The sequence below is a fragment of the Anabas testudineus genome, chromosome 15 (genome assembly GCF_900324465.2).
Source record: "Anabas testudineus chromosome 15, fAnaTes1.2, whole genome shotgun sequence".
NCBI lineage: Eukaryota > Metazoa > Chordata > Actinopteri > Anabantiformes > Anabantidae > Anabas > Anabas testudineus.
Window position 1 is genome coordinate 2128668 of NC_046624.1, and position 72089 is coordinate 2200756.

Sequence of the window (72089 nt, forward strand, 5' to 3'; positions counted from 1 at the left end):
TACTGTAGGTTTTTCTTCAACATACAATTGATTTTTCTGCTTGCCATCTGTCAGACAGTGGTCTGTTGTACCAGGTCATTTACCATTTTCTAGCTTTCCTGTGCACATGTGCTTGTTGAAGAATATACTGTAACAAGGTTGATTTATATATTTATAATTTTTCACTTTCTAGCCCTCCATTACTGAAAATACAATACAGTGACAGTACTTTATTTATTGTAAGAATCTTTTACTGATGGCCATGTGGGGTCTTGTCAATGGACACTTTGACAAGTGGTCAGGACCACCAGATGGCCGCTCCACCAACTAATCCATAAGCTGGTAATTTACCTTTCTGTCTAACAGAATCACAAATATCGCAGTATTTCATCTAGCGATACTCCAACTAAACAACAGCAATCCCACTTTGTGAAGGATGAATACAAGTCACTGGAGGAGGACTGTTAGAGTGACACAGATGTTTTGGTGATTTCTGACGTAGTATTTCTTCCCCCGGACACTAGCGACAGTTGCTACGAGACTCACTTGTATTGCCATTGTGTCAACTTATTTCCCCAAAGAGCTGCATGTAAATGGCTCATCACAGATTAGCAGCAGGAATTAGCAGCAGGAATTAGCAGCAGGAATTAACTGTATGTGGGAGCCGACACGAGTCAGAGTGAATATTCACAATAACTTTAAAAAGTTCAGTTATTTTTTTATATATTTTATAAGCACGGGGTGATCTAGTTTGAAGAGCTGATTCACCATTAAATCCATTTTCGTTTGTGAAGTTGGAGTATGTCATGCAGATTGGCGTCCTCTTCCTGCCGAACTAACTGCATTTGGATGTCACAGGTCTGTGATCAAATCCATTTCGTCCTGCTTATTATGTAGAACTAACATCAGAAGAAGAAAAGGGGAAGTTTAGATCCACTGTGCCTGCATGTTTAGCAGTTTAAAGCTTTGCCTGAAGTGAATACGTTTAACTTTGACTGGAGCCAGCCATTACATGACACGCTGACGTTAAAATGTAGTCATGTCTACATAGAAATAAAATTGTGAAAAACAGAATGTTGCTTCTTAATGATGATTTTATCAAAAAATTACAGAAACACATAGAAGTTTACACAGTATTTTAGAGATAGACATAGAGCAACTCTATGTGAATGCAGACACAATTTGAAACTTCCCTGTGTTTGTACAATATGCACTATATGAAGAAATGTTGTTATTACTTGTTCCTCTATGTATTACAATGTGACAAATGGGAATTCACAGTATTATCCTGTATAAAGTAATGGGGGGAAAAATTTTAATGAAAAGAAAAATACAGTGGCAGAAGAAATTGCATTAATTTGTCATTTCATCTAATAGAGAATTCAAAGAGAATCACCAAATATAATGTACCTAAAATAATAACACAAAACTAATTCGGATCTTTCATGTTTCATTTTGCCAGTACCAAGTGTCAATGTGATCTTTGTGCAAACTTCAGGAATGCAGCGATGTTCTTTTTATTAAGCAGCAGCTTCCTTCCTGGTGTCCTGACATAGACACCCTGCATGTTCAATGTTTTACCTACTGTAGACTCATGAACACAGATGTTAGCCAGTTCCAATGATGCTACCTTCTTTAACTCACTGATGAGTGCTTGTTGTGCTCTCTGGGTCATCTTGACTGGCCGCCCACTCCTTGGTGGAGTAGCCACAGTCCCAGGGTGTCCCCATTTGTAGATTGTTTGTCTAACTGCAGACTGGTGGTGTCTTTGACATCACTTTGTAACCCTTTCCAGCTTTATGTAAATCAACTATTCTTGATCGTAGCTCCTCTGAAAGCTCCTTTTTGGTGAGGTTTGGCTCACATAAGAGTATTTTCCTTGTGTGGTGCAAACTCAGAATGTTTGAGTGGTTTTTGTCAGTTGAAGTAGCTCTAGTCCACAGCTACAAACTAAATTTCTTAACTTATGCTAACATCTGACTCCAATAAAGACATGAATGATCAGAAATATTTTGTGTTATTACTTTAGGCACATTATATTTGTTAATACTCTTGACTTAGCTGAAGATCAGATCACATTTTATGACAAATTAATGCAGAAAAACATGACATTTCAAAAGATTCACATACTTTTCTTGCCACTGTAAACAATACAACAATTTAACACTAGCCTTTAGTATGTCAACGTGCTTGCAAGAAGAGCCTTCACTAGACGGTAAGTATCCATTCATTCGTTATCCTAAGCACATTTTTTCTTCTCAGGGTCGTGGGAGTGCTTGAGCTTATCCCAGTTGTCACATAAGGAGAGACAACCATTCACACCTATGGGCAATTCAGAGTCACCCATTAACCCTAACCTAACATGCATTTCACTGGATGGTGGGAGGAAGCCAAAGTACCTGGAGAAAACACACAAACTTGGGGAGAACATGCAAACTCCACACAGAAATGCACCTGGCAGTGCATTTAAATCTGGGTCCTTCTTGCTGTGAGGCAACAGTGCTAACTACTACATCACCCTGCTGCCCAAATGTCCGTTCCTCATAAACACAGACTGTTCTTCCTGTTCATAAATCCTTTGTTACTGTCTGCCTAATCAAACGTAACAGACAGTGGGACACAATCCGACAGCAGAACCATATTTCAAAGTAAACTTCTGGGGCTCTGGAAGAAGGAAAAAGAAAGAGTCATGCAAGGCAAACGCACAGCGCTGATTCACCATGTGACCAAACACACCGAGCACAAGTTGAGACTAATGAAGTCTTTAATTTGGTTATAGTTTATTAATGTCAGCGACACTCCGCCATTAATCACATTATAAGTACCGTGAGTATGCGGGTGCTCGCGCCAATGTGTGTATAGCGTGTTTCAGCATATGCTTGTGTGCTTCTATGAACGCTCGTGTCCATGTGTATGTGTTTGTGTGAGCGAGACGAAGTGTGCAGGTCTCCACCAGCAATAATATTGCATACATTTTAAAGGACCGCCATTATCGCCGTGGGTTACCCTGCGGCCCCCCATTACAAACCCCACAAACCATTTTCATTCCAAACTTATTAATATGCAAACTTATTCAAATGAGATTGTAATTAAGCATCTACTGAGTGGGAACCCTTTTCATGATAATTTATGATAAACTCCTTGCCACCTTTGATTGAGATTGATTTTTGGCGCAGGCAAGCCGACCTGAATACAAAGCTACACCTGAGAGACCTGGAGGGAGAATAACACTTTTAAAACAGCAAACTTATTTCATGGCTGATTGTGCCACAATCATCTTGGAGGAGTAACAAAGATCTATTTGAATAATGCATTCCCACTGTGCGCAGCCTAAAAAGAAAAAAGAAAAACTTGGGCATATCTGTTCCTGGCATCGTAATGACAAAAAGTACTGTGTGTGGGAATGTGTGTCTGCTTGTGTGTGTGCTTTATAATAGAAGGTAAACCAAGCATAACTCTGTTTACCCAGAGATTCATTGAAGAATTGCCACCTTTTCTGACTGAAGCTGACAGTTTCTGAAAATAAGATCAGTTTTATGTTCCTATAGATGGTCTGTTGTCCCCTCATACCATGACATCATTATTTTCTTGCTTATAAAACTGCACATACAATAATAATGAGAAATCTGTCATCCGGAGGATTATGTGAGGGATACGTTCAGGCACAACTGCAATTTTGCGACTGCAAAATTTCAATCGTCCTAAGTGTTTGCCAACCCTTAACATGACAAATATTAGAAACCAGCACCCCCTGTGCGTCTGTCATATAATCTGGTTAGTTTTTTCCACATTACTGTTTTGCTAACTTAATTGCTTGCAATAACTTTTTATGATTAATGGCAAATATTTCCATGACCTAACATGATAATCCACTTTCTACCTAACTTTAAGTCCTCTTCAGAACTCTTTGTGACCCTCCTCAGGATCCTAGCCCACCGTTTGGGAAACAGTGGTTTGGATGCAGATGGTAATTGCCTTGGTAATTAACACTTTGTGAGGACTACTGAGGGATGAAGAGAGAGAAGGCATTGTTGTGTGAGGAACAACATCAAAGACAAAGGCAGTCTGCAGCAAATGATAGTTGTGTAATTGCCCTGCAGTACCTATGACCATACTCTCCGAGCTAGTTAAGAGCCCCAGGTGAGAGAACAGTGGGGCCGGATCTCTGCATCCCCTGTAGTCTGCACACACATGCACACACACACAGACACACCTGCATAAATTGGATAGAAACTTTGGGATCGACATCAGAGATTCTTTTGTATTTTCAAAAGTATATTGTTTATTGGGGTCAGAATGATTTAGGGGTGGGACTTGGGATGAAACAAAAGAAAAGCAAAGTGCTGTTTGTTTGTTTGTTCAACTACAAACTCTAGTTAGCATAGAGAATAAATCAATACCTCCTTTTCTCCCAGCAGTGTTCCTTTGTTGTTGTTTTTATTATTTTTTTTCCAAAGGCAGGTTTAAGTCCTACACTTGCTGTAAGGAGGTAAACTAAGTGGGTCCAAACGCCATCAGCTGTTCTCCCGTTTGTGATGAGTGTGTAATGCTGCTGTACAGTGTGTGTGTGTGTGTGTGTGACACGACATGGAATAATTTGCTAAATTATATATGAACACCATTTTTCAGATTGAGTATGTGTTCTAAAACTTCATGTTCCCTCAAATCATGTGAAACAAGTGATACTGATGTCCCCCTATGCCTTTTCATACTCATTCACACATTCCTTATTCACACACACTTGTTAAAGAAAAGAAAATGTTTGACTGAATGTGCTAACACTTTTGAGGAGCCGCAGTTATTCCTACACGTTCTTGACTTGATGAACTTTCATATCTTAAATACAGTTTGTGCCTTGAGCTGTGTACCTGCACACTTTGAGCTACCTGTATTCAAAGAGGATGCTTGCAAGTACTTATCTTTTTTCCTTTTCAGTTTAGAGTAGACAAGTAGCTGTTGCCTGACCCCAGGCACGCAAAAAAAGTTTTCTTTGCACATAGAATTTCCTCTTCAGCATCTCATTGAAGCATACATAACACAATGCATCTTGTAGGCTCAAATCCCGCACCTCACGTCGTCAGTCTCCTTGATGAAAGCTGTCCTTTGACTTAACCTGACCGTGAAATGGGTCACTGTGACACTATTTTGTTTTGCCAATTCAATTTCACCAATTTCGAGTGCCTGTGAAACAGCAGCAACTGCGGCATGAGGGGTAATTTGTCTTTGTTTTGCTAGAAACAAGGGACATACAATTTCTGTTAGAGCAGGGGTTTAACTAATTGTGACTAAAAACTGTCTGGGGACCTCTCCGCATAAATGGAAAAGAAAAAACATGTATCACGGCACAAAATAAATGAAAACATATATCTAGTTTTGAAAGTGGCTTTTTTGAGTTGTTAATATTGTAATGACTTTCTATTGTGCCTCTTACCTGCCTGTTTTCCTTAGAAAATACTCTGGGGTGGGTAGAATGGTCTGAACTGTCCCTGAATGCCTCACACACAGTTGTTTTCTGATGAGATGTCACCCTTCAAGGCACAAAACTTTAGATTGATCTCAGCTTGGCTGCAGGATTTGATCTTGCCTTTATGGGGTTTTAAGGTTCCTCCCTAGTTCTAAGCGCCATCTACTGACCTGTTTGAGTAATTGCCCTGACAGGGCACACAATCCGGTCTGGACACGGACCCATAGAAGGGGTCTATCCAGACGAAGATATACATCAAAATAATGTTATGTCAAGATTTTTTAGCCCGGTCCTCATGGCAGAGGTGTGTGGGTCCTTCTGGCAGCTGCATCTTTTTTTAATAAGGTGAAAGCTGACACACAAGGTTAAACATTAGAACTAAAGAGGTCAAAATTGATCTACTGTTTCCTGTTGTTGGGTGTTTAATGTTAGGTTTGAAGTAAATAAAAAAAAAAACAACAACTAATAAATGCCAACCTACACATCAGTTAGGATTTATAAACAACGCACAGAGTACACTGGCAGTTCTGGCAGCAGGCAGATGTGACAGGCTAAATTCAGATTTGCAAGGCAGTGGAGAATTTACCAATATCCAAATGTAGTCAGACTTCACTTAGTCACTTCCTCATGTATTAAGTATGTCAAGAAATTGAATTAACTCAATTATCTTAATAATACTGCCTTAGCTAAACACTGAGCAGTATTTAAGTTAAATGTCATTACAAAGATAAAACATACTCCTCAAAAAACAGGAAAATCTACCCACAATTTATTTCATACATTTACATTTCATCCAAACACTGTTAACTGACATAATGCCTGCTTAGCTTTCTTTTTCTTGGAAATGCATAAAAACACCATTGTTTTATTTTGATTTGTGTAAATATGTATTTGTTGTGGTGTGTGTGAGGTGTTTAAGCACTTCAGTGTGAACAAGGAGCTCTGCTGTTCTGGATCAAAGGCACTTTACTGTTTCTCAACTGAATGCTTTTAGTACTTTTTATCCAAAAGAATGGAACACTCTCATTTATTTCTGTTAGTTTACCTCATCTAGAATAGTGGAGATGTGACCTTACAATCCAGCAGATAATGCAGCTGCTTTTCACATTATATATATGTGAACCGTGGTGGTGGATCGGCATTTTTGCCATTCCTAGACCCACACTTTTACCATAGCTAAAATGCAGTTTCTGCTCTTGAGACCTGTGAGGAATGCATTTTATTATTACTGTTTTTAACTAACTCTCAGCTTGTTACCAGCTTGGTGAACTTGCAGAGGGAAAGAAAGGACATTTTACAGTATGCCCTCCATGTGCTCGATCTTTGAAAAACGTTAAAAGATCGTTAAAAGATGCATCTTGTTTTACTCGTTTATCTGCTTCCTTTTATTTTATGGCTTGCAGGCACTGCATGGCTGCTCATGGAAACGGGCAAGACATTTGCTCAAAGGCCTTTTAATTAAAGCAATGGGCCAAAACCAGGAATGGGAATGTTACAAGTCTTATTTATTGTTATATACTGTAATTATTTGATACACACTGCACCTAACACACATTAAAGAAAATTTGTCTTGAACTGATTAATTAAAACATTTTAACAACATTTTAACATTTTATTTTGACCCCTCTTTATGTCCTGTTTGTTCTGGTCCTTAATGGGGTCTGGCATAGTCTAGTAAACCATGAGCTGACCCAAACTTACCATAAGTCAGCATCAGGTTTTGCTCAAACCTCACAGATAACAGTAAAACAAAGCTTGTTTTTTTTTTTTTTTTGATGATTGTAGGTTTGGGTGTGATCTGGCAAATCAGTGTAAAATACGCATAGACAAGCCAAATATCTAATATCTCTAATCTTGTATACTGTAATATCACTGCTATAACTACAGCTACCCATAACAAATACAATAATAAAACACGAAACACAAATAATTAGTTTAGAAAATGTCAGTATGGCAGGTTCAGACCAAATAGCATTCAGAAATTCTGTATTATCCAAAGCTTCTGAACACTGCTTCATAGGCAATACACAAGTCAATTCACTGGAGGAGGCTGCTGAGTGGACACAAATGAACACTTATAGAATTACAATGCAATTCCAGACCTGGATCTTTGTTCATGCAGAGCAGCCTCCTCGATGCAGTGTTTGCATGAAACAAAGTAAATTACAGTTAACAACTACATGTATCCAATTTCCCTTTGCTGGGCAACATTAAGAAATATAAGGTCTAAATGATGTTTGGTTTGGGGTTTTACATTTCGCTTTAGCCCCAGGCCTGAAAGTCATTAAGGCCTAATCTGAATCCTGGTCAGTGCTTGCTCCCTAGAGCAGAAAATATGATTTTATTAGCATCAAATCATACACAACATTTAGTATGCACACACACATACACATTTCCATCACTTCAGAGGACCTTACATTAACTTCTTCTAGACGTACCCTAGTCCTGACTAGAGTGATATTTGCCTAACACAAACATGATCCTAAACCTAACCTTACAACCAAGACTTCACTTATTTACTTCATGGGAACTTTCGTATCACCTTGCTAACCCCTAACACTACCAATGCCTAACCCCAACCTATGCTAAATTTAACCCTAACCCATGTCTTAACAGTCAAACAGCCTCTTGAAGATGTGAGGACCAGCCACAGGGTCACAGTGATTGTATGGTCTGTCCGTAGAACTACATAAGAACATGTACACACACACTCACTGTGTCACGGACTCCAACCCATGTCCAATAATGGTGAAACAGCATTTCATTAGTGGCCATCAGAAATGTATCACTTTCGTCTGAACTGGCAATACATCTCATATTCATAAAGGTAACACAGATACGTGAAACAGCGGCACGGCTGAATAATGGGAGCTGAGAAACCAGGAACGAATGATTCGTACATTGAAACAGTTTGTCATTTTGTCTGGAAGTACTGTCGGATTGTAATACCTATTAATGTGCTGACAGGTATGACTTTTGTGGGTAATTAAACACATAAATATGCCAGGATTTTGAGTGATTTTTTTATTGGAGCTGAAATGTAAATGTATGTGCATGAGTAGGTGAGAAGGAGGAAATGGAAAAGAGGGCAAAGAGAGTAAAACCTCCCCCATAACTCTGGCACAATGTCCGTACTGAGTATCTCTTGCTGATGGACACAGCACATTAACTGGCTCATTATCAGCCTCCCACCATATGGACTCAGGCCAGGGTGGGTCAGAGCCACGGCCGCCCTGATCCAGGCCCCTCTAATTAGGACAATTATACCATCTCCATCATGAGGGCCAGTTACACAAAATGGTGTCGCGCCCTCGTCAAGATTGGTGTCACTAGAGAAGGGGAGAGGAAACTGCGCCGCCAAGCTCGCAGAACAATTACCCCGGGTGAGAGGTGGCAGAGTCAGAGGGTTTGTGGGGAGACAGAAGAGAGCAGGAGAGGTTGAGGGCAAGCGAAAAGAGAGGGAGGAAGTAGTAGAGAGACAGAGGGAGGCAAGGGTTAAAACCAGGGCCACAGCGAGAGTTTACGCTGTCAATGAAGTTAACATCGGTGACTTTTGGATCGATTGGGTGCGAGGCTGGAACAGCTGTCTCATACTGGACAAGGACAAGTACTTTATTCACAGCTATTAACCCTTGTTGTTCTTATTAAAGTTACAAATATTTCAGTCAAAAACTGCTTTCAGGGGTTTTCGGCAGAGAAAAAGGATAAAAACTTAAAGGAGCCAGGGAAACATTAACAGTCAGAGCTCAGTCACTAAAACAAACGACATCCTGTATGAAGCTGTGTGCTTTATATGTTGTACATGTTCTGCAATTCAGAGCCATGCCGCAAGGGCATGTGTGCATGTACATTTAAACTAATGATAATTTCAGGTCTATTCCCAGAGTGAAAGAAGATCTTTCTGTTGCTTGTATCAACACAGGGCAGTATAATCACTATGATTGTCCGGAGGGGGACAACCACCTAGCTTTATTGCTGTGTTTGGAGCTACAACCAAAGCATACTTTCAGGTCCTTCTTAAAGGGGATTTTGCATTCGCAGATTATGATGAACATTGTGGCTGCTCTTGCTTAAACTACCCTGGTGTATGCTCAGGCCAGTGGCCTGGTCCTTTCTTAAGTTGTAAGGACTGCCAAGCTCTCGCTGACCCATTAGAACATCATTACATCATTAGAACAGAAAAAGTGAGACATCCTGGTATATGTTCTAAGTTACAGGAAAAAACGTTAGACTGGCTGTCTGCAAAGTAAACACACCTACAAGACAAGTTTTAACATTTTTCTTCAGCAACAACAGTTTCTCTCCCATCAATTCTCCATTCATCTCCAGCTGTTGATTGCTACGGTCAGTGAGTTCTATAGTGGAGAGGCCTGACCCGAGTCACGCTGGCAACTCAAATCCTGGATATCATGGGACTGGGATGTCGTTCAGTAGAACTTATCCTAAAATGACAATTCTACCTCTACTGTGCATACAGAGGAAATAAATAACAACATGTGAAGACTTTTTCATATTCTTCTAGGTCCATCCTTAACACAAGGACACAAGATTACAATCCGTTTTATTTCACTTTGAGAAGGAAAGCGGTTCCTTTTCTGACTTGAGCTCTTCGGACTTGAAATTTTGAGTTAAATGTAAGAACTTAAGAAGCTTATTTAATTAAGATTTTAAAGAAACTAAACCAATTCATTTGTTTCATCTTTAATAAACGGTAAATGGTCTGCACTTATTTAGAGCTTTTCTACCTAACTGGTACTCAAAGCACTTCACACTGCATCTCATTTGCACACTCACACACCAATGGTAGAGCTGCTATACAGCTGATCTGACTCATCGGGAGCAACTTGGGGTTCAGTATCTTGCCCAAGGACACTTTGGCATGTGTCATGGCAGCCGGGAATCAAACCACCGATCCTATGATTGGCAGATAACTAGTGAGCTGTGGTACATGCTAACCATGTAGAAGATTAGGTTTTCTTTTACTTTTTACAGTAAAATGTATTTTACAGTGTTGTTGCAATTACTCCTATTTACATAAAATGTATTTATTCTCAGTGTGACTCCAGTGTAAATGATGGCCGACCTTTAAAAATGCTAAATTGAAATAGAATATTAGACAGGAATGGAGCGTTTTCTTTGGAGTAGCTCTGAGAACATACCACATCCCTTTTTCCATGTGATTATTGTGCTGAAACACACTTCAAAATTGAAAAGCTTTCCATCAATAGGGTACTCCAGTAATACAGTATTCCATAAATATGATGCTTTAGACGCGAGCAGCAGGGACGCAGATGTCTTTACTGTACGCATCAAGAGTCGCACAGCAAAATAAAACCTATTAATACTAAAGTGATGTAGAAAACATGATACAGTGTACGTTGATTTCAGTTGAGGTGAACAGATACAACAAAGGTTCCCACAGCTTAGCTTAAACTAATACTCTTAAATAGCATTTTTGAAACAATGTCAAAACTAGATTAGATACTAAGTTGCTTGGTATGTAATTGTGACTGTCAACATTATTGAATATTCAGAAATAAAAATATGTGTTTGCGTGTGTGTTGGGGCACGATGTTCTCTGATTACCCATGTAACCCGATTTCTCTGTGTGATATTCCAGTTTATACTTTATGTACACAGTAAGTACACAGCTAAACACCAGCACAGTAGTTGTTCTATCCAGAATGTAAATTACACCGATCAATAAAAGCACTGTGTTTGGCTTTAGTTGATGGGCAAGTAGAGGATTGTTATCTATGAGTTGTATCAGATTGGATGTCATGTTGTTCATCACCTTTATATGCAGAACATATAAAGGTGATAAAGAGCAGTATCATATGATGTAGTCAGTCTTTATTCAAGGAAGCTGTTTACTGTGAGGCTGCTCTTATTTATGGAATATACCACCTTTTAGGAATCCCCACTGTAAGAGCATCCTATGATTTTTAAATCAATATTCAAGGGTCTTCACACTCTGAATGTAGATCTGTGTGTTTATCATTATGGGATGTTCGTCTTCATCGACTGCTTGTTGGTTGTTGGGAACATTTTCCTCCCACTCCATTGGCTGAGCGGCGCGGCGGGTGGGACAAGAACCCGGAAGTGATGGGGTTTGTTTCTGTCCTGCTCCCGGAGCTCTGATTAGTAGCAGAAGCTGAACAGTGAACACGGACAAACTCTCTCTGAAGATTTAGCGATATGCTTCTCTACAGAAAGCCCAACTGACGACGGACGACTTCGGCTTCTCCTCGGAGACAGCGCACCCTGTCTTCTGTGAGTCATTTTAAAGAGCTTCTTATTGAATACTAACGTTGGTTTGGTAGTTGGTTGACATTCATTTACGTCCAGTTCCTAACAGTCGTCACACTTATTGAGGTGGACAACAACCTCATGACAACAACTAAAAGCCCAAGTTAGCAGCTAAGCTAGGTTAGGTTAGGTTAGGCTAGTTTGTAGATGCTGTCCTTTCGCGTAAACTCACCGTGTTTCACTTTTGTTTTCACAGTAAACTTGGACTGGGTTTAAACTGAAGGAACTCTCTGAGCTTAGCCTTACAACTACGCCTAAAGGTTGGATATTGCTTGTTTTATACATATCCCTAGCTAGTATTAAACTAAGAATATGTTCTGTAACACATTTTCTGAAATCTGTCCAGTCCCCATGGCACCACCAAGAAGAAGTAAGTTACCGAAACCACTCCCTGAGGGCTTCATTCTGTCAGACACCGAGAAAAAGCAGTGGAGACTCGGAAAGATCATCGGTCAGGGTGGCTTCGGACTGATCTATCTTGGTACTGTATTGGTACTGTGTGTGATGAGACACACAAGCACACACACACACACACACACACACACACACACACACACACACACACACACACACACGTGCATTCACCCTGCAACACTGTGCACATTCATAATGTGAGTAGCTCCATGTTTCAATGAGGTGTTTCTCTGATCTCACTTCTCTTTTCTAAAAGCTGTTTAAGCAAATCCTATCTATATCTGATTGTCAGCATTATGGGGATTACACATATGTTATTTTGTAGATTTCCCCCTGCATTTTGGTATATTCAATAAATCCAAATGGCTTGATTCAGCCCAAGAAACTACAACTTTATTGCTTGCATCTTGTCTTACTTATCCTCTCTGTCTCCTGTTGACATCTAGCCTCCCAGGATGTGACCAGACCTGTTGCAGCAGACACTGACTTTGTCATAAAAGTGGTGAGTACACAACTCAACTCTCTTTCTACTGATAAATTCTGTACAGCAAGGAGGCGTTTCCTCTTTTTGTTTCTGTTTCACCAAACTTGATTTACAGTGTAGTCAGCAAATCATGACTAAAAATAATATTTCACAATTTAATAAGATGTGGTTTCAATCAGTGTGATCATGGCATGCTGCACAGGGACCTCTGTTTTGTGGTACTAACCTATCCTTAGATGGTGCAGATCAACTAAACAGCTGCTTGTTGTTGCGACTTAGACTTCCACTTTCACTTTCATTTAAGTGCTTTGGGATAGCCTTCAGTGGGTAAACCTTTCATGCAAATTGGCAATGGTGGCTGAGAGAATTGATTAAGACTGCTGTGGCAGCTTTAGTTCAGGTGTCTTTATTTATTGTTTACTATACAGATCCTTTACCATAACATGACATCCAGGGGCTGTGTCACACCAACCATTTTATAAAAAAAAATGGATCAGTACCAGTATCAAAAATTATAGGAACCTTTTCTGCAAGCAGTTTATCACAGTCGTCCACCTATTTATATACTTGTTAATCAGTTAACAAACTTAACATTTCTAATCTGTTCATTTTCTGGATGCTAAGGAGCTAAAATGCTGTACAACAAAATATTAATATCCTACAATGGTTGTTCCTAAGTCAAGGATAAAACACATGTCATGGAAAAAGTGTCTTTGGAACTACAGTATTTGAAATGGTCCATTAATAATACTGTCAAAATAGAGTCAATGGAGATGTCTCTTTCTAAATCCAATCTGATTTCTGCACAGAGCAAAGAAATACTCTCTATCAGTTAGAATTTGCACTGTTTGAGTAAACTACATAAAAGACATGTGAATGAGGACAGGTAAAGTATGGACAGAGCCAGGTCAGGTGTTTCCTGCTGTTCTCAACTGTTGTTAAAAAAAAGTACATGAAGTTTCCTGTTTTTCTACATAATTTGGTATCACCAAAGTCATAAATACCAACAAACATTTTTTGGATAAAAAATGTAATTTAGGTTCATGGTAGCCTTTTTATTCCGCACAGAGTGTTGCGTGTTCTCTCCCAAAAACATTGCAGCACACCTCAAGTTTGCCAAAGGCCACCCTGACACTCCTGAATGCTACTAGGAAAAAGGTTGCGGACTGATAATATGAAAGTTGAATTGTTTGCACCACTATATGTGTCATAAAAGGAGAACTACAAACCAACTTAAAAACATCATCCTAAAAAATGAAGACACAGTCCACTTTTTGCAGTGTCCAGACTTAAACCCAGCAGAGATGTTGAGGAAGGACATTGTTGAGAGCTGTTCACACCACATGTCAGAATATGTCTGAGCTAAAGAAGAATGGTCCAAAGTTGCCCCTGGATGTTGTGGTGGTTCACCAAAGGTGGTTCAAGCTGTTAATTAAAACACTGTTTCACTTACTTTTTCCACCATCATTTTGTATGTTTAAGGTTAAGACGGTACAGTGAAGTCATGAAAGACCAGGACTATTTGTGATTTATCAACTTAAAAATATTGTCTTTATATTTAATATTTTTTTATTTGTGACTGTGGTAAAATTCAGATCACATATCATGATTAATTTATGGAGAAAACAGGACATTAAAATAATTCACTTATTTTCTCTTGCAATTGTAGTTAAAAATAAGACTGGGCTTTAAGATAATTACATAGTGTGTTTAGGGTTCAGTCCTAAACTTAATATACTCTATTAAAAGTTATCCTATGGAGTTTTTCTGTATGTTCAGTGGAACCCAAAAGAAACATGCTGCATATTCAAGTCTTCATCTAATGTATTAAATGTAAATGCTGACAATAGCAGTAATCTGTAATATTGATACTGATCAATATGAAGAATCAGCCACAACACTAACACTACCTGCTGGTTTTGGTACCGCTGACCCGACACATAATGAATGTTTAGAGAGACTAATCTTGTCCCTTTGACCAATAGTCAGATTTGCTCAGGCAACAAATTGGCTGTTTTCTGTGGAGTCTCAAGGTTTTCGGTCTCTGCAGCACCATGCTGCAGATGTTGTGGAGTCTGATGTGGCCCTGTGCCATCTCCTATGCTGTGGTCTGTGAGGGAGCAACACTGACAGACTGAACAAATTAATCAAGATAGCTCTGTCCAGGTGGGTGGAGCTGGTCCCTGTGCGTGTTGTGGCTGAACGGACATGGAACGTTGTCCATGCTCCTCTCGATCCTGGATAATATTTTGCAGTCACTCCATGGTGTGCTAGTTGGACAGCAGACCATATTCAGCCTTTTTCACTGCCAAGTGCTCCATGGAGCACCGCGGGAGATCGTCTTCCAGTGGCCATTAAACTTCACAACTCCTCCCTCTTCTGTCAGGGAGGGTCCGCAACTGAAACAGGACTGGATATGTTATTCTAATCATGAACCTTGATAATGCGCAATGTCGGTATCAAGGTGAAATACTCATCTTCACAAGTAAATCGAACATCATCATCTGATATCAAAGATATTCATATTGATGCCATTTTTTGTATCAACCTTTAAAAAGGAAGTGTAGACACAGGCAGTGGAGTGATGCTCTTTGACTGGAACACTAGTCTTTGTCACAACTCCACTTTGTGATTTAGGAACAGGCAGTTAGCCTGCTGCAACTTTAACCACTGATATTGAAATGGTTAATACTGTGTGCTTGTATGTGCAGGAGTACCAGGAGAATGGCCCCCTGTTCTCCGAGCTCAAGTTCTACCAGAGGGCAGCCAAACCAGAGAGCAGTGAGTAGCACCACCCGCCCAGCGTCCCGGCAGCTCGCTGGAGCATGAGTGTGTTTGACTGATGAAGTGGCAGCAGACACAGAGGCTTTGCTGCCTGCTGCACAGTAATTAATAATAAGCCAAAGCAAACATGCACCTCAGTGGCAGTTAGCCCGCCCCACTCCCAGTGCTCCGTGGTTGTCTGGGCTCTCCTACCCCTTCTTTTGGAGAGGAGCAAGAGAGACGAAGCCACTCACTTGTAATGACGCCCAGGCCTCTGCTGAGCTCCTGACCACCTGCCACCCTGGTCGAGTGCCAGTCAGGCCAGCCGCCATCAAGCCCAGAGCCAAACTTACTGCTTTGTCTGGGGCCTCTGTTTGTATGTGTACGCAGTTGTGTTGGTGTCCACAGCGCTGTAAGGTTAATATTTGCATGTATTCATTATAATACTTAAAAGGACAAATCTGAAATCTGGGGAGAAAAAAGAAAAAGACCATTTTAATGGAGTTTCTGTGCTTTTGTTCAGACTCTGAAAAGTACAGCTGTCAGAGAGAGGGTTACAGGTCAAGGTTAGGAAATCCTAAGAATCTGAAATTGTTGGAATAAGCAGCATCAAAAGATGCCAAGTTTTGCATTCAACAATTTGTTAGTATAACTTAATGATCCAAGGCAACAGGGGTTCTGCTTTCACAATACCTGCCACTGTGGTTTTGAATTTTAATTTAAAGCTGGTTTGACTCCTGTGGCTCCAGTCTTATCAGACACTGTGTACATCTCAGGAGTCTGCAGTCACTTCAGAAGCCTTCAGACCCCTTCTCTTTATACTCACTGCATTGTGTTGTAGATTTAAAGTAAGAATAGTACCTGGATTTATTCAAAATCAGAACTGAAATCTCTTATTACAAAATGGTCAAGTGCCTCCTATTTGCTTCGATTCTTTTTGGGCTCTGTCTCGAACATGACCAGAGTCCACCTGTGGCAAATAAATTTTAGTTTAGATTAAATACACATCTAGTTTAACAGTTTACACTGCATGTCAGGACAAAACACAAGCCATGACAGTCTAGTCTGAAATTTCTGAAATTGCTATAATAATTACAATTGATAACAGTAACAATTGCAATGGTCTGCACCCATCGGTACAATTCTTATAATTGGCTGTAGGATTAATAATAATAATTATTATTATAGTAATAATGTTGATGATGACATTATGTTTTTTTTAATTTAAAAAGTATTATTATATTTCTTTACCTAATTATTCATCTTTTGATCTTGTTCCAGTGCAAAAATGGAAGAGAAGCAGGAAACTGGACTTCCTGGGCATTCCAACCTACTGGGGATCAGGACTTGCTGAATATAATGACCTCAGGTATAGAGAGGGCCAGAGCTTGGCGGATAAATAGGCTTCCTTTTAGAGTGTGAAAACAAGGTATTTTCTCTGGAAAATATCTTCTCTATTGTAGTATATGTTGGAAGAAAATGTATTTTGTACAATGCACCTAAACCTTTACCATATCCGGTGCATATTCTCACATGTAGGTTCATGTTACTCATGTTAAAGATTTATTAAAGGTTCTATGTGTAAAACTCTAACGTATTTATTGCTACTACTTCTAAATATTTGACACTTGATGTGATATGTGTGCATGGTAAATTCCTAATAGGCGCAGATTTGGATTAAATCTCACTATATGCCAGACAGCCCCTGATCTTTCCCTCTCGCTCTCAGGTATCGTTTCATGGCTATGGACCGACTGGGCAGTGACCTTCAGAAAGTCTGTGAGCACAATGGAGGTCGCCTGAAGAAGGCCACCGTGCTCCAGCTCGGTCAAGTATTGGTGAGAGCTCGAGCAGTTCAGGGACAATATTGAGTCAGACATCACTTTAACAGATGAACAGAACATACCTCTGTCAGGTATTCAGTTCTGTTTTGTTTCTGTATTACAACAGTCTTACTGTTGTTTTTAATGTTTTTGTGTATACATGCTCTTCTCAGGTGGACGTACTGGAGTACATCCATGAAAATGAATATGTCCATGCAGACATCAAAGCTGCCAACCTCATGCTGGGCTACAGAGACCCTGAAAAGGTTAGTCATCTATAGATCTATACTACTTATTCATTATTATTTCTGCATAGTATTAAGTTTGATTCTATTCTGTAGACAATGATGCACTTTCTTGTATGCATCTGAATTGTGGACTGTGTATGTATTCTGCTGTGTGCTCAGGTCTACCTAGCAGATTATGGGCTGTCCTACAGATACTGTCCTGATGGAGTCCACAAAGAATACAAGGAAAACCCAAAGAAGGGCCACAATGGAACTATCGAGTACACCAGCCTTGATGCCCACAAAGGACTTGGTAAGCATTCCAGTTCATACCCAGAAAGAAAAGAAAGGTGAACACAACGTGGGTCCTTTTTTTTTTAATGGATATTTTTAAACTAACCCAGTTGACTTTGATCACAATGCAGCAGCAGTCTCAATGTGCAGCAGGGCAATGGATAGAACCAGAGGTTTCATTTGTCGAATGTTGAATTTACCTAATATTAACAATGGTTTGGTAACAAATACTTGACAGATGTGAGCAGGAGGTTTGCAGCAGTACACACGGGCCATATTCAAATTGAGTTACTAGTCAGTGTAATCATTCCTCCTCTCCTCTGCACACTGGCAGGGAAATTATTCTGTTACAGTGTGACTGCACTGTATGATATCGGTGGCAAAATCCATTTCTCTAACAACAGCCTCTGTTAGCAAAATCGAGTGGGTAAGTTCAGTAATTACAATCATTTCCCCTCTACATTCCCTTTTTTCGCCACAGTGTTTCCTTGTCGAGTCATGGAGGAAAACACCAGCAGTAAACCTACACACAGCTGACAGCACAAAGAGGCCGCTGAAGCATAATACAGTAAATGTTAGCAGGCTGACAGGTCATCACAGTCACCATCATTTTGATATTTTTACAGCATTTACATGAACCCTACTCTATGCTTTGTCCTTAGAGTTTGTCAATAGATGTAAAGAAGTCGCTGTGCTCTGCCACCCTCTGCCCCCCTTCAGCTGATATTGGGAACACATTAACTGGCAAATTGCCTACATGCTCCCTCTCCTCACTGACCATCGATTCTCCATCTGCAGTCCCCGCTGAATTCCCCAGCATCGTCTCTGTTGAACAATTCCCTAATTAGCTGAAGTCATAACCTGCATCATGTATTCATCCCCCATTAATTAAGGGCTTTGATGTTTGGTTAGAGCAAGGCCCGAGCCACAGATAACCTCTGTGAGCCCTATGCTGATGAACTCCCCTACCCACCAGTTCGATGTAGTGAGTTAGCACGCCTCTGACTAATGGCCACAGCAGTGTTTCTATCAACCTGATCGATAAATAAACCAGGCAGAAATAGACCCGTCAGCACTTCCTGTCAAATGGAAATCATGTCAATTTTAATATAATTTTGAAAAGGGGGACAGAAAAGAGCAGGTGAGCTCTAAACATTGTGATCGGCCTTTTACATGAAGCAGCGCACTTTGAATGTGAGAAGTGTCCATACATCTTTCCACCAAGTGCTCTCACTGGTGACACAAGGTTGCTGACAGAGATAATGATAATCATTGATTTAAACACAGGTCTATGTCTATATCGTAATAGCCCTTCAGAGAAATGAACAAACCCCCACCCACAGGAAGAAAACATTTAAATGTGTGCCTCTCAACTGCTGCTGACAAAGAGTTACTCACTCTGCTCACAAACAGACACATGGACATTCTGAGTGAGGACCAGGCCTTTATCTGACTTTATTTGACCCGATGACACTAATACACACAAAGATGTTGACAGGTTGCCATAGAGGCATTTGCCAAACATAGCCTACGAGTGGCACACCTTTGATCACAGAGCTAATCGGTCTAATTACCTCTATTTTGTGGGCGTCCAGCGGACGGAAGACCATCTTCAAGCAACAAGACTGTGCGGCAGAGGGGTTAAGTGTGTCACACTGCAGCACACTTTAGGGAATCTGAATAACAATAGGAGATAATTAACAACAATGCTATCTCTGCCTCGCGTCCTTGTCTAAAGCATGTAGAGAACATGCATGTAAGGTGTATGTGTATGTGTGTGAGTGTTGTGTACGGTGTTTGTTTTTTAAGCATGTCCAGGCTCCCTCTGAGAGCCATTTAAGTGTATGCGTAAGCACATGTGTATCTCTGCTCTGTCTTGTGCCATTCCTCATACGAGGGCAAAACACATTAAATTCAGAAGAGCAGCCACACAAAGCGCTATTATGAGCTGCGATAACGTGCCCAGAGCACGCACAGAGGGCGGCAACGCTTAATGTAGTTGTTGATCTTTTTAATTGTTAATCTATTATGGCGCCCTGGGAGTTGGAACACTTTTTTTTTTTTTTCAGTGGCAGTATCACGTGTATTTTTCATCTTTATTCTCCTTCAACAAGCTCTCAGTAGCGATGAAGTGCCATGTAATTATTTACAACAATAGGAAGCCACTCTGTAATACTGACTTAATAGACGTTTACAACCACAAGGGCAAACAGACCTCTAACTCTTCCTATCAGAGTCGTAGCGAAGAGGTGTAACACACATCGACAGTTTCATATTTGCAGCTAATGTATAGTTGGCACTTTGTGCTGTTTTCACTGCGGGTTTGTGGACACTTGTTTGGTTTAAAAAGTGCCCATTAAAGACATCAGTCAGCTCCAGTTTTTCTGGTTCAATATGTTTTGCTCCCCGTGAACAGAGATCAGATATTTCAGTATAGGCAGTTCTGTTTCTAGCTTTGTACTCTTTATAGCACACAGCGTCCTCTGCCCTGATGCAGGAATCATACTGCACAATATGCTTGTGTTTTACGAGGATCACTGATCATATTAAATTAGGTAATCATACAGTGCTTTTCTAACTATTTAACTTAACTTATTATGCAAGATTTTGGTTTCTTCACAACTTTACTGAAGTTGTTTTGGATGGTTTACAAGTCAAAAAACGGCTTATTTTACTTATCATAGGTCTTTATGCAGTAACCCTTCTGAGCCACCCAAATATTTCTCATGGTTAATCAATATTTATCTTAAAGCCAAGTGCCCCAGGTATAAGGGGCAGCTGTGCTTTTGGCAATCTTTATAAGATGTGGTGTTTGTATAGTAGCTTGGACTTTCACAATTGGTAGTGCCCCTTTTTGCTGGCCTGTCGCATAAGCATGTCTTTGTCGCTTAGTAATTTACTTGCTTGCTGTTGGAATTGTGTTTTTTTTTTTTTTTAGGTAGAAATTATTGTTTTAGGCTTATAGTTGAGCTTATTAGCTTTAGCTTTACGTGGGCATGCAACAGGTCTAGGCTGCTGCATGTTTAGTAGGCTTTTAAATTGTCTTTGTTGCCGGAAGCGCACCTGCCCCCGATACCGGGGGCGCTCAGGTTTAACAGGTTGAGTTCATGCAAGACTCATTATAGACCCCAAAACAAATACAGCAGAATAAAACAATGCTAAAGCAGACAGTGTTTTTAGTACTGCTCACAGACTGCTAGTCCAGACCCAGCTGCAAAGTCTCTGCTCTTATTTCTTTGCTGGCACTAATCGTACATCCATGATAAAACTGCATGACTGTGAATCAGTTGGGAGAGCACTCATCCATGAAACTTCAGTAGGTCTACCTAGGATTTAGGATTAGTGGTTTGATTCCCAGGTCCTCGTGGCCACACTGAGAGTGGCTTCTCTAGACATTGCACGCTGTGCATGGCATGGACAGAGACATTCTTCTACTTTTCATTAGTTTTCAGTCAACAACAAATAAATAACAACAATACTGTAATAAACTTGTCTTTAAATGTAGCAGAGTAAAATAATTGAGACTAACATGAATGAGTCAACCTAACTTGGTCCTTCCAACTCTGCAGTTGTTTTATTTTTTTTCTGACTCGTTTTATCTATATTTTAAAATCTCTTTAGAATTTACCCTCGAGGATACCGCGTGGTTTCTGATGCCAGCACTTAAGGACATTAGCAAACAATCACTCTTCTTCAAGACCTTTCTGGACTGTCATTGTCTACATCCAGTCTTTAACTGCCTTTATCATCCTTATTGATTGTTCAGAACTCCCTGCTGGCTCCAAGCAGTTGACTGTCTCCTGCTGACCCCCAGAGTTTTTTTTTCCCCAGGCACAATGCTCAACATTTGTTTACCTGAAGTGAGTTATCTTCATCTTTTGAACTCTGCTCATCAGCACATCCATGCAACCAAAATTTAAAATAATTTTATTTCATGAACTATAAATTTGTAGTGTGTAATCAGATTACCAGCCTCTCATTCCATGTAATCTGGTCATGTGTGGCAGTGACCACACTTTCTCTTTAGAGCCAGACTGCTAGCTGGAGAGGATCAATGCTGGCTGTGGCTCAGGGAGGAGATTTCTCCCCACTGATGGAGCCAGTCGATACCTAATTTCTCCGGAGACGTGTGGTGGCCGTTACAGTATTGAACTGCTAAAACTCCCCACTCTCGACCCCTCTGGATGGACTTGGTTCACAAGTATTGATAGACCTTACACGTGGATATAGACCCGTTCAATCACACACAATCACAGTAAGACACACATATGCATTTAACTTAAGGTAATACTACTTTGTGGGAAATCAAACAAATTATTATACATACATTTTTACAATTTTTCATTTCACCATATTTCCCAGAATCAAATTTTATTCTACCTGGTCAAATCTCTGAAGCACTGAAGTGTTCTTGGTAATAAACTGTGAAGCTTGTGCATCTTCAGGAGTAGATTACCAACCTTGGGCTTTTTCCGTGTGCTGTTAAATTCATTCAACATGGGCTCTGTGAACAGAACTTTGCATAGCAAACAGCATTCATTATAGTCAAAGTTATACTGCTTTACTCAAGCTAATTGCACATGGTGAAAGAAACTGCAGAATTAACATTGATACAAAGATTTCTGACAAACAAAATGGTACTCCACCAATTTAGATTGAACGCTAAAAGTGCTGAGCAGACACTGTGCCACTTTGACTAATTCAATTATTATTTTTTGTTCATGGCCACAGATCTGGTTTCATAAAACATGGAACTGCAATAAGGAAACTGTGTTAGTGAGTGCTTTTTGTCTTAGTGAGAATTCCCTTTCTGCAGTAAGTAATCTCACTGTCATTGTGTCTTCATCTTGTTGGAGGTTGAGTAGAATCTGCAGTCTTTTAGATATTTTTAAAATCTTACATTTGATTTAACCTGCCAGTGCTGGAAAAGAGACTTGAATAAAAGAAAGAATAAAACAAACAAACTTTCACAAACTACAACTTGTGATGGAAAATTTCTTTATTTATTTATATATATATATATATATATATATATACACACACACACACACACACACACACATTTATTTATTCATTTTTGTGGGACACTTCTGATGATCTCACCTGTTTGTGTCACTTTAGCCCCATCTCGACGTGGTGACCTCCAGATACTGGGTTTCTGTCTTCTTCACTGGTTGTGTGGGTCCCTGCCTTGGGACAATCTTCTCAAGAACCCATGTCAGGTCCAGGAGGCCAAGGCCAGGTAGGTAGTCACTTATGTTGTTTCCACAGCAGAGATGCAATTACATAGTTAATGAAATGAGTAATAAAAAATGTAGCTAGGTTATAAATTTGTATACATTTGTTTATACCAGCAGAGACATTATGTTTTTGGGTTGTTCACCTGTCTGTAACACCTTGTGAATATTACTTCAGATTTGGCACAAGCGTCCACTTGGATGAACTGATTTTAGTGGTTCAAGTTCATTTATGTCCCAGTCTTGTCAATGCTATATTTTGTAATGTCTGGAGTAATTTCAATACATCTGGTACAAATGTCCACATAGACTCCTGGAAAAGCTTTATTTACATTAACATAAACTACAGCGTCACTGCTAGGAAAAGACATACAACTGCAATGTGGTAATTCCAGTTTGTAATTGAGTCTCGACTTTGTAATGTTGTATCGTGAAGGGTTAGTACAGTAGAATGGTATAAAGTACTGTAGTAGGGCTACGTGCTTATACAGTGCCCTTCCCAAACTAAAGTCACACACTCTAATATTTTGTTGGACTGCCTTTGGCTTTGATTACAGCATGCATTTGCCATGACATAGTTTTGATAAGCTTCTGTAATGTTACAACATTTATTCCCGTCCAGAGTTGCATTCATTTTTCACCAAGATCTTGTATTGATGATGGGAGCTGAAACATAATCATCCATGCAGTAATTATCCAATGGGAGGCTCTTACCTATTTGCTCTGTTAAATCCAGGTGGTGACTTTTTATCTGGACGGGCAGTGTAATTACAACATAGAAATGTTTGTCAGTGAGTCAACCTGAGGAAAGTCTTCTTCTGTAGGACACTTTACTTGGATTACGTTTGTTCTTCTGCTGCATTATAACCCTACTATGTCTCCCTGAACCTCACCTTTTAAATGCTTCCTGTTTTATCTTGTCTATGCTCCTCTCCAAGACTGATGAATAATCTGCCAGACTCAGTCCATCACATGTCAATGAGTGGAGCCAGCACAGGTAAGATGGGGCCACAGGGCATCTTCTAATTCAGGCTGAAACAGGTAGAGGGCTGACATGCCCAAGACAGGAACCACTGAAAGCTACACCAATCATACTATCAGCATTACTAAAATATTTGGACTGTTGACATAAGGAAAGATTTTAGATCTCTGAAATTGCAACCCCACTGTCCCGTTTGTATTGAAACGACAGCGGAAGCTACATTTTTCTGTTTTGTCATGCTGGGTTAATGTTGGTCTGAAAATGGTGCGAGCATGCCTGATGTAAAGTAGACCTTTAAAATTGGATTATATGTTGGATTGGATAATCTGTAGTGATGGGGATAAGTAATGGTCCAGAATAACACTCTCTCAGTCTGGTACCTTATTCTGGGCTCTGGAATAACTTTGCACCAATTAAACAGTTGTCTCATTGACTTGCCTTTCAAAGTTTGTCGTGTTTTATCTCTTCTTTATAAGGAGAGGTCACACCTGTGCGAGAGCTTAGCGTGTGTGATGTATAGTTGGGACTGGGTGCTCCTCTGTTGACAAGGCCCAGCTGCCCGCCACAGATAAGAGCCTGGGTATGCATCAACTAAGTGCTTGTGTGTGGGTGAGAGATACAAGTTCCACCGCAGCATGTGTCATATACATTGTCTGGCCAGCGTGTGATGTATCGTGGCTGACTGTGTATGACACTTCCACACATACACACAATGCATATCCATAGCTGTGGGCATGTGTAATCTACTCTCTGTGGGGGAGATACACAGGCAGGCAGTGTATTATCTGAGCTGTGAGACCTTCAGGTTCATAGAGTATTTCCTACTGCATGACTCAAGCTTCCAAGAAATGATTGATTTTTTACTGTGGATGTAGCAGAACTGAAGCTGAAGCAGCAAACGTAGGGCTTGAAAGTTAGTCAAATCAAACTACACTGAGAATACAAAATACAAAACAGCTTTTACAACAGATCTTAAATGATTGCAAGTTGTTTGATTGATCTAGACAAAGGTTTTTGGGGGTTCATTTTAGCTTGACTCCACTCTGTTCCTGTCCTTAGATGAGGTGGCTGAATTCCTCAGTTATGTGAAAACCCTGGACTACCATGATAAGCCTGACTACAGGCATATTAAAGACATGTTGGACAGTGGCGTCCGGGGAAGACTTGACTTTTCCATGCATAAAGGACCTGTAGGAAAGTCGGTCACCAAGGCAGCAGATCGTCACAGTGGTGAAAAGGTGAGAACACAACAAGCCCGCTAGACAAGAGGCCAGGTACCTAGACAAGATCTTTTCAATCCAAGAGTGTCATACACATCTCCACTCTCCAGCCTCACGTCAGTTACTCATTTATAAATTTACAAATATTATAAATGATGCTTCACTGTAGGGATGGTATTGGCCAGGTGCTGAGCGGTGCCTGGTTTCATCCAGACATGATGCAATCTTGATCACTCAGTTTGGAGTCCTGTTGGTTCCAAGCTTCTTTCATTTACAGATGATAGAGGCCACTGTGCTCAATGGGATCTTTAAAGTTGCACAACTTTTTTTGTACCCTTCTCCACATCTGTGCCTCAATAGAATCCTGTCTCTGTGGTCTACAGAGAATTCTTTGGACTTCATGGCTCGGTTTTTATTTTGATATGTCAAGTGTGGGACCTTATATAGACAAGTGTATGTATTTCCATATCATGTCCAATCAACTGAATTTCCCACAGGTGGACTCCAAATACGTTGTAGAAACATCTTAAGGATGATCAATGGAAACATTTTCAAATTTTGAGGAAAATAATTAATTTAATCCGTTTTTGAAACAAGGCTGTAACATTACAAAATGTAGAGGTTAAGTGCTGTAAATACTCAGGAACAAAAGTTAAAGGAACACTTTGAAAACAAATCAGATCTCAAGGATGGAAAAAAAATCATGCTGGATATATATATATATATATATTGATGAAAATAAAAATGATCAACCTACAGAGGGATGAATTCCTGAAAATTAAAGTGGAAATATGATGCAGCAGATTAATCTAAAATGGTACTCGGCAGTGATTGTGTCCCCCACATTCCTGTACACATGTCTGACAATGTTGGGGTGTGCTCCTAATGAGACAACAGATGGTGTCCTGGAGTATCTCCTCCATAATCTGGATTAGGGCATCACTGAGCTCCTGGACAGTTTGACCTGCAACCAGAGTCAGATGAACTGAAACATGACGTCTTAGAGGTGTTATATTGGATTTAGGTCAGGCAAGTGTGGGGAACTGGTCGATTGTAAAAATTCCTTCATCCTTCATCCAAGAACTGCCAGCATGCTCTCGCCACATGAGGCCAGGCATTGTCATGCACCAGGAGGAACCCACTGCACCAGTGTAGGGCCGGACAGTGGGTCCAAGGATTTCATTCCGATACCTATCTGCATTCAGGGTGCCGTTGTCTGGCCTGTAGAGGTCAGTGCGTCCCTTCATGGATATCCATGGACCTCCTCAGACCATCACTGACCCACCACCAAACCGGTTAGGCTGAACGATGTAACAGGCAGCATAATGTACTCCATGGCTGCTGCAGACCCTGTCACGTCGGTCTCACGTGCTCAGGGTGAACATGCTCTCATCTTTGAAAAGCACAGGGCCTCAGTGACAGACCTGCCAATTCTGGTGTTCTATGGCAAATACCAGTTGAGCTCCACGGTGCCCAGCAGTCAGCACACTAGACCCACTAGAGGATGTCGGGCCCTTAGCCAACCTCATAAAATGTGTTTCTGATTGTTTGGTTAGAGGCCTGCCTGTCTGTTTAACTAACTGTAGGGTCCAGGTATCACCTCATGCTACCAGTAGTGACACTGACCCTTGTCAAATGCAAAAACTAGTAAATAAACAGTCAGCAAATATGAGGAGGGGAAAAAAAAATGTTAGTGTTCACCTTAAAAAAACATTCCTGTTTTGGGGGTTGTCTCATTGTTGTCCCCCTAGTTCGCCTGTTGTTAATTTAATTAACACCAAAGCAGATGAAACTAACAACCCCCTCTGCTACTTAACTGACCAGATCAATATCCCAGACTTTATGCTTTACTCTGATTAAAAAGGGTTCCTTTAACTTTTTTGAGCTGTGTAGTTGGAGCTCTTTTTTGTTTATTGTCATGAAATATTTTTGTATTCACTAAACATTGAACAACTTCACTGTTGGTCACAAATTTTCTTTGAGTCTCTCAACCCAAAAGTGGGAAAACGTCACTTCTTCAGTGAATATGTCAACCAGCGGTGGTCAAGTCTAAACCTGAAGCAGAACCACGACTCTCCTCTAATTCAACACAATCACTTGTCGACCCCTCGGGCCCCGCGAGCCGCCCTCTCAATGGCCCAATTTGAAGAAGCTGATGACACACAACACAGCACAGGGCATCTCCAATTATGCTCCTGATTTCCTCTCCTTTCCCTGTGCCATTTAATTTCCATGCTAAAGTGCTGGCCAGTTTGATCCCTGCTTAAACAGAAGTGGCCATTTACAGGCGGTTTAGTGAGGAGAGTAAATGTCAACTGAAATAAAGGCCATTTAGTGCAAATCATTTGCCACTAGTGTTGTATAAATACATTATTATTTCATATCTGACAGATGGTTGTGAAAAAGTCAGAGTTTTATTCAAGTGAAACAGGTTCAAGATAGAAAAGTTTTCAGATTCCAACATTGCAGGTATTTAAAGGACATGTCAGAGTGTACTACTTGAAGAAACATGAATGCATGAAAGCTTGAGTGCTGAAGGTTTTTCTTTATAAACTCAGGCTATAATTAACTAGCATTACATTTATATTTTAGCAGAAAGCAGGACGAGCCAAACCTGTGGTCACAGTGTCGGATGAAAAAGTAGAGGGAGTAAAGCCGGCTGCCTACGTAAATCTACCAGACCCCACTAAACCTCCGTCGCAGCATCAGGTAAGGTCTCAACAGAAAAGCCTTGAGTTCATGTGTCCTGATGACATCAGTCTGAATTCTTCCACTTCACACTGATACAGTAGCATTTGCTGCACATTGTTACTCTGAATTTCCAGTTCCATAGACTGCCCACCTCTTCCAATACACATCGAGTCTTCTTCACATTAATGGCTGTACCATCTCTGTGACACCTGCATATTATGTACATAATCTCAGAAATGAGTTGCTTCTTCTCATTTGACTTTTTGCACTGGCCAGACTCAGTATGTAACAGTGTGTCTGAATGGAAGGTTTTTTTGTGAGCACCCTAACAGCAACAGTGTTCGATTCTCAAACCAGCCTTTCTGACACCAACAGTAATAACAGGTTATATATTTTAACGCATGATGGGAATCTTTTTTATAAACATGACGCAAAGACCTAAGGTGTAGTAGTGTCGACTGGTTGGTTTTAGTGTACAACTAGTAAATCATTGTGTTTTGCTGTTTTCTCCTAGAAGGAAAAGGGAGTTTTGCCTGCTGTCAGAAGGTCATCGAGGCCCAGAGCTGCACAGAATTATAAAGAAGATGACAGCGATGATGATGAGGATGATGATGATGATGAGCCTGATGAGGAGGCCAGACCCAGACCCATTCCTGCATGCTATCTCAGAGGCCCTCCAATAGGCTCCAGAACTCAGTTTAAACAGGTGTGAGGTCAAGATGTTCGACTGGCCGGCTATTGTGCTTTATTCTTTTGTTGCTTCTGCCACATGAACGTTACAAAAACAGCTCAGACATGATTGTCAGTGATTCTTTGTAAAGACTTCTGGTTGTGAAGAGAGTTTAAAGTTAAATTTTTCACAAGTTGATTTTTTCTTATCTGAGACTGAACGTTGAACACTGATGTTGTAAGTCAAGAGCAAACACTTGAATTACCCTCTTTAACAGAAAATTAAATCCAATAAGAGTTCAAGGAAAACAGACGACCTGGCTGTGACCTCAGTGAGACCAGAGCAATGGATCCACTCGCAAAGGAGAAAACACAAACTGACGGACTGTGACATCAACAGCCACACGCAGACAGGCAACTGGGAAAGATGGGACGAAGGGCGTTCCCAGTGGTCTGAGCCCAAAGCACAGGAAGCTGGTCCCACACAGAGGAATCAATTGAACAGTTTGATCTTTGTGTGCGTCTTCCTTTTCTTTGGCGCTCTCCTTGCAGTAAAACTCCTTTTGAAGTACAAAACTAACTTCTGAGCAGGTAGGGGCTCAGCTAACTGGAATTAACAGGAACACAGCCTTCTTAGGACTTCTGGGCGGCCATCTTCACTGTGATAGGCTGCAACAGAGAGAAGCCTCAGTTCATTCTGCATTTTAAATGTCCTTTATAGTTCAACTTGACTTATGAAAGATCACTTTAGAAAAAAATTAAGTGGACTCTTATTTCTGACTTGCAAATATGCTTAAAAGCCTTATTCACAAATAAGGCTGCTGCATTCAAAGAGCCAATATTACTCACTTTATTTACTCTATCACACAAGAAGTCACTTCAATAAAAGTGCCTGAATGCAGCATATTGTGAACATTCAAAAGCCTTTCAGTGTGCAATGTACAGAGCTGTGCCAATTAAAGCACGTTGAATATCTATGCAGCGAAGGCCTCATGAAGGCTGCCAGTTGCAGCTGTCAGTCATGCTAGCAGGTGCACACATACCTTGCTGCAGTAAGGACACTCTCCAAAAACAATGTTGAAGCTCTGCCTGCTGGAGGGCAGCGCTCGCAGCCACTGAAGGAGAAGGAGGGGAAAAAAGACAGCTTCATTCCATCATTACCTTGGATCTGATGTGTCAGTGTCAAGTGGTAAAAATGCTTGTTTCAATGTACACTTATTACTGCACACTTTAAAAGGTATATTCAAAGATTATCGGACACCTCAAACCACTTCAAGTGCTTTCAGCGGATCTTCAGAATGGCCTTTAAAAAGAGCCCAGTTGCAATGAATATACAGTAGAACACACTGTGTCTATAAGAAGCTTTCACCTTTTCCATCATGGTTGATTCAATCTGTTTTTGACATTGATCAACAGAAAATGGCTCTTTCATGTCATAGTAAAAACAGATCTTTACAAAGTTTCTAAATTAATTAAAAACCCAATAGTTGCTGTAGTGAAGTCTTTCCCATCTCTACCTACAGAAGCTTAAAACTCCTTCAGAGGAGTCACTTGTCTTGGTGTCCTTCCCTCACTAGTCCCCTCCTGGCATGGTCACCCAGTTTTTGAGGACGGCTGCTGTAGGCACAATTACACGTGTCGAATTCCTTCCACTTCTTCATGATGGATTTCATTGTAGGGAGATTCAATGACTTGTTCAGTCTATCAATCCTTTACCTTTTCACTAACCTCCTTTTGTCTTTTTTAATGTGACTTCAACCAACCAGCTGCACCGGTGATGATTTAAGTGAGTTACTGTAGAGGGGGTGAATAGTTATACAATCACTGATATTCAGTTTAATATTTTTAATAAATTAATATTACTTTATAGAGATTGGTTTTTACTTTGACATGATAAAATAAATCTCATTCAAAAATCTAAATCAACCCTTATTTAACACAGTAAAATACTACAAGGTGAAAAGTAGTGGTGTAGTTCAATACGCAAACAGCAGAACACATTGATGCACTACCTGTATTTTGTTTTCCCACTATCTCAGAATATAAATCAATTTGCTTGTAACTGGTAGATTCAAAACCCAGTTCAACATTTCTGTTGAAACAGAGACACTGACCGTAGTGACAAACACTGAGATTTCAAAACAAATTGAAACACAGGCTAATTCGCTTCTTCAGGCCCAAAAAAATACAAGATGAAAATCCATTCCCATAGATTTTTTTGTATTATGATTACCTGAATAAGAAACATGATGTGTTGCTAATGGAAACTGACTTCTTTCATACCATCTGGATGAATTACCTCCTTTGCACAAACCCTCTCGAGTTGCACAGTCTTTGTGATTTTAGTGCAGCGATCTTCAGCAACACAGGCCAAACAAGTGTCTGGAAACATTTCCTAAGCAAGTGAAGCGTGATGTTGTGTAAACACTGAAGCATCACACTTTTTAAAGATCCCATAATGACACAGTGAAAACTTGTTGCCAATGTATTAATAAAAAAAAATGTAAATTCTAAAATCTAAGTATAAATTAGAAAGTTCAACCTTTATATTATTACAATCCTTCCACGGTCACTGTGGTTTTTTATTCATTACTGTCATTCTTAATTACTGCATTTCATGTAATGTTGGTTAAGTTTTGTCTTGTTATTACTGTGCAGTGGTTCAGTAATAAACAGCTGTGTCAGTATTTTTCTTGGTCTTACACTGTATCCTATTTACTTATTAAATCTTCTCTAAAGTGTTATCACATCAGACTTATGAAGCCATACTCTGTGACAAATAGTTAAATTCACATGTTATAATTCTAATTGATTTTCTCATAAATGAGTTAATTTCCAACAGACACTTCTAAGTGCTACATTAAGCGTCTGAATAATGTGAATTGTGGATTAAGAATATAATTTAAGAATAATGCCGTCCATTTAGTTTACATCTACAACACAAAGTGCAAAAAGAGTATAAAATTAATAATACAAATACATTTGTGGAGTGTGTGTTTCTAAGTCACTGTGTTGGTATCTATGCACTTAATTAGAAAATGTAAGACCTTTTTTACAATGTTAACATAACATAATGCATCATGCATCATTTAAAATATTATTAAACAACATTAATGTTTAAACATATTCCAAATCTACTCTTCACTCAAAATATGTCATTTATTAATTTGTACATAGTGTCTGTAGATTCTAATCAACTTATCAGGTTCAAAGCTTCATCAGCTACACAGTGTGCTATATGTATAAATGATGTATTATGGAGGACAGCAGAAGTCACGGTCAGTATGAAAACACAGACAATTCAAATAAAAGTGACTTGATGTACAGATTGTACAGTGCACTGGACTAAAAGTTAAGAGTCTGTGAGGATTTAGGAAATAACCTTCAGTGCGTGTCTAGATTCAGAAAATACTGCCATAATTAGATTTTTGGGGTCTGTGAGGAGGAATTTATGAATTTCACTGATGAATTTAACACTAGTTCACAGAACCAGTGGTTAAAAGTAAAAGTTAAGCTGGACTGAAAGGGTATGTCTTCATAACTTTCTGTCAATAACACAGTTGTGTGTGTCTATGTCCTTACCTCATACAGACAGGCCTGGTGAAAGGGTTGACCACAGCGCGGGTCATTACACACCTGATCAGGGATCGCGGCTTCGAGTCGATACGAGTAACAGATTCCACAGTCAACGCTGAAATCCTACATACACAAAGTGAAATCAGGGAATGGAAATATTCAGCATGTTTTCCTTTATATCAGACAGGTGAAGACACACACACCTTCACACCACTCTCATTTGCCGTAATGAGAAGCTCCTGTTTTTTCTGGAGCTCACCATTAAGAGAAAAGATGGCAGGTAAAACAGAAAAAAAAAAAAAAAAACAGGGAGAGAAAAATCAGCATCTGGTCAACTCAACTTTTTTGCACTCCTCTGAATGTTAATGAAGCTGAGGCATTAATCACCGCAGCGACAGCGGATAAACACGATGCCCTTTCAACCCATCCGCGGAGAGAGGAGGGGAAAAGAACAAGTGTTAAAAAAAGAAAGAGATAAATGGTTTTGCATGATTAAAGCGATTTGATAGAGCAGAGAATTCTGCCATCTTTGTTATTCTAATGATCTTATCTGTAAACAACCCAATTAAAGGAGAATTTGTGCCCACCTCTTGGAAAAACAAAACACAAAGAAAAATATGGAAACTGAAAAATAGGCAGTAGTGTATGTCCGCCCCCTTATAACTTGAAGCTCAAACAGAGAAACCGTATCCAAGCATAGATGTAAACACGCATTTACACACACATGCACGCACACACACACACACACACACACACACATATCTCCTTGAGGTAATCATGATGGGAATGGACATGTTTAAAATGGAAAAGGGGAAACTGTGTGACATACAGATTTTTCGTGGGTGGCAGGTGACGGGAACGTGATCTCCAAAACATCCCGGAGGTTGTGCAAGACGCTGGAGTTCGGGTTCCTGCCAGCAGACCACAGACAGCTCCTTCACACACTAATTAACCACATGCAAATGAGCCTGCAAAAACACTGGGGGATGATTAGGAGGCTTCCACCACTAGTATATGTATATAAAAAGAAACATAATTTCTGCAGCTTCAAACTGAACAGTGGTGAAGTGAGATTATCTTCAGACGTGTCACACAGGGAGGCAAATGTTAAAGTAGTGGGACTGGTACATTGGCTTTGGCTTTGACACTGACATTACTGTGTGCAATGTTTAAAAAAGACTGAAACATAGAGTCTGGATCTAATTCAAGCCTGAGAGTATGGTGACCGAACCCAAGCCGTGCCGCAGGCGGTCGAATTTGTTCAGTGTAGTTATATTTTAAACTGCTATTATGCCTATTTAGCTAAATGTTTGACCTAATTAAGTAAACCAGAACGTGATTTTAAAATTTCTGCCCAAACCCAACCTGAATGGATGGGTGTATCCGTGAGTGACATATGTCATTTCTGTGCCACAGATATCAAATGTTGCCCACAATGTATCATTAATAAAGAAGATGAAGTGCAGAGTATTTCTAAACTACCCTACTACAAATGTGTTGGTGAGTATTTACACCAAAGAGACAGTTTGCTAAAAATTAAGCTAACATTTTATATCCTGTCCTTGATTTGAAAAATTGTATCCAATATTGATTGGAAAACTCGGCCAGCGTTAGTTTCTTTTGGAGTTTGTAGCCCTATTTTGGTCTCCTTATCTGCAAAATGTTCCAGCGTGTTTACCAGGTTGTGGTTATGATCATGATCATTTAGGTTCTCAGTAACATCAAGTTATGCATTACAACTTTAGAAAGGAACTAACTATTTTTATATTTATGTTGTATACACATGTATTCCTATCAACTTCGTATGTGTAAAACCAACCTTTAATGTTGGGTTTTATGTACAGTTTTCAACACAGAGAATTAGCACACACATTAATAGGAAAACCTGGTTGATGTGGAGAACCTTACCACAAGTGCATGTTGGCGTTCAGCTTATTCCTTAATGGAGTCACCACTACAACAAGAGAGGAGATGATTTAGTATAACAGCAGATGTAAACTGTATGAATAATAAAAAACCCATTTAAGGCCTCTTACAACATACTCAGCATACGCTAAAGCACTGCCTTTTATTTGACATCAGTACAGTTCACCACAAACAGCATCATCACCACTGTCAGGTATAAACCATCAGAGCTTCCTGTGTTCTACAGGAGAGCTTTGTTTCTGTGCGCCACTCATCACTTTCACTACTTGTTATTCCTACATGCAAAAAGCAATATTTCTGCGTGACCCCTTGTATTCGAGGGTCACCGCTGCCTCCTATCTTGGTGGCTGAAGTGTGTATGTGTTTAATATCTTTTGAGTCGCATTGCTAGGCAACAGGCTAGGAGATGCATGACCTTGGCTTTGCAGAAACAATGGCCAACAATTGACGGGGACTTAAATAGAAAGCTGCAGCTCGTTGGCTGACTCCATGTTGGTGTGGTGAGAATGAAAACACGCCACTTTGGAAGCAAACACCTCCAACATGATGACAGGAAACCGTGAACACAAGCAGCCTGGTTGAAGTAGAGATGCGGAGATACTCGTTTTTCATTCACGCACGCTGGTTTTCCACCAATCCGATACAAAGCAGGCAGAATTTCTACTTTACTGCCTGGACTGATCCTAAGATGGAGTCTTACTCAGTGAAATCAGGCTTTGATTACAGTGATATGGGGCTTTAGAGGCACATTATATATTAATTAATTATAAAAATAGATAATTCAATAATTTGGCAACTAACAGTAACCTGATATTTCAATGAATTAATCAATCTAAGAAAATATGCTAGCCTATATGAGAATATTTGGGGAGGATTCAAATATGACAAAATAGTCCATGTATTAATTGATAAGTTAGTAACAAAAGCTTTGCTTTGCACAATCACAGGTAAAAACTGATTCTAATCAGTTCATTTTAAAAGAATATATGCCACTCACAAAATTGCTATTGTGACTTGCAGACACTACATAGGGCTTAAAAAAGTATTTTTATTCTTAATTCATCATTTTACTATTTTAATAACAAAAGAACAAATGTCAGTTTGATGTTATGTTTTTAAGTGTGTATACCCACTATTCTCTGCGCCAAGCAGGAAGCACTCAGGCAGCATCTTTGGGTGTCTGGGATCCACCTCCACTTTGATGGACATGTTGTTTCCTGCAAACACACAAAAACAAGAACGTACCTTTTTGTGGTTACTATCACTGCATGCCTGGTGAGCCTCTGTTTAGTATTAGCTGTGCTGATTTCAGTCTGCATGCGTCTTCATTACCAATAGCGATCCGCCTCATGGTGTCGGCCCGGCTGGGTTTTTCCGGTTCCAGAATCCAAGTCTGGCTGTCAATCTCATCCAGGACATCCCAGAATTCTGTGAGGGACTCCAGAACCAGCACAAACTGGCTGTGGAGCTGCTGCAGAGTACTCTGCCATATCAGACCACAACAAACAGAGAACATAGTTACTGTTGTAGAACATTGTAAAACTAGCTCCTCTTCATTAGCCAAACTACCTCAGTATTTTCATTTGCAACAGACCAGTGTCTGACTGACTGACTTAAAAATAGAATAAAACATATAATATATATGATACATGTATAATAAGAAAGTTCATGATGTTCAGAATTTGTTTGTAGAACAACTTGTAATCCAAAGACAATGGGCATTATTCCCAAATGCATACAACTTAAAGCACAAACATCTTCATATAGACAGAGAGAAAGGGAAGCTGATGGAAGTGTGAGACAGCAATACAGATGGAATGAGAGAGAGAAAAATTAGGGGGGAAAAATGAACCAAAAATTATGGGTCATTGTGCCAGCACAGTGCACACAATTAAGCATCGTCCAGGTGCTGAGAGCCTCAGCAATTACAGCCCAATTAATGCCAGTGGCATGATTACAGTTACAGCTCAGGATAACTACACTAGGCCCAGTTCAGAAAGGAGAAGGAAAAAAAAGAAGAAGAGCTGGTAATTGAATTCTTGGTGTATGAGAGAAGAACACGGGTAAGAGTGGAAGACTGTAAGAAAGTATGAAAGCTGGTGAATGTGAGCTGAGACTTGCTCCTTGGCTATCTCAATCATTCCTCTTTATCTATTTATATCTTTGACTGACCCCATTTTAGCTCTTCAAAGCAGCCACGCTGAAAGAATGTACTGCTCTTTACATGGATGCTGATGACTTTTCAATTTTTATTCTCAGTAAATTCTTTCCTCTGTGAACAGCCTCTAATTTCAAATGAATAAGAATTTTCATTCATGATTGTTTTCCCTTCAGACTAGCCTCATTTTCATAGAGCTGCAAGAGAACACATGGTATTGGTATATTCTGTTGTGGCTCTTTCTATGAATGTGTTGTAAGCTACACAGGTCTAGCTGTATTCTCCATAGAAGAGGTTAAGTAGGTTAAGTACAAACTACAGTCAGGTAAAGAGAACATTAGCTTCCTCTACACAGTGTCAGTGAATGCAATGTGGAACCACACACTGTTAGTGAAATTAAACTTATCAGTGTTTAAGATGTAGGTCGAAAGAGGGAATTAAAGAAGAGAATAATAGATGGAGCCATGTCTCCTCAGTTTTAAACATTTGCCCTACTGGACAAAACCTGAACAAGTTTCTGCCCTAACACTTTAGTACCGACAGGTCAGTTTGGTTTCGATTTAGGTGTCCACCTTCTACTTCACACCCCTAAAACCTTTTAAAAAGAAATACTTATTTCTTAAAATTTAAAAGAAGGAAAATGAGTTTTTGTATAAACTCAGACATATTCTGTGTATGACAGAGACTTATGGTTTAGATGGTCCATGTCAGACAATAATATCTGTAGTCATGTTAAACTTCTTACATAGCATATTGTATATAGTATTTCTAAAACTATATACACATATGATGCCTAGATATAAGGTGACACACACCTTTTTATTCACATTGAATCTTCCTTTTTTTTCTTAATATATAGGATTTCTGGTTGCTCAAAACTCTCTTTATATAGTCTACAAGCACACAGCACACAACAATACACATAGACCAATTCACACATACACACACAGAGGTTTTTTCTTCCCATTCTAGTTCCACACAAATGCACAGAGTGGCACGTTTTGGCCCTGCAACAGAGCAGGCAATAATTACTCATTCAAATGAACATGTCAGGACTGCCGACAGACAGGCCCTTCCCCCTGCCACACACACATACACACGCATAGCTCACACATCAGACAAAAAAACACACTTGGCACAGATGCAAGCACCTACATGCACATGCACAAACATTGTGTATACACACACACTCACACACACACTTCATGTTGCAGTGTGGGAGAGATCCATCAACGGCCCAGCAGGCAGACAGGCTCCATACGGTATCGCTGTTCTAAGCTGGTCCTCACTGTACGCCTGCCATGTATCAGCTCAACAACACACACATACACAGACACACACACACACACAGTTTTGTATGGCAGCCATTATGAGGACACTCACAGTCCCTAGCCCCCCACTGTCACGTAGGCCATGTTAATCTACTCTGTATCGATTTTTATTTTATCACATGTACTGCCTTACCCTAACCATCACAACTAAGTGCCTCACCATACACTGTAAGATAACCCTAAGTGGCTGGTTAGGGTAGTAAGATTGCTGCCTTCCAATGTGGGAGACTGGGGTTCGAATCCCAGCTGGGGCCTACCTCCAGTAGGGGTCCTTAGACAAGACTTCCTAATGCTTACCTACTCTACCCTGCCTGCCTCTGTACCACTTTGGATAAAAGCGTCTGCCAAATGACTAAATGTAAATGTAACCCTGATCCTAAAACACAGTCTTAACCCCAAAATTACTCCTTACACGCCCTTCTCATTGTGAGGAATGGCTAAAATGTCCTTAGTCCAGTGGTTAAAAATTCATGCTGGTCCTCACAATGATAGCTATATCAACACATACACATTATCCTCTCTCTGGAGCTGTATTTTCTATGATGGACAATCAACTGTTCTGTAAAAACACAATGTGTGTGTGTGTGTGTGTGAGTGAGAGAGAGAGAGAGAGAGAGAAGGTGACATACAGACTCAGAGGTAGCAACAGAGATGAAAAGCAGAGTTGCAGTGAAAGAAGCAAGATGGCAAACAATAGCCCACAGCTGGTTTTACATCAAAGCACTGTATTGCCAATTAGAGTGGATTAGATTTGAGAGCCTGAATAAAAATGTCTTAATAGAGCAGGTGGAGAAGTGTTTTGTCAAATTATGCAATAAGGTAGCAGAGGATGACTACAGTGTATTTGTTCAGCCCTTATGCACAGTGCAAGTCTCTCATGGCCTCAAAAAGTCACACTACAGACATTCAATACACAAAACAAAAGCAAAAAGAAACTGCAAAATGATCAAATCCATTTGCTTTTGTAATGTGAAAGACTTATAGCATAACAGCTGGAAATTTGTTATCACTTTGAAATGTCCAGTAAATCTATCCAACATGACCTTTAAATAAACACACAATGACATTTCAATCTGGCTTAATTATTTGTATTATTTCCTGGAAAAAAACATATAGTGTGGGTTATGGTCAATGCCCTTGCACCATTATAGTCAATGATGCATATATTTTACTGAGAATGAAGGTGAAATGGGACTTCATTCTACAAGGAGTTGCACAGTACTTGTAAAAGTACTATCTTAGTGCTCCCACAACGAACTTAGCCCACTAACAATCATACTGTGGCAAGAAAAACTATGTATGAATTTAATAGTTTGCTGCATTAATTTGTCATAAAATGTGATCCGATCTTTATCCTAGTCAAGAGTATTAACAAACATAATGTGCATAAAGAAAACAACCTTTCATGTCTTTATTTAGAACAACATAAAAACCTCACTGTGCGAGTGGAAAAAGTATGTGAACGACCTCTAAAAAGCTAATTAGAGTCAGGTGTTAGAAAAAGTTAAGATATGAGGTAAAGAAACAACCCCAAGTGACAGTCAAAGCTTGCAGTGATTGAGGGGAAGATAAATTACCAAGTGAATCAAAGAATTCTTCAGGATAATGTGAGAATGTCTGTACGTCAGCTGAAACTTTGTAGGAGCTGAGTGATGCTCTAGGACTGAACCAAAACACCAAAGCAAGTCAACAACAGAATGGCTTCAAAAACAAAAACAAAATCTGCCTCTTGTAGTGGCCAAGTCGGAGCCCAAACCTCAACCCGATAGAGATGCTATGGAACGACTTTAACAGAGCCACACAAGCAGGTCTGCAGGGCAAGAATGGGCTAAAATTCCTCCGGAACAATGTCCAGGTGTGATCCACAGCTACAAGAAACACCTGGTTAAGCTTATTGCTGCTGGAGGTGGGGGGGGGGGCACACTGGATAAAAAACACACTAGATAAAACATCTGCCAAATTCCTAAAAAAAAAAAAAAAGGTGTTCTGAGCACAGCACCTGAGTGGAGTGGTGAGATTTTCTGCTTCTACCAGATTCTTGCCAGTACAAAGCACTATGTAATGCAGGTTCCCAGGACAGAAAAAACAACACAATGTAAAAACAAACCACCAACATTGTTGTGTTAGACTGTCCAGTTAGAGCATAGTATTAAGATTTTGTTCTTAACACAAACACAATAGAGATTGGTCAAACTAGAGCTTTGTTAGAGGCCAGATGCTGATTTGTCTCTGTATGTGTGAAATCACTAACAAAAACACATGCTGCTGTCTTTCCACCATTTCACCATCCCAGTATACAGAAAGTCAAACTGTGTACCCCATAAATCGCATGATGAAAACTATGTGATACACTCCCAAAGCCTTTTCTCAGATTATTCCCATAGTGTCAAGGTTGCAATTTACAGTATTTAATTTTGCAGACCTTCATCTTGAGTGTGGATTTGGTTTCAGCACTGGGGTTCTGAAATCTAATCAACACCATTATTGTGGTGTGTATTGGCTGTAGATGCAGTGATTTACAGCACAGTAGTACTTTTCCCAACCTGTCTGTAGCATTGGCAACAATTACAACTGGGTTTCTGAAGTTAACAGTGCGAGTGAGTGCAGCACTGCTAAAGTTGAAATTCATAAAAGTTTAAAAATGTAATATTCTAAGGATGTAAGTGATTTTTTAATTGAAATTTCTAGTGCATTATTAATGCAGCCATTTTAGAGATTTAATTACAGTGGACCTTGCCTGAAATCATGTGAACTGTTGTGAGAAGATCACAGAATGCATAGTCATACACTGTATGAAATGAAAGTTGTTCATTAAAACAGTGTATAGTAGATTGGCCTTTACATGCTTGCTGACCATTGTCACTTTTGTCAAACTTTAAATTAAGTCTACCACAAACCCAAATATTTGACCTTAGAAACAGCCTGACTGCTGATGTTTAATTCAACGTTTAAGTTATTCTTGAGGTGCTTTTCATTGACACAGAAAATATTACTTTTGAAAAATGTTTGCCAGTTTTCTCAGAGTCTAGATTTTCTGGTATTCTGTTCTGAAGTTACAGGAGAACTAAAAATTGAGAAATAAAACAATGCCACCATATGTAGTTTGCACTTCATTACTGCGCAGTAATAACTGTCAACATGTTAAATGTAAAATATTAAGACCTATTAAAAGTGTGTGCATTAATCCTGGGGTTTCAGTGTCAGTGCTTTTTTTTGTTCATACTGCAAATGCTGACAAGAAATTCAATGTTGTCTTGCAGTTTCAGTACATACCTGTGGAGTCCATGTTAGAGCCAGAGGGACTGGCAGGTCAGCTGAGCATTCTGGAGCCTCTGCAGGGTGCTGTAGATAAAAAAAAAAACATGGGACAATCCTGTAATTTAGGTTAGTAAGAGGTGAGTAGAATTTATTGTACTGGTGAAATTAATGCTGTGGAAATTGACATTATTAGCTATTAAAGTACAGGTAATCCCAATAGCCCCAAGTAGTTCATAACTGGTATGTAGTAGCAAATAGTCACCATTTCAATGGATAATTTTATTTAAGAATTTGCAGTAAACACTGGCACTGCTGTTGGTGGTCAGTTTTAAAGTGATGTTAAAGCTTCAAGATAGATACTTGATCAGAACATACATGTAGAAGCCAGACCTGACCCTTTCACCTTTAATATCACATGACTCTCTGTCCTTTCCCTGTGGTCTTCCCTCCTCAATACCCTGCTAGCCAAGTCTCCATCCCTGCCTGTGCTGCTCCCTGCCTGGTGGTGCCTGGTGCCAAAGAAGCGAGGAAGGACAGGTGGGCAGCTGGGCACGGTGTGGGGTCCCACCTCCCTCCCTTGTCCCCAGTGAATGTCATCTGGGCTTTGGTAAGCACCACTTCCCTGTGCCGCCTACCCACCATGCCAAGAACATACAGCCCTGCTGTGAGATCCACAGAATACTGCCAAGACAGATCCTACTACTGATGAAAGTTTTAGGGAAAACTTTTTCTGAAAAGCCAAAAAGAAGAACCTATCTTTGACTATGCAATAGTGAAATCTTCTTCTTCTCTTTTGGCTTTTCCCATCAGGGGTCGGCACAGCGAATCATCCGTTTCCACCTCACTCTATCGTGGGCATCTTCTACCCTCACACCAGCCAACCTCATGTCCTCTGTTATAACATCCATATATCTCCTCCTTGGTCGTCCTCTTGCCCTCCTGCCTGGCAGCTCCATCTCCAACATCCTTCTACCAATATATTCACTATGCAATAGTGAAATATTACTTTTAAATATTTTAATGTTTTAGTTTATACTTCTATGCCAATACCGTTCATTTCTTACATTTTACACTATAATCACTGCAGTTGCCAGTAGTAAAATTAATTCAGTAAAAATATTTTAATTACAAACTGATAACTAACTTTTTGATAAATGTATCTGTTTTGCATTTGAGCCAACCTTCTTCACAATCAGCTTACTAAGCTACAGCAACTGAATTACACAGATGTTGTATGTAAAGCCAAAACACAGTAAACAAATGCACACAAATATTATTAGGGCTGAGAATTACGACCACAAGGGACAGTGTGGGGAAAAGAGATCCCACAGCTTTGCAAAATATGTGTCTTACACGGAAACACTTTTTTCATCCATTTGAAAGCATATCTACATTGTTTAGGGATCGAGCAATGTGTAATTGTAATGGATGATGTAAATATGGCAATTTGCATGTAATGTGTCTGTGTGTCACGGTGTTTACATCCATCCCCTATCATGGCAGCTCCCCCTCCCCAGTATGGGGAAAATTCGTCTTTATCCCAAAAAGCCTGAACAGACTCGACAAACCTGAGACCTAATAAAATGATGGTTTGTGCTTTGTTTTGTTTGGCCTAACATTACCACAGGGGCAAAACTGCTTCTGCACAGATTCCTAAATGTATAAATGTTAACTTTGTTGATGTCACTGTGCGTTGGCCTCAGTTTCAGAATAGGTACACCCATAACTGTTTCTCAAATAGTTTTTGGGTAAACATGTGGTAAGTCCGTGTTCTGAATCTTCTGTTTCAAACGTGTGTCTCTATAAAAACTGTGGTTCACTGTATGGTGTATGTGACCGAGAATAAACTCTCTATGCTAAGTAGTCTTCTGTAGGCTTACCTACTTTAGGTAAAGGTTTTGTGTGCCTTTCCCTAATAGCAGTGAACAGATAGAGCAGCTATGCAGATAAGTGTGGGTGTACTGCTTTTCTCTATGCATAGGGGAAGCTTTTCAATCATACAGAGGTCTATGTGGAGATGTTTTATCTTTGCTACATCTCAGTCACAGCAGGTTATCATGTCTATCCACAGCCTCTCCAGTTTCACCGAGATTTATGGGTGCAGATGTAAATCACTCTTTTGCTATTGGCAAATTAAACATCTTGTATGCATGTGGTAATGTCGACCTGTGTGGATGTGGATTGGCTGTATGTCAACATCAAACTGCAAAGTATATTATATTTGATAGTGAATAATTTTCATTGTTAAAATCATCCAGTCCTTAATGTAAACTCTGTGTGTAAGTGTGTGTGAGCGTTTGGGTGTTTTCCCATGTGTGTAGGTGAATCTTACCTTAGACTTGAGTTTAATAGTGAGAATGTGCTGCCTTCCAGAGGAGTCTTCCACCTTAAGTCTCAACGTTCGGAACTCTGTGTCTATGAAAAGCAGCCTGATGTTGGACACACACACACACACACACACACACACACACACACACACACACACACACACACACACACACACACACACACACACTAAATCAATATCCATTCATACATAAATGTACACATAACATTGTACACTGACAGCAGCCATCATCCATCATTAATCGCAGCAGCAGAGCAGCAATATTGAGACATCAGCTTTACCTCTGGATTTATCACAAGGTGACATTACATCAATCTACTCCTAAGGAGTTCCTTTTTTATACTTTGTATAAATGTGAGAATATAACAAATCTGATCATGCTGAGGCTGAACATTATTTTTATGTGGAGTCTTCATCAACTATCAGTGAGCAACCTGAATTGTATGTTTTCTAAATAAAATGTAAATAAGTGCTGATAGCAATAGTTGTGAACATTAATTATTATAATTAATAAAATCTATTAATTTCTCCCACAGTCCCCATCAGATGATTAGGCCTGACACTGATTACATTACAGTGTGTGTATTAAGTTAGCATGGCTACAACAACTACTATAACTGAACTAAATTAGTGAAGTTAACGAAATTATTGATCAATCATTAATCATTAATAGCTGTTAACATGTTAAATGGTGTAACAGTCGGTAACTGTCCTGTACTGTATTCTGATGTAGTACCTGGCTTACCCACTAAGTGCTCTTTAATGTTCACTGAGATGGACTTAAAAAATATATAAAAAATTTAAGGTAACTTTTTTTTATAAGTGCACTTCAAAGCTGTTTTCTGACAACTTAACGGTTTATGAGCTAATTCCATCTGAAGCTATTGTTAACGCCAAATTTCGACAGAAGGAGCAGCTTGTTAATGCAGGGAGCTTATCAGACAGCTGAGAGCAACGCAGCAGCTCCGGTGCTAACAGTCAGGACAAGCTGTGCTCTAATTAAACATCGCTTCAACACATACGTGACGAACTCTATGTAACACCCCCTGAACTGAGCATAGATGCGTCGGGCAGTGGCAATAAATGTGAAATTCTTTCTACAGGACGGTATGTGTGCATTCCTTGGATTTCTGAGCAGGTGATTCAGGCAGCTGGTATAACGTTAACTACAGTGAGCAACACATGCCACTTCCTGATGAGGTGGGGTTTGTGTATTACTTTATATATATATATATATATTACATAATAAAAAACAGGTTCATAGTAGCAAGTTATTTACTGTTCTACAGTAAGTAAGTGGACGTGTGGCCTGTGTGGCCTGATGTGTTAACCAGTGATGTGTTCAAGTTGTGTAGCATTGTAAGTTGTTTTTATTTCTATATATTGTGTATGGACAATGATTGAAATCCATTACAGTGCAGGATGAATTTAAATATAACATTTTTATATTGAAAATGGGGTATTAATGCTTTTCTTGTTTTGTCGCAGATGTTATTCCAGAATGCCTTGACAGGACACACGACTGACAACTCACTTCTGAATCCAAATCAATCTGCTCTAGTTTTAGTTTTAAAAAAAATGTTACAGAAGCTAGATTCAAACTCTCATTAAATAATGTCTCCCAATGACCTTAAGATGGGTTCACGTTTTCAAGCTTGAGTCAAACTGTAAATCAGAACTCCTCCTTGGTAAGCTAATTATAACCTATTGAGGCTGAGGACAAAACACTGATCAGGCGCAAGCATGCATCAAGACTGCTGTCAGATTTACTGCTGCTCCAGCACACTATGAAGGAGTCAGTCTCTGGCCGTCAACCACCCCCAACTCGACTGAGACCTAGAGACAAAAGACTGATCTGAGACAAAGCATTTGGACAGGCAGTCCTCCTTGAGATTTACAGTACATTACAATGGCTGCTCTGTGTCAAGGCTGACGTGGCTGTAGCTCTGCTGAGGATTTATGAAGTGTGGTTCAGGGGAGTGATGTGAGCAGTGTGCTCAGAAACACACACACCTAGGTAAGTGATAGAATGATGGGAGACAGTGTCCAATTTGCCTGACACATAAAAGTATTTGTTCATACACTTACAATCAGATACTGGTAAAGGTCATATGCAAACCAACATCTACACCTACAACCACAGGATAATATGATCATGACAGTTTGATACAGTTCACATTGAAATACTCTACTAAAATACATTTTGGCATTTTTACACTGAAATGCAAAAAATTGATTCAGAACACAGAAAATATGTTCCTCATTCATCTGTAACAATTTCAGGTAAAACATCGTAATCTTTCAAATGAACATATACTAAACAACTACCATTTGCTACAAACAGTGTGAAACTTGAGGGCTTTAAAAGTATGTTTTCTTTTTTGCTAAAAATTCAAGTGTGGATGTGGATGGTCTTAAATTGATCCTGCATAACTTCCCATTTTAAAATAGGTTAATGTCCAGTTGAGTTAATTTTTGGCTCCAGGTGTTTCTAAACTTTGTCTGGCAAGTGTATATTTCTGCTTATTCGGTCATCACTATCCATGTATCTAGAACATCTTGTATAGATGATACCCAGGTTACTTTAAGTGCTTGCCAAGAGTATGTATCAGTAAAGAGAGATAGAAATATAAAAAAACAATCACATTTACACTTGTTACTGTTATGAAGTCACTTGGGGTCAAGGATGGACCAATTAGATTTGAATGGTCAAATGACCAGGTCACTGTGACCTCATGCATGTCCCTCTCTCATCAATGCTATAGCTCATAAACGCTGGAAGGAATTTAATTACATCTAGCACAAACATCCCAAATTATGTGATCTCCTGCTAGAAACAGTCAGTTGTTCATTCCTATGCCAGGCAGTAAAGATGAAATGCCACATCTAGAGTAAAGAAATGGACACACAAGAAATAAATGAAGACCTAAAATTCATCCAAATCAAGCTCAGATGCGGCTGAAGTTAAACATGAAAAAGGTAAGTGATGTTAAGTTTTGTTTGCCCAAAGATGTGAAGATAGCAGCTGCAAAAATTCGGTCTAGTACCCTGTGCAGGTATGTTAATTAAGGGTAGCCACTCAATTTCTAATTTACTCGTGACAGTAATCTGTAGTTTTGCTGCTGTTAGTTCACAGGGTAACATACTGAAACAAACTCATATTTTTCGTATTTTGCCTTGTACCTCACTTGTAAGTTGCTTTGCATAGCACATTAAGAGAGGACGATTCAGTCCAGCACTCAACATCAACCAGCTGATAAGGTCTTACAAACAGCATCAACAGTTACAAAAGTCGCTGGTACATAGTGAACATACACATTTCCATCTCCGCTCTTCTGGGGTCTCACACCCAGGATAGCAGAGACTGCTGCCGCCCCTGTTTGCCCATGATGGAAACAGCATGACAGTCAGACATCCCGCTGGGAAGACTGATGAGAGCATCCTATTTGCAACTCCACAGCCAAGTGAGCTGCTTCCAGACAGACAGTGCAGACCATGCACAATTGTACTCACACATGTGTGCACCTATCTGACTTTTTTTTTTTTTTTTTTTTTTTTTTTTGGGTGGCTTGACAAAGTGATTCATGAACATAGAAATCAACATATACCAGGCAGATGTGTTAGTGTGTAGTGCATGAGAAAATCACATGCAAAATGATGGTATACTCAGTGTATGATAAACAAATAGAAGACAGTATAAGTCCCAAGCACTAAAAATACTTTGTAAAGCACGGAGAGACCCATTTATTCATTACCCTGGTTTACAGTCTAACTGTTCTAACCAGGCCATTATCATTACTTACTGCATGTAACTGCGTAACTCCATATACCATTTCTGATTACAATTAAATCACAGGATAATAGGAGTGATTTATTAGCTGGCCTAATAATGTAACAGAAATAAAGACGGTGGAACTAAAAACATCTATGTTGGAACCATCTTTTTTGGAGGAAGAGCGGCAACACAGTGTGACAGATGGATAACACCGAGACGACGTTCTGTAAGTACACCAAGAGGAACATAGAGTGCCGGCTGTGCCCGTAATGAGCTGTAGAGCTTCCAGGGGCCACATTTTTGGGCCTCTGACATCTGATCTACTTGACCTCACATTTAATTAATTAACACATAGTTGTGCCATCTCCAGTCAATTAAGATGACCACACTCTCATTTGCAGAAATGGAGACGGAGAAAAAAGAGAGAGCGTCTCACTTACCTAGTCTTGCCCAATCAGCAGACAGAATTACAGCTGAAAACCCCTGGTGGCTATTAGCACGGCCCATACCAATTAAGACGCTAAGCGAATCTCGAGTGCTTTAGAGATTGAGGCCCACTGTGTATAATGCCTCCTTACCGTAACATGACACCGAAAACGACGTTGGTCGCATTTCCAGCATTAAGCATACCTTCACCCACCCTCCCCCTTCTCCTATTAAAACCTGAGAGTCTTCAATTAGAGCCATTTGCATTTTGCTAATATCATAATTGTACCTGTGGTCATTAATAGAAGAGTGGAAAATGAGTGTAGTAGTTAGGGCTTAATCCAAGCTGGGGGAGAAGAGATATCTTCTTCTTTGCACCATCACCTCCTCCTCCCCCTCCTTCTCTCCTGATGAGTGGAGATGATGGTATTAGCTGGGCCTGTCACTGCACGTGGGCTGAGTTATTAAATGTGACCTGGATTTAACTATATCTCAATAACTAAAAATAAGGAAGTCATTAAGAGCCATTTGTTAATGTGGAACCGTGTTGTTGCAGCCTCTCCATTCAGTTTAGAGACTGCTAGATAAGGGCAAACAAAGATGAAGGACTGCTCCACATAGCTGTTTGAAACAGAGTTTTCCAGCCACACGGGGGAAACACGCAACAACAAAAACATAGAAATAATAAGTTACAGGGTCATTAATAACGTTTTCTTTCTTATGGCTGGTGAGTTTCATAGAGCAGCCTAATTTTCCTCATCTGCCAACATAGAAGCTACGTTATATAGCTGCTCTTTATATAGCTCTTTAGAGCAAAGGATAAACTAAAGTGTTGACATCTACATTATCATGTCTGTAAGCAAATTACTTAAGAGTTTTCTGGGACCATGTAAATTATGTAAGTCGGGAAGTGAACATTCTCATTAAAAGAAGATAACAATTAGCTTTTTGCTTGACTTAGACTAAAAGTCAGTTTAAAGAATATCGTACATTCAGTTCTCCTTCAGTAGCAGTAGTCATCATAACACTGCTGCTGTATGGGATGTATGGCTGCTGTGTCGAGGTCTCAATGGCGACTTCTGTATGCTTATTAAGATCAGCTAAAGTGAAGTGAAAAAACAGCCCCGCAGGCTACATTTAAAAAAATCAAGCAGTTCATTACGCTGTTGTTGTATTTGACTCATTTTGCCTGAAACTTGTCTTTGAACTGTTGCTTCATTTTTTTAATGTTACTGTACCTGTTTAAGGATCCTGAGGAGTAACCTTATTAACGCTGACATCACTTGCACTTTTTTTTGTGCTTTTGGATCTAGTGGAGTGTAGATTTATGTTTTAGTCAGCAGTCCATTTTTGCATGTTTTTATGTTCGTATCACTTAAACTGGACCGTACCTTAGAGGAAGACGCTGCAATAGCAGAGAAGATTAGAGGGTTATTTAAAATTGTCGTAAATGTGTGCGAGAATTTCCCACATTCTAAAAGTCAGATTTTATGATTATGTGTCAATTTATTTTAGCCCATACCAGTTCATTAAAATATGACTGGATCAGCCACAATTCTGATCCAATTTATGGATTCTAAACACAGAATAAATCTTTGGGAAGTTACTAGTGGTTACCACAGTAACCTGATTAAGATTTCACATAAATGCATGCTGCACCAGACTAATCATCTTAAAATCAGCAACTGGCAGTCACATATTGGCTTTTTCAATGTCAATATGATCATCAATCAACACAGTGTCAGTCCTCAGACACTTTGAAGGTACTTGTCAGCGAAACATGTGAAGATACAGTAGTAGACTCGTCCAATATTTGACAAGTTAGTAACTGATGCTGCTTTACAACATGGCACAAGAGCCAGGCATTAATGGTGCTAGTTGCCCACTTACTTGTCCCATCCAAGCGCCTCCATCTCAGACATGAGCTGCGAGTAATACTGCGGAGGAGAAATGGCTCTGCACACTGGACGGCTCTTGAGGCCCACTTCCTGCAAAGACATAGAGAAAGCTTGTTCCTTTAAACCCAGATTACTGTGCACGTCATATCACAACTTAACCCTCTGCATCATTGTTCTTCTGCTAAAAGCAAACCAGGGTTGACACTCTTATGCCTTTATTCGTTGGCAAGCACATAGGTTGTTCATTTATCTAACAAAATGTACATGTACACGTGTGCCTCACAATCAAGGCTATTGATAGTGCCTGAAGGTTCCCATTTACCTCCTATTCATAAAGTAACAATGTCAAAGTGACCGTGCTAACCACTGTGTCACTGTCCTCCTTACCAAGACAGTCTTCAACTCCAGAATGAAACTGACAAGATCAGCCGACTGCTGCAGCCTCTGCGAGAAGTTGAAAAAGAGAGAAAAGACACTCTTGAATGGGAGGATAATGAAGTGACAGTGTCTATTTTTTTTCCTCTAGTCAGCCATTCAAATCAAACACAGTGTTTGTGATTAATGGGGGCTGCCACCAGCTTTAATAATTAATGATAGCTTAGAGGCTGTGAAAATAATGAACTTTGCAGCCCGGGGTGAAATATCAATCTCATCCAAATAACCTTGAGGGGCCACATAACAAATAGGGACATTTTCCAGGCGATGTTAATTAAACAGTGAAAAATATTTTTTCTCTGCTTCTGAGTGAGGCAAGCCTTATGAGTGACAGATGGAAAGGAGAGACGGCAGGCACAATGCAGCCCGACACAAAGGAGCCGAAATGACACAACAAAAAATAATAAAACACAGAACAATCAGCGGGATCTCAATCAAAGCCGGCTGACACAACACAAGCAAACATAATATGACGCAACAAGCACAAAAAGTCAAATTAAAATGTGCTGTATGCGGAGTTTACCTGCTTCACTATGTGCTCATATCCACGCAACAAGTGTTTTAACTGCCAACTGCAGTGCAGCCTGCAATACAAAGTAATGTACAGTTAGAACAACAATGAAACAGTAAAGGAAACATGAACAGGAGAAGAGGTGAAGGGATCTTTTGTACTTGGCCCCTTTGAGTTGGCGATCAGCTGGTAGTAGTATTCTCATTCTGAAGTCTCTTTCCTAGAACAACACAAAGTGACTTTTAGTTTTGTGACAAACATGCTATATTATAGCAGCAACAGAAGGCTGCAGTGTTGCATTTCCTCTCTCACTCACAAATGAAGAACATGTTCTATTCAGAAATTGGACAATATATAGTTTCGTCGTACATTGGAAGAGGTAGATTGAGGTTTAGTCATAAATTTAGACCACTTCTGAATGAACAGGATCAACTACTTGATTCGGCTTAAAATAAATAACTTAACTGGTTTGTTTTATGTAAAAAAAAAAAGTGTAGATAAAATGTCACGTTATACAGTTTCGTCGCATGTTGCTGCAACAAAGCAAAGAAATAGGCCTGCTAGTGGTGGGTGCAAATGTCAATTAAGTAGTTTAAACGCAGGCGAATTTACTAGTAGGTCCTGTATTCTCCTGTACACTCAGAAGCTGCTCGTTGCCACATATACGTGTAAATATATATTTATATATATATATATAACTTTTCAGGTTAACTTGGAGGGCGCTAACACATGAGCTAAGTACAGTTACCTGGACAGTAATGAATCCGTCATAGACCGTTTTCTCCTTGTTGAGCGGTAGAAGCAGCGGGTTGTCTTTCACTAATGAGCTCTCCATTGAACTCAACTCGTTAAGTCACAACCTGAAGTAACTAACCACGGGTGTTTGGTATTTAAACTAACGTTATTAAAACCAGAATCTGCAGTCACGGTGGAAAAAAGTGAAACCCGCTCATCCCGCCATTGAAGCAAAACAAAACACGTCACGCGGCTGCCTTCAGGGACTTGGAAAAAAGGTCGGAATTCCGAAAAGTCACGGAAGTTGTTGGTGTGACGTTTAAGTGTCAGCGTGAAAACGCCGAATTACGTGGCTGTATAGTTATGCTGTTAACTGTTAGTTGTAATGATCACACGCGATGTTAGTCTATATCTGGAAGCTGTGACTGGAAGCTGACAAGAAGATAAATAAAAACAGAACCAACTTGAAATGATATAATAATCTTGTCAATACACAGCTCAAGTGTGTGGTACAAAGGCAGATGTGGAGAGTGATTCATATCCTACAAACAATTGGTAGTTTTCATTTCACTAAATTGATCTTTCACTAATTTTCAATTGGCTTTTTAACTCCTTTTGGGCAGCATGTTGACATGAATGGTACTGGACGTCTCTTTGCCTTATCTGATTTAAAATACGTGTCTGCATCTAGCATGAAGGACGCCTCCAGATGATGTCATCCAGACCATATGAGTTCAGATGATGTCATCTTGTTTGCTCATACTACAGAAGCTGTAGCGTTGGTCGACATGCTCCTCTACGTCTTCGCTGCTTGCATCATCATCGTCACCCAGCCCAATAAATTAGGACGCACAAGAGCTCAATGAAGTAGGTGAAGGCACAAAAAAAAAAAAAAACACCACCTTAACACCAACTAGTGTTTTTTTTTATTTTGTGCTGGACAGAAGTCAGCATGTGAACTAGTCTGTGGCAGTCCCATACACAGAAACCAACACCTGCCAATTGTAGCCAGCATTCATGTTTTCCCTCGCTGACCCCTGTCTACCACAAACCACCACTTTTCCTTTTATCTCTAGTTTGGTCTCCACCAATTTCTTTAGCTATTAAATGCTCCACCTCGACTAAGACTTGATCTTAGTTTAAAGTCAGCCTTGATTTGAAGCATGGTTACAGCCTTGTCGTGTAATATTAGCTGGTGCATTGTTGTTGTTGTTGGACTACATGTGACCTCTGTAAGTACATCCTGCATGTGCAGTATGAAACTGTCTCAACATATGGAGCAAATGGAACTCTGGAGATATAGGAAATTCCTAATCCAGTCGCACATGTTTACTGTGAAAGCACACTCCAACAATGCACACTTGTCCTTCACTTTCCTCTGAGCCACATTCATTTGTGGAGCTGCGAGGAGAGAATAGGAATGCGTGATTATACTGTAGCTGGTAAGGGGAGTGTGTCAAAACGTGCATGCCACACAATGTGCCTGGAGAGATTGATGTTTTTGTCATCCACCTGCTTCAAAGCTGATGCAAATAGAGAAACCTAGCCAGGCAGGCTCGCAAACAAAAGACGGAGAACCTCTCTGCTCCTCTTTGCACATCTGTTTTGGAGGAATATCTGAGGTTTGTGTTGTGACTCACACTGGGCTCAAAATGAATGCACTGAATGTGACTCTTGTGTCTGGGAGTGGGTAAGTGCTGAATGCCCTTTTTTGTTCTCTTACAGAAATGGGAACAATTTAAAGCTTTTTTTTTTATTATTATTTTTTTTTATTTATTTATTTATTTTGTAATATGATGCATCAGTGAAGTAGCAGTGGGAGAAAGAAAGCAGCGGCGGCGGCGGTGGCGGCTGTGCCGGCACTCTTCCCTCCCTCTTTCTCTCTCTCCCTCTCTCTCTCTCTCTCTCTCTCTCTCTCTCTGTCTTTCTGTTTTTGGCTCACTCTCTCTTTCTTGTCATTGAGAGTAAATCTGCAGGCGTGCAGTGCGACCGGCTTTAATGGCATTCCAGTTGCAAAAAAAAAAAAAGGGCATCAAAATGTAGCATCAGAGGATAGCAGAGGGGCAGATGCATATAGGCGGTGAGCTCTCTGTCGTCTCCTGTCTCTGTCTGCTTATCCCCTCTCTCCCCTCTCTCTCTCTCTCTCTCTCTTTCTCTCTCTGACCGCTCTCCCTTCCGCTGCCTGAAGCGCCGGGCTCCGTCTGGGAGAGGAATGATCTATGGTGCTTTGTTTATCACTGGCTATGGTCACTTCTCTGGAATGCAATTGGCTGGAATTACACCGTGTGGGTCCTGCACCCTGCATCTCTCTCTCTCTCTCTCCCTCTCCTCTCTCTCTCTCTCTCTCTCTCACTTTCTCTCTCTCTCTGTTTGAATCAAGACATGAGCACCCCTGCCTTGTCCAACGTGCCTTTTTACCTCTCTCTCTCTCGCTTTCTTTTTATTTTTTTCTCGGTGTTTTGCATGCATCTGAATGATAATGGGACATATTGTTGCCTGGACCAGTGATTGATTGAACGGCTTGACAGCAAAATGTGTTAGAGACATTCAGGAGTTTGTGCATGCCCAGTTGTAGATTATCTCATGTTTTGTCCTTCCCGAGCACCATTTTCAATCTGTTTTTCTTTTTCATTCTGCTGTTTATCTGAATAATATATCGCAGGATTTCTGAGCACACTGGGAGCGTTTGAAGCTTTTCAAATGAATTCCCATCAGTCAGATTTTTATGTTTTAAAGATACAAAATTTATTTTGGATTTTTATATTGTATGATTTATTTTTTTTGTCATGTGAAAACAATATGTCAGCACATTTTGTCAAAAAATGCACGCGGATAGATGCACACACACGCACACACACACTTGGTGTATGTTCTTTGTGGAAGAAAATATTTGATATAGTGAAAATTACACAAGGTTCTTATTTTGAAATCCATTTTTAACTCTCTTTTAAAGCATATTTACTGCATGTGTTCACGTTAATACTGTATTTGGCTTAACTGTAAATTTATAGACCGATTTTTTCCTTTTATATATCACAACTGATGCACAATTTATGTCAAGCAGCAGCTGATATAACAGTTTTTTTCTCAGACTGTGTGTCTTCAGATATGTGGGAGTGCAGTGTGTGAAGTCGTAGCTATGGATTACAGACCTCACAGGTTGCGGAGGTGGATGTCTGTCCTGCAATGCCTCCCTGTCACTCAACGGTGAAACTGTGGGGGTGGGGGGTCTGTGTGTGTGTATTAGGATTAGATCACAACAGTGTGATGCTGATATTGATACTTGTGGATCCTTGAGAGTTGCTAGGTGGCTGGAGACAATCCCAGCTGTCACTGGGTGACAGGTGGGGTGCACACTGGACAGGTCGTAGGGCCTATTTTTGGGTGTAGGCTGCAAATACTTGATATTTATTCTCTGTGTAAAATTAAGGATATTTAAGCTGCAAAAACTGTGTAAAGAAAACATCTTTCAGACTCTGCGGCCTGAGCCATACTATTCTCTTCTACTGCCTTCTACAGTATGCTCTGTCATGCACTACTCAGCCCTTCAGGTATTAGTCATCATCAATAAATACGAAAGCTCCATAGCACCATTGGTAGCACCATTCCTGGTTCGAGTCCTGTTGGGGACCTTTGCCACCTTTCCTATGTTTCCTGTCTGCCGCCTTAACAACACTATCAAACAAAGGGAAACATGCTCCAGAATTTACTAATCTGGAAGATGTACTCTGATTGGTTAGAAGGGGGAGAAAAAAAAGTTATTTGCCACAGTTTTAAGTTTTTCTTAACTCTTTACTCATGCAACCGTGCATGTATCATCTGTACTTACTTATGCTTGATGCTTGCTGACGGCGTGCGGAGAGAGGTCAGCAGTCTGTCACAGGGGAATTTGTGGGTGTAGGCTGCAAATAACTGTTATTTAATACAATTTACTAAACTTAATTAATCAACTCTTTCTTCATGGAGTTGCTTCGCGTTCGGGTGAATAGAGCTAAACAAAGAAATGTATTGAATCTGATTAATTGACGAGTTGATTAGTTGATCAACAGATATATGAGCAAGGAAAATATGACCCCACACTCACACGCCCATCCATTTGTAGCATTGAAGGTAATATATTGATCTGAGAGCTCAGGTGGAGTTTTGCTGCAACATAATGTGCTGCCCCCACTTTCCTTTAAGTGCTTTTTATTACTCTACACCTAAAAAGTCATCCCGCCCCACTATCTCTACATCTACTTGGGCCAATCACTGGTGAACATATCTACTGATACTATGCAGATAATTTCCTAATCTAAGCCAGCGCTCATATCTACGAGGCAGAAAGCAAACAAGAATATGGATGCAATGCATGTCCACTTGAGCTGATTAGTGTGTGAAGTGTGCTTGTTAGGCATACTGTGAAGTGTGCTTGTTATGTCTCCAGCCCTCACACTTGATTACTGCTGGCACTTTACTACTGATAGCTGTGCACAGAGACATAGCTGGGATCTGATGTGTTTGGTGACTAATGGAAATGGGGAAATATTACCAGCTCTTATTCTGAAAAAAAAAGAAAAAAAAAAACAGAATAAAATCAAATACCGTGACGGCCAACAAAGTCTTCGGTGGCGCACATTCATTCTCGAAAGTGGCCCAATATATTAAATTATTGTAAACTGAAATATCCTCAAGTGATCACGTGTGTTACCCCAACACAACCTGGTTTAACGTTATACGTCTTGTCCTCATACCTCTTCCTTTTCTCTGGTTCTCACCCTCTTTAGTACTTGAAAAAGCGTGAGTAGCGCCCATTGACTGTTATTCCATATGCTGTATTATTGGACATGCTCTTCCATAATGCATGCATTTCACCTAGAATCCCTCAGTAATTGCGCAACTGAATCTAATAGGGGTTTGAAATACAATGTGAAATTTGGGGGGGAGGGTGAAATAGCCTGCTGTGATTCTCCATCTGGTCTGTGCGGTATTGGAATGGACCATCCTCCTTTACCATGCTGGCCCAGAATAAGCTTCACTTTGAAGGATCAATTCTTTTATTATTGAAGTCGGTCTCGGTAGTGCGGGCTAATACATTCTGCATTGATCTCCCTCCCCTCTCCCAAAAATCTTTATTGCCATTCCTTCCAGCAAGGCTCACATTTAAAAAGATATGTTCGGGAGAATAAAGACTTTACAAAGTGACTTGAGGACAAATAAGCCTATAAACTGGGATATTCCTATTTTAGTGGGAAGGTAAGACAGGGGAGAAGAAGTAGTCGGAGGTGCCAGCAGGAGTTTTGAATTTCATTACCAGCTTTGCAGGGAGAAATTGAAATCATAAGCATGAGGAAAAATACCTGGTAATTAAAACTGTCTCGCTTGCGCCGAGGCTTTGATACCTGCTTGAGAAAGTGCACGCAAGTGTGTTTCTGCCTGGATGTACGGAGAGACGTACCATGTGCTGGCACGAATTTTCCGTGAGGTTTGACATAAAGCAGAGGATGTGAGAGAGTGTGTTTCACACTTCTTTTTCCTCTGTCAGGAGGATCTGTGTTGACGACAGGCAGTACAGCGTGAGTGTGAGTGTGTGTGTGTGTGTGTGCACGCTCATGGATTGCTGTGACTCTATCTCTTATTACTATGCACATTCTGCTCACTGGACCTGTTTAGTCTCCAAGTGATGTTTGCCACGAGTACTCAGTCTGAGTAGGAGTAGTGTATGTTCAGATTCATTAATCATTTCACCACTGTCTGAAATCATAAGCATCGGCACTGATTTTTAATTGGAATCTATTATAATAATATTCATAAGGAGGAGAACATTTGCATGGTGCTTTAGCTAAATGTGTCTTAGGTGTGTGTGTGTGTGTGTGTGTGTGTCTGTGTGTGGCCTGTCGCAGCAGACACAAACAGCTTGACGCGGCTGTATTGAAATCAAACTCTGAAGCATGCGTGCCAGACCCTTATTGAACAAATTTGCACCAGTAAAGCCAGCAGTTGAGGACATTAATGATCTGGACCCGCTGGGGTCTGGTGCCCGGCGTCCACAGGCTAGCAGCTCGATCCCCAATCAATAGCTTTTTATTAAAATTGTTTGCGAGGCAACACAAATCCATATTGTTTTGCCTTGTACATGTGCACCCATGTGAAATAAGTTGCACATATACATATATATATATATATATATATATATATATATATATATATATATATATGTACAGACCATTTTGGTTGATATGCATGAGAAAAATAAAAACAGAGCAGCAGTTGTTTGGCATTATTGGAATATCCATTTCAACATTGATTTTCATAAGAGATGCATTTGTGATTATATTATTTTCCTTACCCTCAACAGGGCTAAATTACATATCATATTATCCCTGGTATTAAGGCAAAATTAATAACACAAGTAATTATTATACTCATGTCTAATGATATGCTGCAAGGGCCCTATTGATTCAGTCGAGATGCATCTAGGGGAAATGGCTTGGAGCTTTGCCTGACGACAGGCGCTGCCAGTGCGCCCTGTGTGTGTGAGCGTGTGTGTCAACAGCAGAACATCATCCTCGATTTACAGTTTAAGTTTAGTGTCATTTCACACCTAGAATCCAATCAGAGGTCAGTAATTAAGCTTTGTTATCTTGTCTGTTTACACCTGTTTCCCATAAGCCCAGGTCCTGAATTGGATGTGACCTTTAGCTTTATTCAAAATAGAAATCAAAACTCACATTCTCCCAGTGCTCTACAATTGATCTAAGTGAACATTGAAAAATGCAGCTCATTCCAATTGAATCAGTCCAGAATGACTAAATGACTGAGACACTATTACTTTTGGTTATTTAAAGTCACTTTCTTTGTCTTGAAATTCATGTAACTTGCATTTTTATTGTCACCGTGATACAGATGGAGACGTGACCTACCTTAGCCTAGTGTCAGCTCTTATGAGGTAAATCCTTTAGAGGCAAAATCATTGTGTAGAGATGATTTGTAACAATATGAAAAACACCATTTTTCAAAACCATCTGCAGCTTGTTTTTTCCCCTCCATTCGTTAATGTGGTTTCATCTCATCACTCCTTGAGGTGAGAAGAGAGTGAGCTGTAGTTGCAAGCGCCTGCCAAAAGAGGGCAACATAATGTCAGAATTATCCCCCCTCCACCACCACAGCCTCCTTCCATAGCCCGGTGCAAGCCAGCGAGCAGGGGCGAAGTGTAGGGAGAGTGGGGGGTTCGGTTTTAGATGCCGGGTTAAACATGTAAGTAACAATAATTTGTATTTGTGACTTCCACCCCTTCCCGTCTCCATCAGCCTGAGGTTCAAAGCTTCTCTTCCACTCTCCTGCCAACAAAGCCGGCCGTCTTGTCACGCAGTGATGCCAGATAGCACAGCGGAGTGGATGAAGTTCTTCAGCAGTCAAGGTGTCATTATGGAGAAGACCTCGCCTTGGTGCGGCGTCCCCGGCTATAAAAAAAGAAAGAAAGAAAGAAAGTAGGAAAAACAAAAAGGGTGGAGGTGGTGCAGTGGTGGGAAATGAAATATGCCACTCTCCCTTCTCCCAGTTCTCGTCCTAGCTCAAGTTCCAGACCCCTAAATGTGGCGCTGGGCCTCAGCCAAGGACGCTCACATGCAGAACGGCGACAAGATGCTGATTTGATTTTCATTTTTTATTTGGATTCGTCAGATTTGCATTCGCTCCCTCACTTGGTAACTGTTTTCCATGTTTTTTTTTTCCTCACCCTTTGATGAGGTGGCCGACAGTTCTTGGGAGAAAAAAAAAGGCACAGATGAACAGTAATTGATCACATGCTAACTGACACCTTTTGCCATCCCTTGTTTTTGGGCTGTTAAAAATCCCACAGCCCATTTGTTCTATGATGTGACAGCATTGATGATAGGATGACAGATGTCTTACTAGCCCACCCCTCGGTGCCAACAGCCACCACCCGTCCCATCTCCTCATCGCTCCTACCCCACACATGCACACTGAAACAGTTCGAGCACAGCTGCATTGCTGCAGTGTGGCAGAGACCCCTTTTACCCCACCCCTCCCCAGAGGCCTTCCTTCCTCCCTCCCCTCTAGAGGACAGAGTGATGGGCCTCTTTGGCACAGCACTGCCTCTTTGTTCCCTGCCAGGTCGGCTGCAGGAGGCAGGGTCAGCTGCACTTCACGTTTTCGGCCAGTAGAGGCTGACATGCCCTGCGTGGTGAGAGGCTACACGAGGAAAAGCAGGAGAGCCTCGGTGCTGACATGTTCTTAGAAGCAGCTGCTTATATTTGTTAGCACTTATTAATAGGCACGAGGCAAAATTACACGTATTCTAATTGGTTTCACATGCAACAACAGTGTAGTGGGAGCAACTGTAATGCATAACACCGCCGTAGTGCCTGTGGAACAATTCAATTACTCTGGACTTGCTGTACAATTAGACTCGACTTCAGCGCAGAGATTGAAAGTCAGTTTGACAGTTTTACAGAAAATGAATCCGCAAATCAGTGATTCATTAAATCACACAAAAAATGTTTTAGTTTCAGCTTTTTTAAATATAAAAAAATGTAAATAACCTCGCCTTACCACCAGTAAAAGGCCCTTAGCGAGGCCCCTTTCACTTTTTACTACATTTATTTTACAATCTGCAGTAAGTTACTAGTCACTTTCTTGCTGCTATAGATATAGATAGATATAGATCTTACCTACATTTCATTGTTACATATGCCATGTACAATGCTAAACATAAAAGTTGCCTTTTGATGCATTGTACCAGGGCAAATTATCATCTTCAGTCCCTTTGGCTGCTGGGATGGAGTCAGAAAGGTGGCACAGGTTCCACCTCACTGGCCACACCTGGTGTCACCCCATGTCATAAGGACGTATGTAGGTACCTGACAGATTATTACAACATTATTGTAAATAATCAAAAAACAACATTTATTTATGTTGTTAATTTAAAGTAAATTTCTATTTTTTTTTCCCACTGGATTTTGATCACAGTTGCAGATATCATCCCTGCAAGAGATGCAGTTTTACCTTTGCCCGGCCATTTAATGCTATTTGTCTGTGACTACTTGAAGTTAAGAATTAGTGAATTAAGAGATACTTCTACTTGTGGTGAAGTATTTCTTTAGGAAAGTATTTGAAAGTTTGGTTTGTGTACTTTTACCTCTCTGTCTCTGGGATCTTCAGCCCCAGCAGCTCCAGTAGAGATGCCCCCAGGACAGCAGGTTGTACTGGGCAGATTCCAGGTGTGAATGTGTGAAACTGTGCAACTTTCAGTGAAGCATCGCTGAACACATGCTACTGTTGTTATCACAAATTGAATATGTCTGGGTTGTTGGCGTCTTAGTCAGATAAACCTCCTCTTTTGAAGGTGTCGCCTTCAGCTCTTGGAAATCGAAGTTGTATTTTTTTTTATTGTTTTATAGAGAAAATAATTATCAGGTGAAGGGATCATAAAAATAATTGGTGATCAGTCTTTCTATGCGTCATCAGTGAAGACACCGCTGTGATTTGGTCCTATTTTAATTTGTTGCTCAGAAAAACAGAAATGACTCGGAATGCCGAGCCAAGTTTCACCCCGACACGCTGCTAACCTCCTAGGCTGACACACACACACACACACACACACGCTCTCCGATTTTCTATTCCATATGCACTATGTGCATCATTCTATAATATCCTTAATCCCACGCACACAACGCAGCCAACAGCAGGTGCATTCAGCTGCACTGTATGTACAACAAACTCTTCCTCCTCGCGTACGAGCACTTGAAACAAACTCATTACAAATACACATCTTGCTCCTTTTCATTTTGTTCTTTTTGATATTTTATGGAGCCTAATGTGATATTCAGACTTCTGCTGAATTGTCATTTCCCTTCATACTCGTGTGTGTTTGCATATTTATTATTATTGCCTTGTTTCCTTCTTGCCAGGTTTTTGTAGAACATTTAGCTAATTGATTATCACATGCCTTGGCCTTATCAGCAAACCGTTATTTTGTAAATGAATATTCAAGAGCGATGTCTCCTCTCTTTGCCTTTGTAGTATATTATTTGTGGACAAAATATGCAAACACAGAGAAAGGCAGCTTGCTTTCTCTGCGTCACTGCCTAATTACATTTTGCGCTTGCACCTATACACAGACACGGCGTGTATTTATAGTGGAGGAGAATGAATTCACACACTCACCCGGCTGCAGTTGCATGCCAGGCATCTGTTTATAAAGTGTTTCTTTCTCTGGGATGGTTCTGCAACTGCTTTGCACCCGCCTTCTACTGGAGGAAAAGAGAGAAAGAAGAGAGAGAAAGGCGCTTAATTGCTCCTGTTTCATGCAAACCTCTCCCCCACTTCCACCAACACCTCCCCATCCACCACAAGCCCATCAAATATCCACCGCCTGGCTCATCTTCTGTGTGATCAATTTGCCTTGTTTATGTTTAAACGCTGTCATTCTTGTTGTCGCCGCCATCTTTGCGAGGAGCCTCGTTGAGGGTGGGGGCCAGATGGATGGCATCGCCAGGGAGGAGAAGAGAAAAAGAAAATAGTGGAGGGAGGGAAGGATGGACTGACAGGTGGAGAAGGTGGGATTGGGAGGAGGAAGGAGGAGGGGGGGGGGGATCAGAGAGTGAGGGATGGAGTGACATAGGAGATTTGACAGACAGAAAGCAAGACGAGGATGAAGAGGGAGGGGTGGGTTTATCTGCGACATCCCTTGTCATCATATATGTAGATGCCTTTTGAAGTTTGCAGCGTGTGCTCCTGCGCCTGGTAATGTAGCGTGCACCCCTGCAAAAAAAAAAAAAAAAAACCTCAAGCACCTTATTGCGCCCAGTTAGTCTGCGGCGGCTAATCGTGCTTGGCAGAACATACTCTGCTTTAATTTTAGCCATAATGACGATGAGAGGAGCAAAAATGATACTTTAAAGAGCAGAGGAGAGTGGAGGCAAAAAAAAAAAGAAGAAGAAGAAGAAGAAGAAGATGAAGAAGAAGAGGGGAATGAAAAGAGTGAAAAGAGGACAGAGGGAAGAAAAAGAGAGAAAGAGAGAGAGGAGCTGTAAAGGTGATTAGTTGTACTGGCGGATCTTGGCGGTGGAGGAGGTTGGAACACTAATCCTTGCTTTGGTTGGAGACATTTTCGCGCAGTAGGTCCCTTCTTTCCGCCCCCTCTCAATTTTAAGCCCCGTGTCAAGCTCAAGCCCTTCTTTTCCAGCGCTCACTTGCTCTCATTTCCTCTGCCTTCTGGCAAGCCCTGCTATTTATAAGAAAAATCATTTTTCTTTCTCCCTCTCTCTCTCTCTCTCTCTCTCCCTCTCTCTTTCTCCTTTAATTCTTTTCCTGGCGTGGTTTGATTTTCTGCCCTGCTTAGAAGAAGGTGCCCAGATGAGTGGCAGCCAGCCAGGGCTCATCTCGCTCGGCGCTCTTCCTCCCCTTTCGCTCCTCTCCTTTTCGTCCTCTTCCTCCTCATCCTCTCTCACGTGTCTTTTTTTTCTTTTTTTTTAACGAGTGCGCGCACAAAAGCGTTTCGAATTTACATGGGGGAAGCGGCAGCAGTGCGCTCCTGCTGCTTTGCATAACCGGTGTGGTGGTGTATGCTGGCCCTCTGCCCAACAAGCCATAGATTTTACAGTGTGACATCATTTATCCAGTGCATTATTTGATTGTTTTGGCTTGTTTCTAATGTGATGAATCTCGCTGTTGTCTCTTAAAATCGCAGAAAAAAAAAAAAAAACGCACTTCTTCTGGTTAATCCCCTCGGCTGAAGAAGAAAACAGAAAATATGCTATGTATTTAGTACACAGCAGCTGCTGGAAGCTTTACTACTACTACAACTGCTTTAAATGCATGTATTGAGAAATGTTAATCAGGATAAAATAGCATATATAGTAGCTTTGGCTGGCCTTGCCGCATATAAAGAAAACTGCACTTTTCACATTTACATTCATGCCAAACACTCCAGGGCCTGTCAATGCTTGGGGCCAGATATCATCCAAACTGCCATTGATTTGTTTGTCCTTTGGCTCTTTTCCATGGTTTGGGAAATGAATCATAGCTTTTTTTTTTTTTTTTTTGTTGTTGTTGTTCATCTTGGCATCATCTGTTTAATCCATACGCTCCTCGTTTTCCATAAATAACAGGGCAGAACTCAGCTTGGACCGGCTTGTAACGCCGAGTGCTTTTGTTCTCAAAAGGATGACAGCGGCGCTTGAGGTGCTTCGTACACACACACACACACACACACACACACACACACACACACATGCATAACCACACTGTTAGAGGTAGATTAAATTTAGAGAGTAGACACACACTCACACACACACACACAAATCCACTTCCATATCTGCAAGGCTACGAGTTCAAATTTCACAATGCACGCACGGCAATAACGGAGGAGCACGTGAACGTTTAAAACTCATCAGCAGCTGAATACGTAATTTAAAAGGTTTAAGTTGCACAGGATGTCATATTGTGTTCATAACCTTTCTGCTATTCTCCATTCCCTTCTGCTTTTCCCTGCAACAGTGGGCAAAATTAATTTTCCCCGACCTTTGCGTGGACTGAACAGCATGGGGTCAAATTCCGACGTTCATTATTGCGGCTGTTTTTATTTCACTATAAAGCACGTGCGACTCGATAACGAGAGCTCGCAGGATCCGAGTCTAGAGGTTTATTTCGCGAGGAAAAAAGGAAGGAATAATTAAAGGAGGAATAAACAGCCACCTGGTCAGATGGGATGGGGGTTGAAACAGGAACAGAAATGACTTGAACGCTCGGGTTTTCTAAAGTGTGTGTGTGTGTGTGTGTGTGTGGGGACATGAGAGATGGAACATATGGAGTTCATGTAATGGTGAAGGCTGTCTTTAAACAATCTGTGAGTCATTTTAGTGGATGTCTGTCACTGTGTATAGCTCATATATATCAACTTCAAACCCTCAGTTCCTCTTCTATCCAGGGGCCGGGGCCCTCATATTAATTTTATAGAGGTTGGATTGCACCGTAACGCACACCAAGTGCGACTGTGCCAGGTGTGTGCCACGGACTTAAACAGTGCGTAAGCGCGCTAATTGTGCCACTTAGCAAAGCCAAGCTGCGCGGGTTTACCTCCAAACAACCTTCCCCAGACATCGAAACCCGCGGCTAACAGCTGCCACGTATCAGTGTCGGGACGCGGAAGATCTGTATGTAATATGCTGTTTGTGCGGAGAATCTAATCTTACAGATAAGAAAAGAAAAGAAACAAACCTGTTTGCAACTTTGGATAACCCCGTGCATTTCTTTTTTTTGTGTAAGGTAGAATTGTTCTTTAAGCAGAGGAATCACAATGCTAAATGCTAGCGGTAGCAACGCGGAGTTAGCAACAAAGTTACATATTCATTTAAATAACAGTAGAACTATTACAGTAATAACATTTTTTCTATTTCTTTTTTGCAGCCAGGCTAAGTGACTGTTTTTCCTTGATAATAACCCTTAATACTACTAATGCTAGGTTGAACTTGCTAAATCATCCAGACTAACAAGCGAACATGTTACAGCTGCAATAATGCTACCAAGAATTTGTTAATAACTTGCTCCTGTGATATTTGTTTGATGTTTGCAGTTCTTCTTTATTGAGAAATGAATTCCACGCATTCAAAGTCCATCACATATTATGAATTTGTAAGTTTGTGTGTGTGGGTACATTTAGTAAACTGTGAATTTGCACAGTCTGCTATAGTTTCTATGATGTCTGATGATGCTTATAACAACTACAATTCAAGATTCAAGACTCAAAAAACTCTATTAATCCCAGAGGAAAATGATTTACTAACTAACTGATACTAACACTAAGTTGTCAAACTATCACACAAGCACAAGAGTTTAGCTGGATAACGCTCAGCTGTTTTATTTGAACTCCTTCTCACGCTGGATCACGTGTGATCGGGAGAGTAAGGATCATTAACAACAGATAGTGTCATGCAAATGACTTGGAATATGACAATGTATGGAGGCGCGTTCAGCCAGAACGTTGTTGGATTGGGGTTTATTTCGAGTGGAAGTTCACCCAAACACATGGGGTCAGCTGTTTCCTATAGTTTCATGCTATAGCGCCCCTAGTGGCAACACACATACTGCACGATGGAGTGACACACTTATTAACAGAAAAGGACCCCACGAATCTCTGTGTCATTTTACTCTATTAACTTCATAATTCATTAAAACATTATGCATTTTAGCTTTAGCTCGGCCTGCAAGTCACCTTGGCTTTTGACTAAACTCTGCAACAGTATAAGGGCCATACATGTCTCTGTTAACTGCTTTACTGTGATTGACTGAAGGTCCAGTATGTTGTTATGTGCATAAACACAAACCCGCTATAATTACTGACATCTGGGTTATATATTGCAAGTATATCTGATGGTGAGATCCGCATTAGCTGCCATACATAGATAATTATATAGGGTTTTATAGGAATGGAATGGAATGCGCTGCGCACACACACACACACACACACACACACACACACACACACACACACACACACACACACACAGTCTGTGTACTTTGTGATTGCCTAAAAGACCTGAACAAGAATATCCCTTCAAATTAGTCAAAATGTCCGTCTCGCCAGTCAGTAATGGACTCCGTAGGTGCCAGATACAGCTTGATTGATATCCCCCATTCACTCCCCCCCTCACCCCCCCAGACCAGAAACTGCACACTGTCCCTTTTCTCAAGTAACTACACATAAAAAAAAGAAGCAAATCTCTCTTAATCCTCTCACCTTTGTGCGCTTGGTAATGGCACAAAGTGAATAATGTGAGCAACCACACCACCTGAAAGGAAGTCATGTGATCCTTTTTTTTTTTTTTTTTTTTTCTTGTGACCACCGGGCTCTTAAAGTCACTTTCTGCTAGTGTCCTCACCAGCCGCCAAACTCCATCAAGTCAGTCTGAGCGGAAAACCGCCGGACGATAAATGGAGTGAAACTTTTAGAGGTGTGTGTGTTAAAGGAGGTGATGGGAGACGGAGGAGGAGGAGGAGGAGGAGGAGGAGGAAAGGGCGGGAGGGTGAGGGGAGCGGGTTCCGTCTTCATCTTTTAATGGCAGCGAGTGTGTGAGGAGAGGACGAGGAAGGAGGAAGGTGTGGGGGGGGGGACAAAGAGGGAGCATTTAGTTCTGATAGATATTGATAGAGATTGTAATGAATGTGGTGAGGGCATGGCACCCTAAAGCGCTGCAGTGGTAATGCAGGGTGACAGTGTATTTGTACTAATAACCCTTAAAAGTGGTGATAAAATACTCCACTCCCCTACTGGAGCCCCTGATGGATGTGCTGGGAGTAATTAAACTCCATTAGGCTGCGAGTCCACTTACCATGCGTCTGTGTTGTGTGCGTGAGTGTGAGAGAGAGAGAGAGTGTGTGTGTCTGAATGTCTTAAAACACCACTACCCTCTGGGATCAGGTTATTCCAGGTAGAAGGGCAAGCGTACAGCCATTGTCTGTCTGTGTGTGTGTGTGTGTGTGTGTGTGTGTGAGAGAGAGAGAGAGAGAGAAAGAGCGAGAGAGAGAGCTCTGTGTTAGTGTGTAGCAAAGCATATGTTGCTTTAGAAAAGCCTGCAGAATGACACATACATCATTCGGATCTGTAACGCTAAGTATACACCGGCTCCTGACTCCAGTGAATTCCCAAAGGTTGGGAGTGCACAGTAGGTGCAGTGTCAGTGTCATTGTCATCCAACACTTCGCTGTGTTTTGCTGTTGACAGGGAAGCGCGCTCCGCCGCTGTGTTGCTTTTCCACAGGAGATGTTTTGACTCAGCGTTGGGTGGGTGGTGGTGGTGGGGGTGGGGGTGGGGGGGGGGACCACCGCGCAAGGCTCAGTGGGAACAGCAGCGGTCTTGCATGTATCGTATTTACTTGCCCAAACACACACGCAACCACGAATGCATGTGCACACATTTCCACATAAATATAAACCAGTTGATAATTTATCTGAGGTTTTAATTTGGTAGTTGTGCAGCTTAAAGCTATATCGACTACACGTAAGGGGCAAAAAAAACCAAAACAAAACTCCCAGACACACCTGCCTCCGCTGCGTTTGATTCCGGAGGCCTTGCATCACGGGCTGGCGCCCAGGCAGGTCCGATCTGCGTGGCATCTCTGTTTTTAATGACCCCCCTGGGAAGCCCTTACCTGATGGGCCAGCTCAGCCAATACGTCCAGGTGCAGCAACATAAGCATTTCATTAAAAATTGAAGCCAACGGTTTTTTTTTTTCTTCCCTTTTTTTTTTTACTCTGTCAGTGTAGAGTAAAGAGGAAGAAGAGAAAGGGTGGCAAATTAAAAAAAAAAAAAAAACAGAGAGAGACACACTGGCACAGGTCCAAAACGAGATGTGCGCAAGCTTCTTCTTCTCCTTCTTCTTCTTCTTGTCTGTCTCATTTCCTCCCTCCCCCCTCCTCTCCTCTCTCACACCCTTCCTCTCTCTAATCACACTCTGACTTTTCTTGACCTTTCTGCGGCTAATTAGTCAGCTTGTGGAAAAGGATTGTGGGTAGTATATCTTCAGCTAAGACGATGATGCTCTGGTCTTCCTACGACTTGCAAATGTGCCAGTGATTAATTAATTTTTTTTTTTTTTTTTAAACTCTTCGTCCCTAAAACACACAAACTATTAAACACTCGGGTGTGTGCTGACCTCGGTGCTGCCTGTGGGTAAAAGGGATGCCTGGAAGTGTGGCTGAGGGTGACATTGAAATATGTCCTGATGATGATAAAATATTTTATTTTTAACCACACAGGCACTTAAGAGAAGTCAAATCTGTTGCTAAATGTATTTTTACTTTATCTCCTTACAAAAAACATTTTTCTTTGATTTATTAAATCATTCCATTATACTTAGTTTTTGATGCAGTAATTTTGAAGTAATACAGTAATTTTGTAATAGTTCAGTAGCTATAAACAGATGCTTTGTCAAAACTGGATTTGTGATGGTGCCGTTAATGTTCTGAAATTATGAAGTTGTATTAGTTGTATTAAGTGGTTGGACTAGTGCTGGGAAAAATGTACTTTATTTATGTCAAATATGTTTTCTAGGATTTTTAGTCATGAACACAAGTGGCCTAAAAAGGCCAAAAAACAGGCTATGTGTTTGTTGTCTGTGTGCTTGTGTGTGTGTGTGTGTGTGTGTGTGTGTGTGTGTGTAAGCGTGTGTTTACAACGTGTGTCATGAGCTGATGGCTGTTCTTGACATGATGACATGTGCCTTCAGGTGCACAGTGTTCTCCATTTCACACATAAAAGAGTCAGAAAGTACACACACACACATACACATGGTATACACACACACACACACACACACACAAACACACATACATACAGGTAAATAAATGCAAAACATCCACCCACATGCAAAGACACACTCTAGGAAAGAGAGGTGAAAGCAGGTGTGTGTGTGTGTGTGTGTGTGTGTGTGTGTATGTGTGTTTGTGCATGAAATGTGTCAGTGTGGTGTTTTGGTTGGTGCTGGTGTGTTTTGGACATTAATAATTGATCCTTGTTCAGCTGAGAAATGTTTAAGAACCAGAGGATCAGAATGCGCACAGTTAACAACCGTGTGCAGGAAGAAGCTGATATATGTAGCAGGATTATGATTAGTGATCAGTAATACATGTTAGCAGCCACTCATATAATCCAATATAATATGTTACTATAATGTCAGTGCGTTTATGATACGTGATAATGATAAATGTCTCGCCAATCTCACATGAGTGTGGAGTGCTATAGTTAAAAACAAATTCAATTACTTTAAGAACCACTCTGTTTTAACTTGCTTGACTGTAAAAAAAATGCACAGTGACTTGGAAAAAAATGAAAAAAGAGAATATTTAAATTCACTGATTTACTGAAAAAATTCAACAGAAAATGTAAGTAATAAATGTAAGTAATAAAATGTATTTTATTTGTGTTGAGGGGGCCACAAAGACAGAGACTTGTGACCTTATTTAGGTACAAATTATATTTTGTATTGTGTTTACATTATTTTGATGAATGAATGAATTATTTATTTATTTCTTTATTTACTTTTCTTTCTTCACATGGTGTATCTCAAATGCAATTACACAACATATCACACAGACTTCAGACTCCTGTGTTATTATTATTCTCTTTATATTTTAATTGTGTAACATTCCTTTTTGAATTGTATTAAAAAGATTGCAGTGAGTGGCCAAATTGCATGTTAATTTGTGAAATGTGCAGCACTGATTCTCTGTAACGTCTCTGCGTGGCACCTCATCACGTTTGGACAAAGTGATTCTCGCTTCTCAAACTGCTTCAAAACATGTAGTAGAAATATGTTATCCCATACCATATCCCATTAATCATTTAGCGAGATTTACCTGGTGACCCCTTGGAGGAGTCCCGACCCCGAGGCTAAGAAGCACCGATCTGTGTCGCTGACTGAGTGTGTGTGTGTGTGTGTGTGTATTTAGGTCAGGTACGTGCTGTAAGCTGCAGCTTCAGATCTCATTGCCACTGCTGGTTTAACGCGCTGCACCCCTTCATCACGAGCATTGATCATTCAGCCAGCCACCAGCTCTGCATGCTGCACCTCTCATTCCATTACTGCTACACACTCTGTTCCATCAAATCACTATTCATCTTTTTACGGCTTCTGACGCCTTCAAAACAACAAAATGCATTTTCACTTTCTCGTCCCAGCACTCAAAGAAATCCCCTCTACCCTCTTGTCAGACATTAAAAATTAAGTGTTGATGAGAGGAGAAAGGACAATCTATAGTTTGGAGGATTTATTCAATTTGCATCCATAATTGCGTGCAATTTACAAACTCATTATTTTACAATTTAGTGCATTTAACAGCAGCTGGAGGGCAGATAATGGTGAGGCTATGGGGTGCTAACATGGGGCCCCAGATGGGCCCCAAACATGATGCAAAACACTAAAATGATGATGTTCATCTGTCCGACTTTAAAAAGTCAGTTTTCAGTGGAGAATAGCGTAGATAGAATAATAATAACAACAACACAAAAGAAAGTAGCAGCTCAGGGTGATGTTTTTTTTATGGCCTCGTAGGGATAATGTGCAAAATATCAGCCGTGAATAATTCATAAGACGTGCAATCATAAAGTATTGATAATTTTTCATCAACTTCCAATCGACATATTAGTTTTAATGTTTAATGATGATGATAATGAAGAAATGTGAGAAGATGTTTAGGATGCGTTTTTTTAACTTCATGACTCAGCCCAACGTAGCTGCACCGTCTTTGCGTCTTTATTATATTTGGCGGGCCCCTGAAAGAGTTTTTTATTTTTATTTTATTAATTCATTTTTTTTGTAGCAAAGGTGGTCGGCTCGCTGAATTTCAGACCCTTTCGGTTTTGGCCTTGATCTGCGGGGGCAAGTCGGTCTTGTTAAGCTCTAATAAAGTCCAAGGATTTTCAGCGTGTGATGCTGTACTTAAAAATTGGATTGTGTGCGCCTCAGTGTGTGAGCGCGTGTGTGTGATGGCCTCTCCCTTTCTCTCCTCTCATAACTGATTGTTTACTGAGTGCTTTCCACCTTTTTTTTTTTTTTTTCTCCCTGAGCCTGTAAGTATAAAATTTTAATTAGGAACACTGACAGGTCTGGCGCATGATCCACAGCCTTGCATCCATCACAAAATGTAAAAAAAAAAAAAAAGGGGATAGAGGAAGAAACAAAATGAAGAGAGAGTGAGAGACACTTTGTTTCTCATCTCTTTCTACACTCACGTCTCTACCTTCCCTCCCCTCCCTGCCTCCCTCTTCCTCAATCTCCCCTCTCCTGACGCGAGCGCCGGACTTGAGCAGCAGGTGCCATATTACTGTGTACAGAAAAGCAATTAGGCAGCATATTGGATGAATGAGGAGTGCATTAATATTAGCAAGTGCATTTGTCAGTGGCGTTTGATGCGAGTCCTTTTCTTTTCTTTCTGCAACATTAAGATTGTGGCGCTCATAAATTCACTGCTTAAACCACCATCTGCTGCGCTGTCAGCCCACACCGAGGAGAGAGGAGAGAAGAGGGGAGGAGAGGGGAGGAGAGGGGAGAGCCATTTATTCCCTTCTGTCTCTCTCACTAGGGAAAGAGAGTGAAAGACAGATAGATAAGAAGAAAATGCATTCATTCCCTCCCTTTCTTTCTCTGCTCCCCCAACCCGTTCCACAGGGAAACACTGTGTATTAGGATTTATGGAGATGCTCGGCACACACCAAGCGGCACTGCTCTTAAATCTGGCTCCTCTTCTTCCTTTTGTCTGGAGTTCTACCTTCTGCTTACCGCCACACGCACAAGCACATTGCTCCTCATTGTCCCCAACGAGGAGATGAATTAGTTACGTGCGCGCCAATCCAAGCAAGCACAGAGAATAACTTACACTAAACAGGTGGTTTTTCCATCACGGCTACTTTAGTTTCTCCGTGACCTCTGCTGTTCGCCGCCTCTCTTTGTTCTCCACATTCTCATCTTCATACAGCGCGGTGGTATTCTGTATTTCTCTGCTGTGAACAAAGGCCGTGAATGAACAGCAACACCAACGATGCACCTATCCTACTAACAAGCACTGTGTGGGTCCAAGTTTGGTAGGTGCATCGCCACAGAGTTCCGAGGGCCATGAAGTGTTAGAAACGCACCACTGAGCCACACCGCTACACCAGCTGACATGTTTCTTCGTCCCCATGAATACATGACACAGTTTATTTTGGGTGTATGCATCCACACCTGAAAATAGTCCCTCGTAAATGCACTTCTTCGTCACACCCAGCTACTTATGAAAATTAGTGGAATCTCTTTTTTTTTTTTAACTACGGGATTTGTTCACAATAATATATTTATAGAGCAGACTTATCCTTTAAATCCTAACTTGACATTTTATGCTTATTTTATCCTTATTGTGGTTTTTATTTACATCAAAGACATAAGTTGGCATACTGCACTTTTTCATGCCACAGCCCAACAAACCTTTCCACTTTTACGTTTGTAACTCTGCCAATCAGTTGAAGTGGTGGTGGGGTGATGTCGGGCTGTTGGATACATTACCATGCGCATGGTACATCATTGCATAAACCTATTATCAGATGCATTGTGTGGAAGTATTTTTAGAGGCGATGGAGGGGAGGGCATCTCGGTGCTCCTGGCTGTGCCAGCGCCGGTAACAC

At 40.5% G+C, this 72089-nt stretch overlaps 2 protein-coding genes across 5 annotated transcripts; one reads left to right on the forward strand and one right to left on the reverse strand.

The window, feature by feature from the left end:
- Positions 1 to 11545: 11545 nt before the first annotated feature.
- vrk2 (VRK serine/threonine kinase 2) lies at positions 11546 to 31181 on the forward strand. Of its 3 annotated transcripts, none has more exons than XM_026354625.1 (15): positions 11546 to 11716; positions 11949 to 12012; positions 12099 to 12233; positions 12613 to 12668; positions 15362 to 15431; positions 16695 to 16782; positions 17143 to 17251; positions 17410 to 17502; positions 17644 to 17776; positions 22879 to 22999; positions 23933 to 23991; positions 25036 to 25214; positions 27789 to 27905; positions 28402 to 28593; positions 28835 to 31181. In XM_026354625.1, the coding sequence occupies exons 3-15, from the start codon at positions 12104 to 12106 to the stop codon at positions 29141 to 29143; spliced, it is 1656 nt and encodes a 551-aa protein (XP_026210410.1). In that variant the 5' UTR covers positions 11546 to 11716; positions 11949 to 12012; positions 12099 to 12103; the 3' UTR covers positions 29144 to 31181. The 3 variants fall into 3 exon arrangements, with proteins under 3 accessions (XP_026210410.1, XP_026210411.1, XP_026210412.1); XM_026354626.1 differs by having other exon boundaries at positions 27792 to 27905; XM_026354627.1 differs by lacking the exon at positions 28835 to 31181 and having other exon boundaries at positions 28402 to 28655.
- Positions 29091 to 51168, reverse strand: fancl (FA complementation group L). Of its 2 annotated transcripts, XM_026354628.1 has the most exons (14): positions 50946 to 51168; positions 50359 to 50417; positions 50210 to 50270; positions 49639 to 49695; positions 49244 to 49341; positions 43138 to 43234; positions 40821 to 40889; positions 35391 to 35541; positions 35192 to 35275; positions 34041 to 34086; positions 32962 to 33043; positions 32139 to 32255; positions 29600 to 29671; positions 29091 to 29225 (listed from the first exon to the last, which is right to left on the reverse strand). In XM_026354628.1, the coding sequence occupies exons 1-14, from the start codon at positions 51030 to 51032 to the stop codon at positions 29190 to 29192; spliced, it is 1116 nt and encodes a 371-aa protein (XP_026210413.1). In that variant the 5' UTR covers positions 51033 to 51168; the 3' UTR covers positions 29091 to 29189. The 2 variants fall into 2 exon arrangements, with proteins under 2 accessions (XP_026210413.1, XP_026210414.1); XM_026354629.1 differs by lacking the exons at positions 29091 to 29225; positions 29600 to 29671 and having other exon boundaries at positions 32157 to 32547.
- Between the last annotated feature and the right edge of the window lie 20921 nt (positions 51169 to 72089).

Coding starts and splice junctions, on each gene's coding strand:
- vrk2 (XM_026354625.1), top strand. CDS start 12,104: ATGGCACCACCAAGAAGAAGTAAGTTACCGAAACCACTCCCTGAGGGC. Junction 16,783..17,142: donor GCTGAATATAATGACCTCAG/GTATAGAGAGGG, acceptor TCTCGCTCTCAG/GTATCGTTTCATGGCTATGG. Junction 28,594..28,834: donor CCAGAACTCAGTTTAAACAG/GTGTGAGGTCAA, acceptor CCTCTTTAACAG/AAAATTAAATCCAATAAGAG.
- fancl (XM_026354628.1), bottom strand. CDS start 51,032: ATGGAGAGCTCATTAGTGAAAGACAACCCGCTGCTTCTACCGCTCAAC. Junction 35,276..35,390: donor CATGAGGCGGATCGCTATTG/GTAATGAAGACG, acceptor GTGTGTTTGCAG/GAAACAACATGTCCATCAAA. Junction 29,672..32,138: donor ACCAGGCCTGTCTGTATGAG/GTAAGGACATAG, acceptor CTTCTCCTTCAG/TGGCTGCGAGCGCTGCCCTC.